Here is a 72,089-nt window from a genome sequence, read left to right on the forward strand (position 1 = left end):
TTTTAATTTTTAAACATATTTTGTAAAGTATTTTATTATTTCAAACATATTTTATGAATATGTTTAGAAATATTTTGCTGTAAATTTAAACAACTTCTGATCTCAGTATACAATTTCAGAAAGGAGAATTTAGACAGGACCATCAAGGTGGTGGAGGAATAAGATGTGGAGATCGCCTTCCTCCCCACAAATACATCAGAAATACATCTACATGTGGAACAACTTCTACAGAACACCTACTGAACGCTGGCAGAAGACCTCAGACCTCCCAAAAGGCAAGAAACTCCCCACGTACCTGGGTAGGGCAAAAGAAAAAAGAAAAAACAGAGACAAAAGAATAGGGACGGGACCTGCACCAGTGGGAGGGAGCTGTGAAGAAGGAAAGGTGTCCACACACTAGGAAGCCCCTTCACTGGTGGAAAAAGGGGGTGGGCAGGCGGTGGGGGGGTAACTTCAGAACCATGGAAGAGAACGCAGCAACAGGGGTGCAGAGAGCAAAGAGGAGAGATTCCCGAACAGAGGATCAGTGCCAACCAGCTCTCACCAGCCTCGGGCTTCGGAGGTCGGATCCCAGGGAGAGAACTGGGGTTGGCTGTGTGAACACAGCCTGAAGGGGGCTAATGTGCCACAGCTAGCTGCGAGGGAGTCCAGGAAAAAGTCTGGAACTGCCTAAGAGGCAAGAGACCATTGTTTTGGGGTGCGTGAGGAGAGGAGATTCCTTCCCTGTCTGCCCACAGAAGGTAGAACACCGCCTAAATGAGCTTCAGAGATGGGAGCTAGCGCGGCTATCAGCGCAGACCCCAGAGACAGGCATGAAATGCTAACGCTGCTGCTGCAGCCACCAAGAATCCTGTGTACAAGCACAGGTCGCTATCCAGGCCTCCCTCCCGGGAGCCTGTGCAGCCCGCCACTGCCAGGGTCCCATGATCCAGGGACAACTTCCCCGGGAGAACACACGGCCGCCTCAGGCTGTTGCAACGTCATGCCGGCCTCTGCCACTGCAGGCTCGCCCCACATTCAATACCCCTCCCTCCCCAGAGCCTGAGTGAGTGACAGCCCCCTAATCAGCCACTCCTTTAGCTCCCTCCTGTCTGGGGGGAGAACAGATGCCAGAGAGGAACCTACATTCACAGGCAGGGCCAAATCCAAAGCTGAACCCCAGGAGCTGTGCGAACAAAGAAGAAAGGAAAATTTCTCCATGCAGCATCAGGAGCAATGGATTAAATCTCCACAATAAACTTGATGTACCCTGCATCTGTGGAATAACTGAATAGACAACGAATCATCCCAAAATTGAGGAAGTGGACTTTGGGAGCAACTGTAGACTTGGAGTTTGCTGTATATGACTGACTAGTTTCTGATTTATATGTTTATCTTAGTTTAGTCTTTAGCACTTGTTATCATTGGTGGATTTGTTTATTGGTTTGGTTGATCTCTACTCTTTTTTTAATTACTATTTTTAATTTTTAATTTTAATAATTTTTTAATTTAATAACTTTATTTTATTTATTATTTTTTTCTTTCTTTCTTTTACTTTCTCCACTTTCTTCTGAGCCGTGTGGCTGACAGGGTCTTGGTGCTTGGGCCAGGTGTCAGGACTGAGTCTCTGAGGTGGGGGCTCCGAGTTCAGGACATTGGTCCACCAGATACCTCCCAGCCCCAGGTAATATAAATCAGTGAGAGCTCTCCCAGAGATCTCTGTCTCAGCACTAAGACCAAGCTCCACTCAACAACCAGCAAGCTCCAGTGCTGGACACCCCATGCCAAACAACTAGCAAGACAGGAGCACAACCCCACCCATTAGCAGAGAGGCTGCCTAAAATCATAATAAGTTCAGAGACACCCCAAAACACACCACTGGACGTGGTCCTGCCCACCAGAAAGACAAGATCCAGCCTCATCCAGCAGAACACAGGCACAAATCCCCTCCACCAGGAGACCTACACAACCCACAGAACCAACCATACCCACTGGGGGCAGACACCAAAAACAATGGGAAGTACGAACCTGCAGCCTGGGAAAAGTAGATGCCAAACACAGTAAGTTAAGCAAAATGAGAAGACAGATAAATACACAGCAGATGAAGGAGAAAGGAAAAACCCACCAGACCAAACAAATGAAGAGGAAACAGGCAGTCTAACTGAAAAGAATTCAGAGTAATGATAGTAAAAATGATCCAAAATCTTGGAAATAGAATGGAGAAAATACAAGAAACGTTTAACATAGACTTAGAAGAACTAAACAGCAAACAAACAAAGATGAGCAGCACAATAAATGAAATTTAAAATTCTCTAGAAGGAATCAATAGCAGAATAACTGAGGCAGAAGAATGGATAAGAGACCTGGAAGACAAAATAGTGGAAATAATTACTGCAGAGCAGAATAAAGAAAAAAGAAGGAAAAGAATTGAGAACAGTCTCAGAGAACTCTGGGACAACAATAAACACACCAACATTCAAATTATAAGTGTCCCAGAAAAAGAAGAGAAAAAAAAGGGACTGAAAAAGTATTTAAAGAGATTACAGTTGAACGTCCCTAATATGGGAAAGGAAATAGTCAATCAAGTCCAGGAAGTGCAGAGAGTCCCATACAGGATAAATCCAAGGAGAAATATGCCAAGACACACATTAATCAAACAATCAAAAATTAAATACAAAGAAAAAATATTAAAAGCAGCAAGGGAAAAGCAACAAATAACTTGAAAGGGAATCCCCATAAGGTTAACAGCTGATCTTTCAGCAGAAACTCTGCAAGCCAGAAGGGAGTGGCAGGACATATTTAAAGTGATGAAAGGTAAAAAACTACAACCAAGATTACTCTACCCAGCAAGGAGTTTATTCAGATTCAGTGGAGAAATTAAAACCCTTACAGACAAGTAAAAGCTAAGAGAATTCAGCACCAGCAAACCAGCTTTAAAACAAATGCTAAAGGAACTTCTCTAGGCAGGAAACACAAGAGAAGGAAAAGAACTACAAAAACAAACCCAAAACAATTAAGAAAATGGTAATAGGAACATACATATTGATAACTACCTTAAATGTAAATGGATTAAATGCTCCAACCAAAAAAAATAGTCTGGCTGAATGGATACAAAAACAAGACCTACATATATGCTGTCTACAAAAGACTCACTTCAGACCTAGGGACACATATTAACTGAAAGTGAGGGAATGGAAAAAGATATTCCATGGAATGGAAATCAAAAGAAAGCTGGTGTAGCAATTCTTATGTCAGACAAAGTAGACTTTGAAATAAAGACTATTACCAGAGACAAAGAAGGACACTACATAATGATCAAGGGATCAATCCAAGAAGAAGATATAACAATTGTAAATATTTATGCACCCAAAGTAGGAGCACCTCAATACATAAGGCAAATGCTAACAGCCATAAAAGGGAAAATCGACAATAACACAATAATAGTACGGGACTTTAACACCCCACTATCACCAATGGAAAGATCATCCAAAATGAAAATAAATAAGGAAACACAGCTTTAAATGATACATTAAACAAGATGGACTTAAATGATATTTATAGGACATTCCATCGAAAAACAACAGAATACACTTCTCAAGTGCTCATGGAACATTCTCCAGGATAGATCATGTCATGTGTCACAAATCAAGCCCTGGTAAATTTAAGAATATTGAGATCATATCAAGTATCTTTTCTTACCACAGATCTATAAGACTAGATATCAATTACAGGAAAAAAAAACTGTAAAAAATACAAACACATGGAGGCTAAATAATACACTACTACATAACCAAGGGATCACTGAAGAAATCAGAGGAAATAAACAAAAAACCTTGAAACAAATGACAATGAAAACACAAAGGCCCAAAACCTATGGGATGCACCAAAAGCAGGTCTAAGAGGGAAGTTTATAGCAGTACAATCCTATCTCAAGAAACAGGAAATATCTCAAATAAACACCCTAACCTCACACCTAAAGCAATTAGAGAAAGAAGAACAAAAAAACCCCAAAGTTAACAGAAGGAAAGAAATCATAAAGATCAGATCAGAAGTAAATGAAAAAGAAATGAAAGAAACAATAACAAAGATCAATAAAACTAAAAGCTGGTTCTTTGAGAAGATAAACAATATTGATAAACCATTAGCCAGACTCATCAAGAAAAAAGGGGAGAAGATTCAAATCAACAGAATTAGAAATGCAAATGGAGAAGTAACAACGGAAACTGCAGAAATACAAGGGATCATGAGAGATTACTACAGGGAACTATATGCCAATAAAAAGGACAACATGGAATAAATGGACAAATCCTTAGAAAAGCACAACCTTCTGAGACTGAACCAGGAAGAAATAGAAACTATAAATAGACCAAACACAAGCATTGAAATTGAAACTGTGATTAAAAATCTTCCAACAAACTAAAGCCCAGGACCAGATGGCTTCACAGGTGAATTCTATCAAACATTTAGAGAAGAGCTAACACCTATCCTTCTCAAACTCTTCCAAAATATAGCAGAGGGAAGAACACACCCAAACTCATTCTACAAGGCCACTATCACCCTCATACCAAAACCAGACAAAGATGTCACAGAAAAATAAAACTACAAACGAATATCACTGATGAACATAGATGCAAAAATCCTCAACAAAATACTAGCAAACAGAATCCAAGAGCACACTGAAAAAATCATACACCATGATCAAGTGGGGTTTATCCCAGGAATGCAAGGATTCTTCAACATACGCAAATCAATCAATGTGATACACCATATTCACGAACTGAAGGAGAAAAATCATATGATCATCTCAATAGATGCAGAAAAACTTTTGACAAAATTCAACACCGATTTATGATAAAAACTTTCCAGGAAGTAGGCATAGAGGTAACTTACCTCATCATGATGAAGGCCATATATGACAAACCCACAGCCAACATCGTTCTCAATGGTGAAAACTGAAACGATTTCTACTAAGATCAGGAATAAGACAATGTTGCCTACTCTCACCACTATTATTCAACATAGTTTTGGAACTTTTAGCCAAAGCAATCAGAGAAGAAAAAAATAAAAGGAATCCAAATCGGACAAGAAGAAGTAAAACTGTCACTGTTTGCAGATGACATGATACTATACATAGAGAATCCTAAACATGTCACCAGAAAACTATCGGAGCTAATCAATGGATTTGGTAATGTAACAGGATACAAAATTAACACACAGAAATCTCTTGCATTCCTGTACACTAATGATGAAAAATCTGAAAGACAAATTAAGGAAACACTCCCATTTACCATGACAACAAAAAGAATAAAATACCTGGGAATAAACCTACCTAAGGAGAAAAAAGACCTGTACTCAGAAAACTATAAGGCACTGATGAAAGAAATTAAAGATGATACAAACAGATGGAGAGACATACCATGTTCTTCAATTCGAAGAATCAACATTGTGAAAACTACTGTACTACCCAAAGCAATCTACAGATTCAATGCAATCCCTATCAAACTACCAATGGCATTTTTCACAGAACTAGAACAAAAAATTTCACAATTTGCACGGAAACACAAAAGACCCTGAATAGCCAAAGCAATCTTGAGAAAGAAAAACAGAGCTGGAGGAATCAGGCTTCCTGACTTCAGACTATACTACAAAGCTACAGTAATCAAAGCAACATGGTACAGGCACAAAAACAGAAATATAGATCAATGGAACAGGATTGAAAACCCAGAAATAAACCCACACACATATGGTCAACTTATCTTTGATAAAGGAGGCAAGAGTATACAATGGAGTAAAGACAGCCTCTTCAATAAGTGGTGCTGGGAAAACTGCACAGCTACATGTAAAAGAAGGAAATTAGAACACTTCCTAACACCATACACAAAAATAAACTCAAAATGGATTAAAGACCTAAATGTAAGGCCACACACTATAAGACTCTCAGAGGAAAACATAGGTAGAACACTCTATGACATAAATCACAGCAAGATCCTTTTTGACCCACCTCCTAGAGAAATGGAAATAAAGACAAAAATAAACAAATGGGACCTAATGAAACTTAAAAGCTTTTGCACAGCAAAAGAAACTGTAAACAAGACAAAAAGACAACCCTCAGAATGGGAGAAAATATTTGCAAATGAAGAAACTGACAAAGGATTAATCTCTATAATATACAAGCAGCTCATGCAGTGCAGCTCAATATCAAGAAAACAAATAACCAAATCCAAAAATGGACAGAAGACCTAAATAGACATTTCTCTAAAAAAAATATACAGATTGCCAGCAAACACATGAAAGGATTTTCAACATCACTAATCATTAGAGAAATGCAAATCAAAACTACAATTAGGTATCACCTCATGCTATGCAGAATGGCCATCATCAAAAAGTCTACAAATAATAAATGCTGAAGTGGGTCTAGAGAAAAGGGAACCCTCTTGCAGTGTTGGTGGGAATGTAAATTGATACAGCCACTATGGAAAGCAGTATGGAGGTTCCTTAAAAAACTAAAAATAGAACTACCATAAGACCCAGCCATCCCACTACTGGGTATATACCTTGAGAAAACCACAATTCAAAAAGAGTCATGTACCACAGTGTTCATTGCAGCACTATTTACAATAGCCAGGACATGGAAGCAACTTCAGTGTCCATCAACAGCTGAATGGATAAAGAAGATGTGGCACATATATACAATGGAATGTTACTCAGCCATAAAAAGAAATGAAATTGAGTTATTTGTAGTGAGGTGGATGGACCTAGAGTCTGTCATACAGAGTGAAGTAAGTCAGAAAGAGAAAGACAAATACCATATGCTAACATATATATATGGAATCTAAAGAAAAAAAAGTTCTGAAGAACCTAGGGGCAGGACAGGAATGAAGATGCAGATGTGGAGAATGGCCTTGAGGACATGGGGAGGGGGAAGGGTAAGCTGGGATGAAGTGAGAGAGTGGCATGGACATATATACACTACTAAATATAAAATGGATAGCTAGTGGGAAGAAGCGCATAGCATAGGGAGATCAGCTTGGTGCTTTGTGACCACTTAGAGGGGTGAGATAGGGACAGGGAGAGAGACACAAGAGGAAGGGGATATGGGGTTATATGTATATGTATAGCTGATTCACTTTGTTATACAGCAGAAACTAACCATTGTAAAGCAATTATACTCTCATAAAGATGTTTAAGAAAAAAAGAAAGTAATGAGATTTGTTTTACAATAGAAATAACTAACACCTGCTTTTCCAATGCAAATCATTGAAATGAAGCAGTGGTCATCCCAAGTTACATCAAACTGAAAAGGTTTTGCACAGAAAATTAACTATCAACAACATGAATGAGAGAAGATATTTTCAAACCTAATATCTGATAAAGGGTTAATATGCAAAATATACAAAGAACTCATACAACTCACCATCCAGAAAAACACACTTGATTAAAAATTGGGCAGAGGATCTGAATAGACATTTTTCCAAAGAAGATATACACATGCCCAGCAAGCACATGAAAAGATGCTCAACATCACTAATCACCCGGGAAATACAAATCCAAACCACAATGAATTATCACCTCACACCTGTCAGAATGATTATTATCCAAAAAATATTATATTACATTATATTTATATTATTATACTTTGTTATATATTATTATATTTGCTATATATTATACTTTGTTATATATATTATATATACATATAATATACTATAATATATATTATATCATGTTGTTAGTGTATAGAAATGCAACATCTGCAAACAGTGACCGTTTTACTTTTTCCTTTCCAATTTGGGTGCCTTTTATTTCTTGTTCTTGTCTGATTGCTGTGGCTAGGACTTCTAATACTATGTTGAATAAAAGTGGTGAGAATGGGCATCCTTGTCTTGTCCCTGGTTTTAAGGAAAATGTTTTTAGCTTTTCACCACTGAGTATGATGGCTTCATAGTTCCTGAGAGCAAACTTGGTAAGAGCAAACGTGAGCAATATAGGGAGCAATGGAGCCTGTGGTTGCTTTATGGCGTGTGAGTTTTAGGGGTTGGGGCGTTATAAGAAGAGAGGAAAGTAAGAAAACTAGAGTAGAGGAAGAATGCAGAAATGCATTGAAATTTTATATGCACCTATAAGTATATAGTAGCAGAAGTGGACATCCAGATAGAGCTTTTTAAGACAATGGAATGAAAAGCTCAAATGCAATTTATAGGGACTGCCCTGTAAAGGAAAGTAGACTTAGTAAATTTGAGGGGGAAGCCAGCTGTTGACGGTGGTTCCATAGGGATAAAGTCATACTGTTGTGGACAAAATTCTTTGAGAATAACTGCATCTGGTTCATTAAGAACTTAATTAAATTGCCCATTTCTACTTAGTCACTGCTCATAAGCCATCACCATTTTTCTAGCTTATCCTGCTACTGAATTAGAAAGTGAATGCAGGAATAAAAATGACGAAAGTTCACACCAACATAGTGCTAATTACCAGTGGAACATTGTACTAAGTGCTTCACGAACGTTGTTTTAAATTTGCACACTTTCTTTATGAATTCGGTACAGTGTTATCATTTTATATAGGATAAAACTGAAGTACAAAGATAGTATGTAGCTTTCCCAATGTCCAAGAGAACTGGGATTGGAATCTAGGCAATTCTGTTCTGCTTTAAAACCCTACATCATCCTTGACCAAACTCAGTGCTTTACAAGTTAGAAAATTGACACGACAAATTAAGAAATATTTCCCAGTCTATACCAAGAGCAAGGTGGCAGAGACCAGGTTAGAAAGTATCCTTAGGTCTGACCTTCAACCTTAAATCTCTAACAAAATTGGCTGTAAACGGTGGAGACTAGAAAGTGAAGGGTATTTAAAAATGAAGTGATGACAAAACAAAAAAGAGTTAATTACATCCATCCTGCGGTCCAAATGACCACAAACAGTGTGAATGGAGTAGGGGTGTGATTTGTAACACACCATTCTGTGCTTGCTATACCTTCACCCCCTATAGAATTTCAGTATATTCAGCCTGTCTCAGAAAGTTATAATTCTTCAGGAAAAGTTAAAAATGATACAAAGAATAGCATGAGCCACCTATATTTATAGAAATCTGAATCACCATTCTGTGTTTATTTCCTGGTTAAAGTTCTTTATTATTTTATGAGTACATTGAGATATTCATAGGGTGTGTGTTCAACCAACTATGTCAGTTAAAATACTGTATAACCAGATAACGTAAAATTAACCCTAGGCTCAGCATTTTATTTCTTTAAAAATATGTAGTACCTTAAAAGATCTCACAGATCTCAAGTTAATATAAACTTTGGAAATTTCAAGAACTATAGTGTATAATATCACCTTATTTTTATTAAAACCAAAATGAAAACATCATTAATAGTCCTTGCAGAAGAAAATAATGCATTTTATTTCATGCAAGTAAAAGCAATCATTTGCTTTGTATTTCAAATAGTCATAAAACAACCATTTTAGACTAGTCACCCTTGGGAATTCCCTGGCGGTCCAGTGGTTAGGATTCCGGGCTTTCACTGTTGGGGGCCCAGGTTTGATCCTTGGTCAGGGAACTAAGATCCTGCAAGCCACATGGCACTGTTAAAAAAAAAAAAAAAAAAAAAAAGATGACTCACTCTTTGATATGTGTTTACCTCATCCAGCTATGAAAGTCAAAATTCTCAAGAGCATTAACAATATAACTTCTTCTAAAGCAGTAAATGATGGCAATTTATGCAAAAACAATTTCTATTAAAAATCTAGAAGATAGGAGCTTAAAAGAAAACAGAAAACTCTTCTAAGGACTTAGTTATGAAATCGTAATTTCTAAAGATGTTTTTAATAAAAAATTTATTATACAGTATTTTGACTCAGTTGATATACACAAAAGTACTACTCAGTCTAAAATACAAACCATTAAATATTCATTTATTTAAAACTTATACAAAGCAATGTACTCAGTAGGGATGCCTGCCCAATCAGGCTCAGAGTGGGTGCTGTTCAGATATGGGGCAGGTATCTCTAAAGCTGTAGAGGTCAGGGAGGGAGGAATGGAGGGGTAAAGTTTGGGATATTACAGTACAAATTACATGTTAATAGAAAATATCATTTTTACCTTTGCTGAGGCAGCTTATGAGGACTAGGGCTAAAGACACACTTCCTTAAGAGAGCTTCTGTTGTTTCTTTTTCAAGAAAAGTAAACCACAGGAAAACGTATGGGCAGTAGAAGTAGCTGCTCGCTACCTCTACTTTCCCAAGCCTACAAAAGAAAAGAAGGAACCAACTTGTGTCTCTACTTTCTTCTCTTCCACCTTGGAATAATAGGAGAAATGTCTTCAACTCAAGCCCTTTTAACGTTATGGTGAACAAGAGTGGGGTTTACCCTCCTTGCATGTGTGTGTTGTGTGTTGTGTGTGTGTGTTGGGGGTGGAGTGGATATGTATAAATGGGAAGAAGAAGACTGGACATCAGGTAGCAGGCTTGGTTATTTCCTTCTCCAGGGTCAAGATAAGGCCAGGATTATATACAAAAACCACAGCTGTCAAACAGGGCTTTTCTCTTCGGCAGCTAAAAGAGTAAGCATTCCTGTAGCACCCAAGATTATAACTTTGGTGCTGAGACATTCTCTGTCTATTGTTCTGAAAACTCACTTTTATTAACAATGCAAAGAAAGAAAAAAGAATACATGTCCATATTCACAGCCCCAAGAACCTTGCCTCACCTAACCGAATGAAGCTCTCTTTCTTGAGGAAGAAGAGAATATATTTGATTGGTGGCACTTGTATGTGAGAATTTACTTAATGCTCATTTCTGTTTTAAAAGTGTGTACCCAACGAGCAACAAGAGAGAGAGTCTGTATTTGAACTCACGTTTATGCTGTAGACATTGAAGTTCATGATCTCATCACTCTACTATGTTCTCTCTGAAGGCTGATTACCAGACAGGGTCAAATTAATTATCAAAGAAATCAGTTGTGAGATTAATTACATGCTGACAATTACCAAACACAATTGATTAAATAAAATTAATCTGCTTCCTATACCTAGGACTAAAAACTTTTAATATATCACGTAACTCTATGATTATTAACATAAATCTAAAAGCCTTTAATTCATCAAAACGTTTACCAAGTTCATTCTAAGGCTCAGGATCAGTGTTAGTCTATAGCAACAGCAAGTACAGTTGTGACTGTTGTGTACTCTACAATTCTAGGAGGTAATATTCATACTGAAGTATAAAACCTGATGTCCCTGAGTGAGACCTTGAAAGACAATTCGTTTATGAAGAGGAATAAGCTCCAGGCTTTGCCATCAAGGGACTTTGAACTAAGTTGAATAAGTGGATTCCTTAGCTTTTGAAGACATCTAAGGAAATAAATCTGGATTCTCTAAGCTCACTTTTGGATATTTTCATTTCATTTCATTGACATTTCCCAATGTCAATAAATTTTTGTGTTTCTTGTGAATATTTCTTTATCCAATAATACACCTCCACTGTTACCATCCTTCTTCTTCATTAAAGATGACTAAGGTGTAAAAGAATATCAATATTCAGATGAGGGATTTTCCAGTTCTGAATAGGGAAGTGAGGGAAAGAACATTCTGGTGACACGTCAGTGTAAGCTGCCTTCAGAAGGGAAGTAGATTGATCTTTACACTAATCCCTGCTTTCTTATGTAAATGAGCTATGATGACACAAGGAATTTCAAGGAAGTGACTCTTACCATTATTTCTATCACAGGTGGGAAAAGACAGCCTTGTCCTCAGGAGTTTACAGACAAGCAAGTAGTTTCAAAAAAGGTTAGCCTCTCCTTGGGACTCACACATTCTTAAGAAGGGTAACTAGAAAACTATTATATATGCAGACACCACTGGTATAAGAAAAATGAAATTTGGAGAACATTGATAAATATTAGGATATTAAATCAGATACTCTTAGATAAGAAAAATAAAATGTCCTTAAAACATAAAAAGAGAACTAAGGAAAGCATCATAATCTGAGAAAAACTGTCGTCACTTTTGCCTTGAGTTATATATCACAAAAACAAAATGTCCAGTTTCAACGTTTTTTCTCACTTTCATTTTTAAACTTGCTCTTTTAAAAATTTAGAACATTTATTCAGTATTACTAGGTTCACAATTTGAAGATATAACTTTTATAAACATGTAGTTAAAAATAAAGTCCACTGTGGTTATTATAAGCATGCATGGCTAAAATTTAGAAACCTTTTTCGTCACAAATGCGTATATAAAAATCACGTATATATTCAGCATTTCTTTGTATTTGCTTTCCATATGCAATTTTTAAAGCATAAGACACACTCCCTGTCTTCAAAGAACTTATCTTCTTGTAAGATAAATAATAAAAAACTAAAATTTATTAATATATATCAGGCTATTATGCAAAGGTAAATTGCATGTCACAATTCCAGAGAAGAAAATAAATAAAATTAAAATGGCAAATTGGGGAAATATTTGTTCCACTTATGGAAGAAAAATGATTACTGTCCTTAATATATAAAAAGCTCTCAAACTTATCAGAACGTAAACATTTTAATAGAAAAAATAAAAAAGAGACCAACAGTAGTTTACCCACGCCTTTTAAAAATCATTAAATGAGAATAGCATAAAAAAGTCAAGCTCTAGGTAATTAAAGAAATGCCAACTAAAATAATGAGATGGCAATTTTTGCCTGTAAGATTATACTGCTCCGGGGCTTCCCTGGTGGCGCAGTGGTTAGGAATCTGCCTGCCAATGCAGGGGACACGGGTTCGTGCCCTGGTCTGGGAAGATCCCACATGCCGCGGAGCAACTGGGCCCGTGAGCCACAACTACTGAGCCTGCGCGTCTGGAGCCTGTGCTCCGCAACAAGAGAGGCCGCGACAGTTAGAGGCCCACGCACCGCGATGAAGAGTGGCCCCCGCTCGCCGCAACTGCAGAAAGCCCTTGCACAGAAACGAAGACCCAACACAGCCAAAAATAAATAAATAAATAAGTAAATTAAAAAAAAAAAAAATTATACTGCTCCACAATGGTAAGATTATACCATCTGCCATATCAGGTGTTGGTCATTAGGATTGATTAAAGGTGCACTGATATTCCGCTAATGAGAATTTATATTGAATGAAGTACATACCTTTGATTTAGCAATTCTGCTTCTGAAAGTTTTTTTCCAAAGTATGAAATATTTTTCTTAATAGCGAAATTCAACATAAAACTGGTATGTATAACATAATACCATTTTTGGGGGACCAATTTGTGTAAAAATATTTAGAATATTCTGCAAAAACCCAAATATTAATAGTGGCTGTTTCTGTGGGTGAAATTTAGAACAAATTTAAATCCACATTTTCTGTATCTTCTGGAATTATTTTGCAGTGTAACTATATTACTTTTACAAAAAAAAATATTTTAAGATTTTGTGTGCCTTTAAAATTTTATCTTTCCCACATGCCATAAAATAATTTCCTAATTTTTATTTAACTCCTCATAGAATTTATTTATGTATTTATTTTATTAGACACTCAGTGACACTGAAAGAATTCAAACTTCTTAAATACTTCCGTTTAGACTGGTTGATGTGTACACAGGGCTAATTTTAGGGAAAAAAGAATACATGCATTGTGAATCTTTTCTGTCTTTCTTAATCTCTCTTTTAGCTCTATTATTTTGTTTCTTAAGCCCACATGACATGACTTTAGAAGTCACAAGTTGTTTTCTGAGCCTGATTGTTTACCTAATGTTTATAGGATCTTAGCCAAATCATTTAGAATTTCTGAATCTCAAGGGGAAAGTTTGAGCTATCAACAGACTGAGAATTCCTTCAATCAATCAGTTTATTTATAAATCAGCAAGGCAAACACAATGCCTTTCTTTTTTTTCCTAGTGTAGCGTCCTGGGACATGATAGATCTGGTGACTAAATAAATGAATAGATAGATAAATGAATGAATTAAGCGTAGAATATTAATACATGTTTTAAAACAAGAGTGAATTTTTATTCATGGTCCTCAAACCAGTAGCACCAGCACCATCTCAGAGTGTTGGAATAGCAAATTTTCAGGCTCCGCCCTAGACCAACTGAATCACAAACACTGTGGAAGGGGACCCAGTAATCTGTGTTTTGTCATGGCCTCCAAAATGATTCTGAAACACGCTAAAATTCAAGAATCTCTGATTTAGGTTGTTTTTCAATTAGTATATACTAATCCAATTTTGATGCATTAATTGATAATGGGGTTGCCAGGCAATCCATGCACATCTAAATAGTTTTCCTGAAATTAACACCTTATGCCAAAGTTTGCAAATTGCTTTCCTCGGCATGTGCCATACAAAAGTGTCTATATTGTTTCATGTATGTAGTTAGGTGCCAATACTTAAACGTTGAGCATTTGGACAGCTCACAAAAAGAATCTAGATCTCTCAGAATGTTGCCCTCTTTTCTGCACAGCAAGGATATGCTTGACATTAACCCCTCCAGCATCATCACCATTTTATTCTCCTACTAAACTCCTTCTATGTGTATTTGTGACTTAGAATTTAAAAAAAAAAAAAGAAAAGCTGAGGGGTCGTAGAAATGATTAGCGCGACAGAAAACAAGTGCATTCTGAAACCATCAGCTCTACCCTCTGTATTTCTGCCGCCAACATTATTTTATCTTCAGTGTATGTTTGTATATCTTTGCTCTTTTCATGATATTGGAAACTCATGTTTCTTTCAGATGAAAACACACACACATACAAACAACTTTTCATCATGACCAAAATTATTACAAGACATTCTTATAAGTTGTAGAGAAACAACAGACTTCCATCCACTGACAGTTCAAGTTCTTTCCCTTTGCATTTCTCTCAAACTCTTTGAAGCCATGTGGGAACCTTTAAACCTAGCTAATCTCTGACTTTGCTTACTTTTGGCCACCACCCTGATTCATTTCCTTCTCAGGGATTCCTGGCTCTTCCAGCTGTTGAAACAGCAGGCCCTGTCTCTGTGTGTGTAGTTCAAAATTTTTATATCTTAACTGCCTGTGAAGTCACTGACTACAACATTCGGATCGTACCCTTAAACATTTTTTCCCCAGAGACAGGAGTGAGCCTCCCTGAGCGCACCTTGCCCTGCCCCTCAGGACTACCACCAGTACCCAGTGTTCCTTTTGGCAACTGCACCACCGACTGAAAACGAAAACTGAAAAAGGGATTAAATTGTGAGGTAAAGTTTTCTTTTTAAAATCTCTTTTCTCTAAGTTTTGATCTTGCATCCACAGTGCATTGAGCTCCTTGAATGGTTTCCATTTTGATCACATGTTTATCATTGGGATGTTTTTGCCTAATTGCAATTTTCCCACGGGAAACTCAGTGTTTCCTGTTATGTTTTGCAGAATCTCTCAGGCTTTCAGTGATCCCTTTTTATTTTTCTGGGTTTAATGGGACTCTTGTGAAGCATGCCAGGATTGAGGGTCTTCTCATGAAACTGTAAGCCTCATAAGCGAAAAAGGAGTCCACTCCAAGTTCTCACTTCTCTGCTCCCATCTCCCCTTCACCCCTATATACACACGTGCCCACACACACAGATACACACCACATTAAGGTACGCTCCACAATACAGAACATATTATTTAATTCATTTATTTCAGTAGCTGGAGTTTGATGTAGACCAAGTAGAACTGTACTTTGCTAGGGTGAAACAAATGGAAGAAATATTCTTTTCCCATTAAAAGAACCATTCACCTTTAGTGTCAGATGACCCAGTTACTTTCTCCTAAGAGGGGCATTGTTTTCCATTTTCCTTTTTTTTCTATTAATTTTTTTTAAAGTCAATTTTAGATATTTTAATTTTTAGCTTATGGCTCAACTTAACTAGGAAGATTTGTAGTATCATGTAGACCACATAAAATTTATATAACCACATAAAATTTTTTGTCACTTTCTGGTAAGATTTAAAAGATTTTTAGGAAATGATTTTTAGATTTTAAAGTAAATATCACTCATAAACCATAAAGACTTTTAGGAACCGACTTTTATATTTTAAAGTAAGTATCACTCATAAACTCAGTAACATTAGTTATCTTATGTCTTCGGGCCCTCTTCCCTGAATCTATCTTCTCATATAATTCTAAGCTCATCATCATCCACTGGTCATGATGAAGCAATGTTAATTCAAGACTGCTACTCCAAGGTTCTTGAATTGGTTACATCCACTTCCCAGATGTGATTAGTATGTATTCACGATCATCTTGTTACTCATATCCATCCTTCTCTGACAACATTTTTGCAGCATGAGGAGTTAAAGCTTTTTGTCAGAGGGAAGTTTGCTTTGTCAAAAAAAATTTCCCTACAATCAGGAACATCTTTGACTATGGTCAGGCCCATTCATATAGACATGCAGTATGACCAAGTGAGCAGAGCTGGGGAAACTGAACTCTATTTTTGAGACACACACTCACTTGCTGTGTGTCTGAGCAGACTCTCTGAAACTCTGTTTCCTAATCTCAATCTGTAAAATGAAAGTAAGACTTATCGTCAGAGTGCGTAATGATTAGAGATAATATATATTAAGCACAATCAACATTATTTTCTGGAAGAAACTTAATTCGTTTTGATAAATCATTTATATACACCTTATATTGTCAGAGAGTAGATTAAAAGTGGTTTAAAATCATGCTTCCCAAATTTTCTTATGAGTATAAATTACTTGGGGATTTTATTGAAATATAGATTTAGATTCTGGATTGGGGCCTGAGATTCTGCATTTCTTACAAACTCTCAAATGATGACAATAGTATATGGTGCTTGTACATGGACTGTATTTAAATAGCAATATGAATTAATTATATAAATATAAAATAATAGTACAAGTTAAATTAAAATGAATAAATAAAGAAATGAAAACGTTAAGACATGAAATGGAGCTAGGAATGATGTTATAAATGTATAACATAATGTTAACCACCTACTGTGTGGGGAAAAAATTTGTCTATATGATTTATAGCAGACAGTATGGAAAATAAATCTGTGTCCTCAACACTCACTTGCTTTCCCATAACAATCTGTATGTTTAATATGAGTTGGTAAGTGGACTTATAGTCCTACTAAATTTTATATTCTAGAGCCAAAGAAGAAAAAGAGAGCCTCACTTATTTTCCTCAATTAATTCAGAATATACAAGTGTTCAAATGAGGTCTGGGATTGATATTTACCTTTACATAGTCTGGAAAAAACAATTTGCTAAGAAATTAATAGAATAAAATGTTTCAAGGAAAACTGTCTCATTTACTATGTGAAGTAAAAATCTAATATCTGAATATACTATGTTGATTTCTGCCGTCACTCATTCTTTATATCCAAACTCAGAAGTTACACTGTCCCCAAGATCTTAGAAGATTCTGGATGGGAAGTGTAGGTCTCATCATTCATTCATTCATTCATTCATTTATTCAGTTCATTTAATACCTACTTTATTCCAAACACAATGTTTACATACTCAGTTTCACTTCTTTCCACTTCCTGTTCTGCTGAGTTCTTGACCAACCACATTATTTGTTCCCTTCTTGAGGCTGCTGACATGATCCACAGTAATTCAGGCTGGAGAATTTTTTCTACTAGAACCTGCCACTGCACTAACAAGGGACCATGAAAGCAGCCAGATATTTTACCAAAAATAAAGGATAATTGAGAAGCATAGAAAAGGCAACAATTTAATATGGAATATTTAATAGAATTTTCCCCAAATGCCCAGACTACTCAGATCTCACTGGCATCCTTTTCTTAGGATCTTGCCTGCTGTAAACATGTTTGTGTCTATTCTCTGCTGAGACTCTGCTCTTTCATTAATATACACTTTTCTAAGCTTCTGAGGCCCCAACTCCTTTATTCTACGAGCAGTAATGAAGATGCAAAATTCAAATTATTTGCACTGTATTTCTAGCATAAGGTGCTGTATATTTTAAGAAAAATCCATTCTTTAATAACAACTTTTATTGGGAAAACTTAGAGACACACTATTGTTGTATGTATACCCATTAATTATAAGATATAAAATATGACATATAATTCATGTCTTATAATGTAAAATGAAAAAATGTTTGTCCAGATTTCTCTCTTCTAGACTTTTTTAAGGGGCTAGAGGATGCGGGCTAGTAGGGTGTAGAGAAGTTATCTCTAAAACACTAGTCTGTTACACCAATATATTTTTCCTAATCTAAAGCATAACTTTTTCTATACAAATCAATTTTAGGCATATGAGTTTTAATTATAGCTAGCTTTTATATTAGTGATTTTGTTTGTGGTTCCCATTACACAAGTTACTAGTGGAAGCTTAATAAGTGCAATCACTGTTTAAAGCACCCTCAAAGAATTTGGAATCACCAAATTACTTACAAAATATTTGCCTGATAAAAAAATATACGTATCAATCAATTTGTCAATTAGAGGTGTAATTTAGCTTGCTAATTCAAACTCTATTTATCTGTTGTATACATTATCTATTATTATCGATTGACAGATTCTCAGAAATAAATGGAAAAATAGCTTATGATGGATCCTATAACTTCTACATTCTGCATTTCCTTCTATTTCTGAGATGTTTACATTCCATGGGGGCAGGGAGAGGGTTGTAAAATGAGAAACACATTAGGAAGAGCAAGACTACAGTTTCACTTACAAAGTTCAGTGAAAATGAAGTGGAAAAAATAAATAATGAGTAGCTCTATGTGATGGTCAGTTCCGTGTGTCAACGTGATTGGCTCACAGGGAGCCCAGATATTTGGTCAAACATTATTCTAGCTGTGTCTGTTAGTGTATTTCGGGGTGAAATTAACATTTGAATTGGTAGACTAAGTAAAACAGACTGCCCTCTCTGGTGTGGACAGGTGTCAACCACTCAGCTGAAGGCCTGAATCACATAAAAAGGAGGGCCCTCTGGGAGTAAGGGAGAATCCCTCCTGCGTGGCTGTCTTTGACCTGGGACATTGTTTTTCCTACCTTCACACTTAAACTGAAACATTAGTTCTTCCTGGGTCTCAAGCCTGCTGACCTTCAGAAGAGAACTACACCATTGGCTATCCTGGTTCTCCAGCCTGGGATAACTGCATATCTTTGGATTTGTCTGCATCCATAATCACGTGAGCCAATTGCTTATAATAAATTCCCTCCCTCTTCTCTCTCTCTTTCTCTCTCTCTCTCTCTATACATACATACATATATATATATATATAAATGTAATTGATTCTGTTTCTCTGGAGAACCCTGACTAATACAGTCTCTCAGGACCCAAAATGTTTTGAATAGCTTAGCGGATCAATAAGATTCTAATTCAGGGTTAGTATTATTAGGATTATTATGATAAGGATAGTTTATTAATTAAAGAAGATGCATAGCAATTTTTATATTATGTATATACACATAAAGAGATTTACTGTACATAATTGGCTTAGATAATTTTAGAGGCTGGCAGGTCCCAAGATGTGCAGGATGAATTGGCAAGCTGGAGACCCAGAAGAGCTGATGATTTAGTTCCAGTTTGAGTCTGAATGCCTAAGAACAAGGAGAGCTAATGGTATAGTTCCAGCTCAAAACCTGCCAGGCTTCAGACCCAGGAAAAGTCGATGTTTTAGTTCTAGCCTGAACGCAGGAAAAAAGCTGATGTTACAGTTCAAAGGCCATCAGCTAGGAAGAATTCTTTCTTACTCAGACTTTTTGTTCTACTCAGGCCTTCAACTCACTGAATGAGGCCAACCCACATTAGGGAGAGCAATCTGCTTTATTTAATACACCCATTTACAGAGTAATCTCATCCCAAAACATCCTCCAGAAACACCCAGAATAATGTTTGACCAAATATCTGGGCATCTCATGGTCCAGGCAAGTTGACACATAAAATTAATCATCATAGCTTCTAAGCAAAATAGAGTAACAGAAACTAAATTTGCCCCCTTGTGTGAAACAACCAAAATGAATGATAGTGGATAGGAAACAAACAAACTGAGCCTTACAATTTCCCCAGCTTACTGCCATGAGAGAATTTCTGGGCCACAGCTCAGGGAGGAAAACCCAGGTAAAACACCAGACAGCCAATAAAAAATATCAGGCAGGCAAACTAGCTGAAGAAGGCAACCATAGGGAAGGAAAAATTAGTTAATTGAAGACAATCTAGAACTCACACAGATGTTAGAGTTAGCAAAAAAAGACATTAAAACAGTCATTATAGCTATATTCAATGTGCTCAAAAAGTTGAGACAGAAGAAGTAAAATCATTCCCAAAATGATCTTCTGGAGATGAAAACTACGTCTGAGAAAAAAATTCATTGGATGGTATTAACATCATATTACACATTTCAGAAGAAAAAGTTAGTGAACATGAAGAAATATAGCCATAGAGGTTATCCAAACTGAAACACAAAGAGAGAAAAGAAGATTTTACAAAATAAATAGAGCTGTTCAGTGAGCTGTGAACAACTTTATGTAGCCTGGATTCTCAGAAAAAGAGAGAGAAACAAAAAAAAATTTTTTTGGAAGAAATGATGACTGTCAACACACAATTCTCAGAAGTTCAATAAACGTGAAGCATAGGTACACAACCACAAACACATGAAAATAACCACACCAAGGCACATCATAATTTAGTTGCTCAAAACCAGTGATAAAAAAAAGAGGATCTTAGAAGCAGACAGAGAAAACAAATTCATTATACTCAGAAGAACCAAGGTGAGAAACACAACAGGTTTCCTGTGAGAAAAAATGAGGTACAACTGGAGTATAACAATGACTGATAGATTTATTTTGCCTTAGGTCCAGATATTTTTTAGCATATTTCTGTGAAGTGGGATTTTTAATTCAAAGTAAAATGTGCAGTTCTATTTCTTTCCAAAGCTTCCATTAAAGACCTTTGATCTGCTTGTCACTGAGCCAACTGCTGCTCTTGCAATCTACAGCTGTACACCCATAAAAATGCCCTTTGTATTTAGATCTCTTGTGCTCAGTGTGTTAAAGGCCAATTTTACTGTCAACTTGCAGTGTCTTAATAACATTAGTTACTCAGTTTCTTATTTTTATCCTCTTTTTTCTCCATGATTTGATTATTATTAAGTATTCTACTAAGTATTTTTACAGTCTGGAGCAAAGATGACTTCCCAAAAAGATGTCCTGAGAAAAAATCTGAAGCTAGTCCATGGCTGTCCCATCACCTATGCTTTTGCAAACAACTGGGAAAAGATTGAACAGTTCCAAAGCAGGCCAGATGACATCGTGATAGCCACTTACCCCAAATCAGGTGAGTTTTGTGGCCTGACAAATGCAGGTCTGACTTCAGCTTTTGTTTCCTGAAAATCAGCTTCTCTACAAAATCGTTAACATCCTAAATAAAATTAGTATTCCTAAAAGTCAGTCTAGCCATCTACTTTGAGTATATTAAAATGGACATTTGGGGCATAGAAAGGGAAACTCTGCAGAATTAATTTTCTAAGATAATATATTAAGATGGCAGGCTTCCAACTGGGATTTTTTCCCCCCAGATTCAGGTGAAGGTTATAAAAATGTTGTCTTTTGCCACAGGTACCACTTGGATTAGTGAAATTTTGGACATGGTTCTAAATGATGGAGATGTTGAAAACTGTAAGCGAGATGTTATAACTGTGAAAGTTCCAATGTTGGAAATGGCTCTTCCTGGACTAAGGATTTCAGGTAATTTTTAAATCGCCCAGGAATTAGAATTTTGTAGTAGTATTTACATCACATATTAAATACTGTATTTGTGATGTCCATTCAAGGAAAATGGAGTATATTTGGTAACATAAAATGGAAGTTTTGCAAGCAGTACAATAAGCAAGGCATACAGAGAAACTGTAGTTTATTCCATTGCATGCACATCCAGGTATGCTAATCGAAGGTAAAAGAATTTTGTTATAGAAAACAACTAAAAATCTCATTGATTAAAAAAAAATGTTTCTTATCTTTTACTGAATTTTGTTGTATAAAATTTGGCAGATTAGAACAGTAATTTCTTAATTTAGAACATCACTGTAATTAAATAAATAAGTACTGGTGCCTCATATAATATAAAATTTATTATTAATACAATTCATTTTTCATTGCAAAAATATTTACTGAGTGCTTCTAAAGAACTATGCACTGTGCTACGGACTAGATAAAAAATGATCAGTAGGGGCTTCCCTGGTGGCGTAGTGGTTGAGAATCTGCCTGCCAATGCAGGGGACACGGGTTTGAGCCCTGGCCTGGGAAGATCCCACATGCCGCAGAGCAACTAAGCCTGTGCACCACAACTACTGAGCCTGCTCTCTAGAGCCCATGAGCCACAACTACTGAAGCCGGTGTGCCACAACTAATGAAGCCTGCACGCCTAGAGCCTATGCTCTGCAACAAGAGAAGCCACCGCAATGAGAAGCCCTCACACTGCAACGAAGAGTAGCCCCTGCTCGCAGCAACTAGAGGAAGCCTGCACACAGCAACGGAAGACCCAATGCAGCCAATAAATAAATAAATTAATTAATTAATTAAATCTATAAAAAAAAATCAGTAAATTAGATGTCCTATCTCTAAGGAGCTTACAACAACATTGTGACATTAAATAAGTAAAGAAACTAGCAATATATGAATATTGTTAGCCTAACATATCCAGAGAACAGGGCTCTACGAAAGGGAACATCGGGAGACTTTACTTTAGATTGGGTAGTCAGGGATATCAGCTCTGAATGGAGACCTAAAGCTTTGCGCAATGCTGGAGAAAGCATATTTCAGGAAGATGACGCATTAGGTATGGGGACCTAGATGCAGAAAAGACCTAAGTGTAGTCCAGGGACTAAAACATCAACCACCACCAACAACAACAACAACAATTAAAGAACGGAAAAGTGAGAGGCAAAACAATTGGAGACTAGACAGGGGCAGATCATGCAGGGCTTGTAATTCTTAAGAAATACTCAGTGAGCTAAGAGAGAATCAGCAGAGTAGGGTATCATGTAAGCAAGTGAGAAGGGTTCAAAAAGTGAGGACTAGCTTTCAAATGCTGCTAGAAACCTGGGATAAAAAGACAGTAGTATGGTGGTGAATGTCTATCAATGTAAACAGCAGAATTCAAATTCTCTCCCCTACTGGAGCTAGTTACTTCCACAGGCAGAGAAGGACCAGCTGAGAGGGTATCATTCCTTCTGTGTGGTTGCCTGAAGTCAGAGAGCAAATGCTAAAGCTTGAAACTAAAAGATTTTTCTGGGACAAGCAACCAAAATGAGTACCGAGTGAGTTAAGACTCCAGAACCATAGAAAAGTATGAAATGAAAAAGTGATAGAATCAAAGTAATCAGGGACAGGGGTGTCAGAGATTACTGGTGAGAGACGGAGGTTGGGGGTGGGGCGTGAAGCAGTGTTGCATCGCCAGAGAGTGAGTAGGTGAGGCTCAGCAGGTAAAGGAGAGTAAACTGACACTCAGATTTCCTCTGCAACCTGAATGTGCATACTTGCAATGTCGTTACATATTCCCAACATTCACATTTAAATATGTAAAGGGTTCATTTAAAGGACCTCACGTGGCAAAACAATCACAAGACAGAAGAGGTTGAGAAATCTTTCAGTGAAGTTAAGAGATGGAAGAGGAAGAACAGATAGTGAAAACTTTATGAAAGAGACAGACATAAAATTTCATGTCATGGACATTGAGGCAGAGTGAGTTGTGGAAGATTATGATTTCTCATTTCTAAATACTGGATAAAGTGGCTGCAGCTACCAGGTCAGTAGAAACATAATGAATTAGCTGGTGGAATTTTACAGGTGTATAATTAATAGTTCCAGATAAAATCCAGGATACCCAATTAAATTTGAAAATCAGATAGATACCTCTTTTATTTAGTATATTTCAAATATTGCAGGGTAGATACTTACAGGTATCTGTTGTTTATGTGAAGTTCAAATTTAACTGGGATTCCTGCATCTTTATTTCCTAAGTCTGTCAACCCTATCTACATTGATATTAAGGGGTTCTTCTTGATACCACCATGTGCTATGAACTGTTCTTTACAGAATATTCACTGGTGAACATAACAAGCTACTCTTCTGCTCTTATGGAATCTCCATTCCAGTGTGTGTTTGGGAATGAGGATGGGAAGAGGCATGGGAACTGACAACAAACAAATAAATAAGCATAAACTGTGAGACAAAATACGTGCTGTATAGAACATTTAAAAAGGATGATTTATTTTAAACTGAGCGGCTTTTTAACATATGTAGTTAATTTTGTGAACAATTGAAGCATAGGATTGCTTTGAATGAGTGAGTCATACAATTTGGGGCAGGTGTGCCTTTGTATGCAAAATATGGGAAGGTGATATATATAGGATTAACAGGTAATCTAGAGGTTAGACTGGGTGTAAGTAATATTGTGAAAAAATATACAGGACTTTAAGATTGACTGGATGTGAAACCTGAAGGAGGAGACAAGAATAATTGAGATTTTAGGGACTGACAACTCTATATGGGATGGCATCATTAACAGATAAATCTGGGAAGTGATAAAGGCCACTGAGTCCATTAAAAAATCATAAATTAAGGGTTAGCCCAGCTCTTCCTGGTCTATGTCAGAAATTCTCTGTGTGTGCCTTTACCCCAAAAGTGCCCTCAGACTGGCCAAGTCACTTATAGATTGATCTAGGCCCCTGGGCTCTTCCTAGCTCTTCATGTAGAAAATAAATGGATACTTTCTGTCACAAGGAAGTTCATATAACCCTTAACCAAAGACTTAATTTGAAACTAAGTTCTATTACTTATTAGTTGTATGTCTTTAGAAGCTTCAGCCAGCACCTAAAAATTGCACAAAAATTTCATTTTTTATATGCATAGTATATATATATATATATGACACATAAAGGAAATAATGAAAATGCAGGTACAACAGGTGATGCTCTACAAAGATATCATCTATACTACAATAGCTGCTGCATAACAATAGCCAATATGAGAATTACCAGTTATCAGTATCTCTGACATACAGGAAACATTTTTGTAATTACTTGTAATAATGCAAAGGCATGATAAAACTCCAAATTGCTAAGGTTGGTATTATTACTTGTCATTTTTGGAGATGGATAAAGTGAAGCCTAGAGACTCTGGGATACTTTCAGATGTTTCATGACGAGTAAGTGATAAAGTTAGGAATTGAACCCAAAGAGGCTAACCTCAGAACACAAGCTCTTAACCATTAGAAAATATTGGCTCTTAGAATCCAGATAAATGATGCTTGAGATTGGTTCAAAATTTAGCAGCATTATATACTGGTCAAAAATATTTTGAAAAGTTGGTTAAGAAAATCCGGAAATGCAGGCTCCTTGGAGACTCTAGTATCTCCATAACCAAACTAAATTTCCCCAGGTATAGAACAATTAGAGAAGAATCCATCACCCCGGCTTGTGAAGACACATCTACCAATTGATCTCATTCCTAAGTCTTTCTGGGAAAACAACTGCAAGGTATACTCTAAACTGCAAGTAAATTTTTTAATGTGACTTTTAACCCTTTTTCACTCACATAGTAAAGTAATTGCTCAAATGTTTTGTTTCTCTGTTACCATGAGAAGTGAGCTACATTAAAAAAAGTGTTTCGATTAAAAGAATACGTTTTAGCCTAAACGTACACGCTCAAGTTTTCCAAAGTTATGCAGCAACAAAACCCTTATCTCAGCACAATATTGCTACTATTATTTCCCAGCTGTCTTATATAGTCTGGCCTTCTCTGAAAACTCAGCATAAGGATATCAATTCTTATTTAATAGTTTGGTAAAATTCTTCAGTGAGACATTTGAGCCTGGATATTTGCTTTGGGGAAACTTTTAAATTTAAAACTCATTTTTTTTTCCAATAATTGTGAAGCTATTCAGATTGTCTATCTGGCTTTTGCTAGTTTGTGATATGTGAGGAATTCTAACTTGTTGAATTTTGTAATGAAATGTTGTTAGTAATATTCCCATCTTATTCTTTCTTTTAACAGGCTTTTTTTTTTTTTTTACAACAATCTTATCTATTTTTAAAGCAAATTTATTTTGACAGAAAATTGAGAGGAAGTTAAAGAGGTTTTGCATATATCCCTTCTCCCACATATGCATAGAGTCCCCATCATCAATATCTCTGACCTCTCACCGGAGCGATACATTTGTTACAATTGATGAACCTACATGGACACATCATTATCTCCCAAAGTCCATAATTTACCTTAAGGTTCACTATTGGTGTCGTACATTCCATGGGTTTGGACAAATGTATGACGACATGTATATACCATTATAGTACCATGCAATGCGGTTTCACTGCCTATAAATCCTCTGTGCTCCACCTATTCCTTTCCTCCCCCCAACTCTGGCAACCACTGATCTTCTTATTGCCTCCATAGTTTTGCCTTTTCCAGTATGTCATATTGTTAGAATCATACGTATGTAGCCTTTTCAGATTGTATTCTTTCACTTAGTAATATGCCTTTAATATTCTTCCATGTCTTTTCATGGCTTGATAGCTCATTTCTTGTTAGTAATGAATAATAGTCTATTGACTGGAGGTACCAGAGTTTATTTATCCAGTAACCTACTGAAGGACATTATGGTTGTTTCCAAATTTTGGCAATTATGAACAAAGCTGGTATAAACATCCATTTGCAGGTTTTTGTGTGAACTCTATTTTTCAACTCCTTTGGGTAAATACCAAGTAATGCAATTTCTGGATCATATGGTAAAAGTATATTTTGTTTGAAAGAAACAAGTGTCTTACGAAGTAGCAGTACCATTTTGCATCCCCACCAGCAATGAGTGAGAGTTCCTGTTGTGCCACACCCTCACCAGGATTTAGTGTTGTCACTGTTCTAGATTTTGGACATTCTAAAAAGTATGAAGTTGTGTCTCGTTGTTTTAATTTGCATTTCCCTGATGAAGTAAGATGTTTGGTATCTTTTCACACTCTTATTTTTCTTTTAATAACTGCAAGATTTGTTGTGATATCCCCTGTTTTTAATTGATACTAGTAATTTGTGTCTTCTCTATTTATTTTGTCAGTCTTGTTAGATGTTTATCAATTTTATTGATTTTTTTTAAAAGATCCAGCTTTTTGTTTCATTAATTTTCTTACTATTTTCCTGTTTTTAATTTCATGGATTTCAAATCTGTTGTTTTACATGCCTACTATATGTTATTTTTTTTCTTAAATAAAATATCATGTATTTGATTTTTTTCATCCTCCCCCTGCAGATGATTTATCTGGCTCGAAATGCCAAGGATGTTGCAGTCTCATTTTACCATTTTGACTTAATGAATAATTTACAACCTCTTCCGGGAACCTGGGGAGAATATCTAGAGAAATTCTTGACTGGAAATGGTAGGATGGCCTTGGCTAAAAATTAATGTCATTTAAAAATTATTTTAAAAAATAATATTAACCATTACAAGTATGAATTTTCCTTTCAAAACACTTGTTTTTCCAAATCAGTAGCAAGTACATTCAAATACCATTTAAAGATTAAATCAAATACATCTAATATTTTACTATGACATTCAATATATAAACCTGGTATTAAACATTGGCTTAATGAAAATATTCTTGAATCTCTTTTCAGTTGCTAAAAACCCATTCTCAGTTCCTGCTCAGAATAGAAGTTGTTTAACTTGCCCAAATCATTAGTTAAATCTGTTACAGATATATTTATAGTACTTAGGTAAATAATTGATTGAGTACTTCATAAAAGAATAGTTTTCTTCTGTGTGAGGCTAAGTATAACCTATTAGAGGTCAATGTATTTCCATTTGAAATGCGTCTTTTGTACTTAATATTTTTAAAAATCTGATTGTTTGTACATCCATAAATGGCTGATGGTATATAACTGTTTAAATTGGCTTTACAGCCTCAGTTCCCTTGAGTACTAAATTCCACAAAATGTTTGTCCACTTTGACTTATTGTTCACAAACAAATCTTTGATTTGATGAATGCTTATGGAAATAGACTTTTTCTCTGGTTTTAGTGGCCTTTGGCTCCTGGTTTAATCATGTTAAAAGCTGGTGGAAGAAAAAGGAAGAACACCCAATACTTTTCTTATTCTATGAAGATATGAAAGAGGTAAAATGGTAGAAATGCATTCTAGATAATTCTTCAGCTACATCTTGGGGTAAAAGGATTATTATATTTTTTCAACTTAATCTATGGAGTCCAAAATGACATGATCGCTTTGCCTATTTTCCATGCCTGCTTACCCAAATCTTGCTAAGATCATTAATGACGCTAACTGAAATCAATGACATTTTTATCCTCTTATCCTTTTTAACCATTGTGTTTCTTTTGAGCACCTTTTCTTTTCGAACTTCTCTCCTACATTTAATTGGTTATCACACTGTCATGGTTTTCCTGTGAATCTCTATCACTTAGTCATTTTTCTTTTTGAACTCTTCGCTATAGTTTGATGATCATGTCCAAGCCCACTGTTGCCAAAACTATTTATGTGCTAATGACCCACCAAAAACTCCATTTTAACTTCTACCCTGAATTCAAACCCATGTTTTTATTAAAACAACCCTCAAATTTAACATGTTCAAAACTAAACTCATCTTGCTTCTCTCTCTCCAACAGGTAATACTTTTCCTTTATTCTCTCTTTTGGTTAATGATGTTTGGTTGTTCATTCAGTGTTCAAAGCTTGAAAGTAAATTGTCCTCACTGGCTTTCATGTAGCTGATATGGTTCCACTATATCCTGAACATCCCATTGTTTCACATGCTCTAACTATTATATCTTTCAAATGTGTCCTTCTCCTTTACATCAGCTCGGTGCTTTGTGACCAGGGGTGGGATAGGGAGGGTGGGAAAGAGATGCAAGAGGGAGGGGATATGGGGATATATGTATACATATAGCTGATCCACTTTGTTATACAGAAGAAACTAACACACTATTGTAAAACAATTATACTCCAATAAAGATGTTAAAAAAAAAAAGACAACAAACTGAGATTGCAAAAAAAAAAAAAAATACACAAGCACATACATTCACCACACACACACACACACACACACACACACACACACACACACACATAAACACACAGAGAGTTAATAAGACATAGTATTAAATGCTGTTGCTTCCCTACTACATAACAGATACAGTTCAAATCCTTCAGCAGGACATCCAAGGATGTTCTCAATTTTACCCCAATTCATCTTTCTTGATTCATAGCCTCTCCCAATCCTATAAACGACTCAGCTCTAACTGCAACCACTTTGCTTTTTTTCTCCCTTGAACACACTGTGAGAACCTATACTTCCAAGAATTTTAACTATTTTCTCTGCTGGGAATTCTCTCTCCAATCGCTCAGAAGACTGCATCTTGGTAAACTCTGACTCATCTTTCTAAACTCAGCTTAGATGTTACCCCCTCAAAATCTTTCTAGATATATCTATGTAGATTTTAACTTAGCTTCCTAAAAAGTTATAAATATTAAGTTTATGTCATTAGAATCTGAAAAAATGATTTCTTTCTCAGATTTTTTTCTTCTTATTCTCAAAGACCAATGAATAATTTAGGTCTTGATATCTTTGCAACTTCATTGGAGTTTATTTTTAATAATTTACATCCAAGCAAGATTTCATCAGTATTTGCACTTTAAAAAAATACCTGAAGTTTTCCCTGAATTTATTATTTTTGTTTTTAAATATTATTGTTAAGAATAAGAAAGCAATTTTGGTGAAGAACAGAAAAATAAAGGCAGAAGGAATAAAGATACTGGGTCCCTAAAACATTCACATTTCAAATCTGATTACAAATTGAGCCTAAAATCGTTGCTATAATCTTTTTCTCTAAATACTGTTAATATTTAGGCCAAGATTTATTCTTATTGTATTTTGAATGAAAACTAAAAATATAAGATTTAGAACAAAGTATTTCCATTCTACTTTTACTAAACATAAATTATTGATTTTTTCATTTTTATGATTTTTTTCACATTATGTTAATGAATTATTGTTTACCATTTTCTTGGATATGTCTCTTTACCCACTGATAGAATCCAAAGAAAGAAATCAAGAAGATTGTTAGATTTCTAGAGAAGAACCTGAATGATGAGATCTTGGATAAGATCATCCATCATACCTCCTTTGAAATGATGAAGGACAACCCTCTGGTGAATTATACACATCTACCAAGTACAGTGATGGATCACAGTAAATCCTCTTTTATGCGCAAAGGTTAATATTTTGCTGAGTTTAATTTTCCTTTTTGGTTTCTTATGAATTACTCTGAAGTGAGGATTAGCTTTGTAATCTCTACCAAGTTACTTAGCCAGTTTTGATGTCAATTTCTTCATCTGTAAAATAAGGACACTAAAAATACCTACCACAAAAGTTGCTGAATTAGATTAGAAATTATTAAAGGAAATAATGCATGTAAACACGTTATTAAAGTACCCTGAGTACTTGATACATATTTCTCCTTCTATTTACTACCCTGCTAAAAGGGAGTGTTTTGTCAATTCTGATGTGAGTCATTCCAAATTTTTTATTACTAAATCTTAAATCTTTGTTTAAATTGGCATAGGCCTCCTTCTTCTCCCCAGTAATAAACTAATGTCACTCAATACAGTACCATCTTCTTTAAAGGCCCCTTATCATTTAGAAAGCAGTGGTCATTTTGTTAAGAAGGGTTCACCAAGAGTAACGACATTTTTTTACCATATGGGAAGTTTTTGCTCCCTAAAAATACTGTCTGAATTATAGGAAAACATGGAATCTAAAATTAAGTTAAAAAGATGACAATAGAGAAATATGGCATTCACTGTCAAAATACAGCTCTATTTCCATTAAGGCAAATACTATATATTATGGTTTATTGTATATGGCTTGTGATAAAAATGTGTTATTAATGATAAAAATAATGCATTTAACAAATTATTAACTTACATTTGAGAAGTTATCCACCTAGTCTTGCCACCTTTCTTTTCAATGTCCTTTACTGGGTTGGAGAGAAAAAGATAAAATTTCAGTTGGTGTGCCAGGAAGTAAACACAACCCTAGGAATATATTGTGCATATGAACATGTGGATCAAAACCCTCAATTTTGAAAGAGTTATATGATTACAGATATTTCTAACAGTTTTCTCTGTACCTTAGTGTAGTCCTATACTAAAAACACTAAATTATGTTTTTCTTTTAATTTTCAAAAACACTGCACTTAAAAAATAAGCTGTGGTATAAGAGGGCAAGGCAAATTTTTCATTGTAAATGGCGCATTACAAGTTTGAACAAAGACTGATACATGCACAGCACACACACAACACACACACATGTTTTTCTTGTGGAAGAAACAGAGACAAAAAACCTCTTTAATTAAACAAGGCAAATTTTCATTATGCCAGATCATTGAATGTAACTTCCAGGAGAGTTTTATCCCCAGTCATATGAAAATTGATACGATCCAATGATATCTCATTAGGGTATAAGGATAGATGAGATAAGCTCAGTATCTGGATTCCATGCTTTCGCCAACTTCAAAGGAAAAGGGTATATAAGAGAGACAGTCTTTACATCCCCTCTGGGAGTAGTGAAGAACATAACATTTGTGGTCAGATTGCTCTGGGATTTATCAAGGCTATGCCACTCACTGAACCTTTGACTTTGCATATATTAATAAATCTGCCAAAGTTTCGATTACATCACTGACAAAATGAAGAAAGGAATAAAATCTATAGCACAAGTTTTGGGGGAGGATTTTGGTAAAAGATATATAAGCATTTACTATATTTTTTCTGACCAAAATGATATACACAAAAGTAGCAAGTCATATTAGTCTAATATGTTCTAATCTAATAGTTCAAGTTTCATCTATTCATTTATTCATTCATGCATTCAGTAACACTTAAAGAATACCCTTTATTCATTAGTTAATATTTATGAAAAGCTCTTCATGAACACCTATATGCAGCTCATATTCTCTAGAATATAAATGACATGTACATCTGCCTCAAGAAGCTCATAATGTAATACAAGAGGCATTCATGTAATGAATATTGAAAAGGGCTCAAAAGTGAAGAATGAACAAAGGGCCAGGCATAGTTTGGCCTTCAGTCTTGAAGGAGTCCATGCTGGATAAATCAAGGTCAAAATTTAGTCACACAATAGTAACGATGTTAGGGAGAGGATAGATAATGTCCAATGTTTATGCCTATGTCCCAAACAGCAACAAAACAGAAAACCCTGGGATTTGGCAAGAATTTATTTTATCAAAAAAATTTTTATACTTCCCTCACTCTTGTGAAGCAAATGTGTTTGTGTATATAGTATTTATACTCAAAATAGAAGATTATTAGAATACTTTATATATGACTCTTTATTGTTTAAATCTGCACTTTCTCTTTTCAGTGGCATCTTTAGAGGTGTACTGTCCCAGATATGCACTACCTTCACATACATTCCAAAGAACTATTATCATTTGGTGAAAACAGAATAAAGTAAAATAACCAGGGAAACAACCTTGTCTATGGGGATGTTTTCATTAAAAGGGTTTTAAATCTTCATGAAGCAATCATGGGTTAATAAGGCTTGAAATTCATTACGATTATATTTAATATCAAATAAATTGGCAAAATTAATGTTTTCCTCCAAACACATTGGCAGTACATTAAAAAATTATTAATTTTTCAAATATATATTTTTAAGTATCCAGTATAAAAGATTAAATGTAAATTTATATCCCAACAGTTTCACTTTTGTAAAAATGGTTCAGGGATTTTATGTGTTTGATTTTAATGCTTTTCTTCTCCTCTAAAATTAAAATAAGATATGTCTAGTGAATTCAGGAAACACAAATATCATCCAAATATCATAACATCCTCATTTATTATTTTTGTGAAATCATACTTATCAGCTTTCTGTTTCATGGTTTGATTGTGCTCATGACCAGTCCTTTGTACAGTTTCCAAAAGTAACTCATGAAATAGAATACTCCCTGATCATTGATCCAGTGACCAGTGGTAACCCCATGACCTAGGACAATTAGAAACACTAAAAGAATCTCTTTTAGGAAACTATTGTACAGCCCATAAACTTAGACAAGAAAATTAACCCTTCTTATAATGTATTTTTAAAAGCCAGACTCTGCACCTTATTTTTGATAAAGGAGGCAAGAATATACAATGGAGAAAAGACAGCCTCTTCAATAAGAGGTGCTGGGAAAACTGGACAGCTACATGTAAAAGAATGACATTAAAACACTTCCTAACACCATACACAAAAATAAACTCAAAATGGATTAAAGACCTAAATGTAAGACCAGACACTGTAAAACTCTTAGAGGAAAACATAGGCAGAACACTCTATGACATAAATCACAGCAAAATCCTTTTTGAACCACCTTCTAGAGAAATAGAAATAAAAACAAAAATAAACAAATGGGACCTAATGAAACTTAAAAGCTTTTGCACAGCAAAGGAAACCATAAACAAGACGAAAAGACAACCCTCAGAATGGGAGAAAATATTTGCAAACGAAGCAACTGACAAAGGATTAATCTCCAAAATTTACAAGCAGCTCAATATCAAAAAAACAAACAACCCAATCCAAAAATGTGCAGAAGAACTAAAGAGACATTTCTCCAAAGAATGTATACAGATTGCCAACAAACACATGAAAGGATGCTCAACATCAGTAATCATTAGAGAAATGCAAACCAAGACTACAATGAGGTATCACCTCACACCAGTCAGAATGGCCATCATCAAAAAATCTACAAACAATAAATGCTGGAGAGGGTGTGGAGAAAAGGGAACACTCTTGCACTGTTGGTGAGAATGTAAATTGATACAGCCACTATGGAGAACAGTATGGAGGTTCCTTAAAAAACTAAAAATAGAACTACCATACAACCCAGCAATCCCACTACTGGGCATATACCCTAAGAAAACCATAATTCAAAAAGAGTCATGTACCACAATGCTCATTGCAGTTCTATTTACAGTAGCCAGGACATGGAAGCAACATAAGTGTTCATCAATGGATGAATGGATAAAGAAGATGTGGCACATATATACAATGGAATATTACTCAGCCATAAAAAGAAATGAAATTGAGTTTTTTGTAGTGAGGTGGATGGACCTAGAGTCTGTCATATGAGTGAAGTAAGTCAGAAAGAGGAAAACAAATACTGTATGCTAACACATATATATGGAACCAAAAAAAAAAAAAAAAAGGTCATGAAGAACCTAGGGGCAGGATGGGAATAAAGACGCAGACCTACTAGAGAATGGACTTGAGGACATGGGCAGAGGGAAGGGTAAGCTGGGACAAAGTGAGAGAGTAGCATTGCCATATATATACTACCAAATGTAAAATCGATAGCTATTGGGAAGCAGCCGCATAGCACAGGGAGATCAGCTTGGTGCTGTGTGACCACCTGGAGGGGTGGGATAGGGAGGGTGGGAGGGAGATGCAAGAGGGAGGAGATATGGGGATAAATGTATATGTATAGCTGATTCACTTTGTTATAAAGCAGAAAGTAACACACCATTGTAAAACAATTATACTCCAATAAAGATGCTAAAATAAATAAATAAATAAATAAAAGCCAGAGTCTGTTTAATTATAGATGGGAGTAATTACCAATAAAAATAAATGACCTTTTAAAGTATTCTAATACAAGGAAAGTCTTCCTTTAAACTGTTTCAATCTTTTCTTTTGGTATACATTAGCTTTTCCTTCATAATGAAAATATTTTATTCATTCATATGTTTTCTTATTTGTAATTTTTAGGGATTGTAGGTGACTGGAAGCATTACTTCACTGTCGCCCAAAATGAGAAATTTGATGCCATTTATAAGAAGGAAATGTCTGAAACTGAACTTCATTTCCGCACAGAGATTTAAAGAGCCTAAACTGAGAATCTGAAGAGAGAAGTCTGACCTGCAGTTCGTTGAAACAGGGGCAGTTATGACTTGATTTGGGCAATCGAATGGTTTTATAAAGGGAAAAAAATGTGCTTTTAAAACTTTGATTTTTCAGTGTTGTTAATCAAGTCCCCACTCACCGAGCTTCCAAATTCCCTAAAATTAGGACAAACTGTTATCTTTTTGTAGGCTATTCCTGCCTTTTCCTAGACTAGCACTGAGAAGAGAGAAAGTTTCCTACTCAATCTCCATATACTGTGGTTTAAAATGAAGTTCTACTCCCTACTAAACTAGCCCAAGAACTGCTGCTTTAACACTGACACTATGTTTCATAGCTCTGCCCCAATTTCCCTTTCCTAAAAACTTGACCCAGGATGCTCTCTTCCATTGCTGTCTTCTGGGTTTCATGTTGTTCCCTGAGTCATAGCTCATCTTGTAGTGTCTCTCTTGGAATTATACGGTTCATGTCCTAGATAGTATGGTTCAGATTTTGGAAATGTTATTTCCATACCTAATTTCTGTTTATCCAAATTTCTAATTTCTGAGTATGTAATTTTCGAGTCTCTAAAGGTGAAAGATCATCATTAGTCTCCCTAAGGCTCTCCCCTGGGAACAGGAGCTCTGGTCTGAGAGTCTGGGCCGAGGGCTGGAACCTGTTTCCTATGGAGAGTCCTTCCAAAATTCAACAGCTTCTTCTGAATTCTTGAGAATTTCTTATTGCCATGATATGGTTACCATTTGGGAACTTTGGTTTCTTCATCTTGTATCTGAACAGATGTGTATCCCTTAATACCACTTTCAATACCCCAGATATAATCACATCTACCGCTAAAACATTCCCAATCTGGTGCCTACAAGAGACTCTCTAGGCTGAATCTCCACTACACCCTCCAGACCCAATGTCCCTTCTACCTACTTTTCCACACTTAGGTCTATCTGCTGGTCTCTTTTGATAGATGTTTCTTTGAAACATAAGTCTTTAAGTAAACGTTCATAAGTTTTAAGGTAAATTTTACAGGAAATGTCTCATTTAATGAGATACATGAGCATTCTTTTATTTTTAGTTGAAGCATCGTTGTTTTACAATATTATATTAGCTTCAGGTGTACAACATAGTGAGTCAATTTTTTATAGACTGTACTACAAAGTTATTACAAAATAAAGACTATATTTCTCTGTGCTGTACAATATATACTCATTGCTTATTTATTTTACACTTAGTAGTTTGCATCGTTTAATCACATACCACTATTTTGCCCCTCCCTACTTCCCTCTTCCCACTGGTAACCACTAATTTGTTCTCTATATCTCTGAATCTGTTTCTGTTATGTTATATTCATTTGTTTTATTTTTTAGATTCCACTCATAAGGGATAAGGTAGAGTATGTGTCTTTCTCTCTCCAACTCATTTCACTAAGCATAATACCCTCTAAGTATATTTACATTATTGCAAATGTCAGAATTTCATTCTGCCTATGACTCAGTAATATTCTCTGTGCATATTTATCCATTCATCATCTTCTTTATACATTCATCAGTTGATGGATACTTAGGTTGCATCCATATCTCATCTATTGAAAATAATGCTGCTATGGACATTGGAGTGAATGCATCTTTCAAATTAGTGTTTTTGTTTTCTTTGTATTTATACCCAGCAGTGGAATTGCTGGATTATATGGTCATTCTATCTTTAGTTTTTTGAGGAACCTCCATAATGTTTTCCATAGTGCCTGTGCCAATTTATTTTCCCACCAACAGTGTACTAAGGTTCCCTTTTCTCCACATCCATGCCAAAACTTGTTATTTCTTGTCTTTTAAATGACAGCCTTTCTGACAAGTTTGAGATAATGTCTTCTTGTGGTTTTGATTTGTGTCTCTCTGATAATTAGCAATGCTGAGCATTTTTCTCATGTACCTGTTGGTGGTCTGTATATCTTTTGTAAAAATGTCTATTCAGGTCTTCTGTCATTTTTTGATTGAGTTGTTTGTTTTTTTTGATATCGAGTTGTATGAGCTGTTTGTATATTTTGGATATTAACCTGTTATTAATCATATAATTTGCAAATATTTTCTCCCATTCTCCCAGTAGGTTGTCTTTTCATTTTCTCTATGGTTTCCTTTGCTGTGCAAAATGTTTTCAGTTTAATTAGGTCCCATTTATTTATTTTTACTTTTGTTCCTTAGGAGACAGAACCAAAAAAAAATATTGCTATGATTTCTGTCAAACAGTGTTCTACCTATGTTCTCTTCTAGGAGTTTTACGGTTTCAGGTCTTACATTTAGGTCTTTAATCCATTTTTATTTTATTTTTGTATAACGTGTTAGAAAATGTTCTAATTTGACTTTTTTACACATAATTGTCCAGTTTTCCCAGCATCTCTTATTGAAGAGACTGCCTTTTCTCCACTGTATATTCTTACCTCCTTTGCCACAGATTAATTGACCATAAGTGTCTGGGTTTATTTCTGAGCTCTTTATTCTGTTCCATTTATCTATGTGTCTGATTTTGTGCCAGTATCGTGCTGTTTAGATTACTGTAGCTTTGTAGTGTAGTCTGAAATCGGGGAACATTATACTTCCAGCTTTGTCCTTTTTTTCTTAAGATTGCTTTGGCAATTCAGGGTCTTTTATGGTTCCATGTATATTTTAGGATTATTTCTTCTAGTTCTGTGAAAAATGTCATGAGTATTTTCTTAGGGATTACATTAAATCTCTAGATTGCTGTGCATAGTATGGACATTTTAAGAATACTAATTCTTCCAATCCAAAAACACATGCTACCTTTCCATTTTTTTGCATCATCTTCAATCTCCTTCATCAATGTTTCATAGTTTCAGCATTTAGGTCTTTCACCTACTTGTTTAAGTTTATATTTTTGATGAGATATTTAAACAGTATTGTTTTATTGCTTTCTCTTTCTGAAAGTTTATTATTAGCATATAGAAAAGCAACATATTTCTTTATATTAATCTTGTATCCTGCAACTTTACTGAATTCATTTATTACTTCTAATTGTTTTTTCATGGAGACTTCAGAGTTTTCTATGCACAGCATCTTGTCATCTGCAAATAATGACAGTTTTACTTCTTACCTTCCAATTTGGATTCATTTTACTTTTCATGTTTTATTGCTCTGGCTAGGGCTTCTAATACTATGTTAAATAGAACAAGGATGCTAGAGTGGGCATCCTTATCTTGTTCCTGATTTTAGAGGAAAAGATTTTAGCTTTTTACCATTGAGTATGATGTTAAGTGTGGGTTTGACATAAATTAAATAGCCTTTATGAATTCCTCTATACCAACTTTGATGAGAGTTTTTACCTCATCAAATAGGTGTTGAATAGGTGTTAAATTCTGTCAAATGTTTTTCTGCATTTATTGAGATCATCATGTGAATGTGATGTATCACATTGATTTGAAAATATTGAACCATCCTTGCATCCCTGGAATCAATCCCATTTGATCATGGTGTATGATCCTTTTTATATATTGTTAAATTTGATTTGCTAACATTTTGTTGAGGATTTTTGCATTTATATTCATCAGAGATATTGGTCTGTAATTTTCATTTTTTGTTATTGTCTTTGTCTGGTTTAGGTATCAGGGTAATGGTGGCCTTGTATAATGTATCTGGAAGAGTTCCATTCTCTTCAATTTTTTGAAATAGTTTGAGAAGGATAGGGATTAGCTCTTTTTTACATTTGGCAGCATTCCCACTGTGAAGTCTTCTGGCCCTGCACTTTCATTTCCTGGGAGTATTTTTAAATTACTAATGTAATTTCACTACTAGTGATCAGTCTGTTTCAGATTGTCTATTTCTTCCTGATTAAGTCTTGGAAGATTGTATGTTTCTAGAAATTTCTCCATTTCTTCGGAGGTTGTCCAATTTGTTGGCATATAACTGTTCATTATATTCTCTTGTGATTTATTGTATCTCTGTGATATCAGTTGTTATTTCTCCTCTTTCATTTCTTATTTTGTTCAGTTGGGTCCTCTTATTTTCTTGATTAACTTGGCAAAAGGTATACTAATTTTGTTATCTTTTCAAAGAAAATCTCTTGGTTTCATTGACCTATTCTATTTTGTTTTTGTGGTCTCTATTTTATGTATTTCCTCTCTTATCTTTATTATTTCCTTCCTTCTGCTCACTTAGGGCTCTGTTTGTTCTTTTTTTTTAATTCCTTTAGATGGTTGATTAGATTTTTTTTTCTTTAGGTAGGCCTGTATCACTATAAACTTCCCTCTTGGAACTACTCTTGCTCTGATTTTCAAAGTTTTGTTTCAATTCTCATTTGTCTTGAGGTATTTTCTGATTTCTTTTTCCATTTCTTCATTGACCCATTTGGTTTTTAGTATCATATTGTTTAGTCTCCACATGTTTGTGCTTTTCCATTTTTCTTCCTGTAATTGATTTCTAGTTTTATACCATTGTGGTCAGAAAAATTGCTTGATATACTTTGTATCCTCTTAAGTCTGTTGAGACTTGTTTTGTGGCCTACCATGTGATCTATCCTGGAAAATGTTTCATGTCCATTTGAAAAGAATGTTTATTCTCCTGTTTTCAGATGAAATGTCCTGTAGATACCTATTAAGTACAACTGGTCTAATGTGTCATTTAAGACCACTGTTTCCTTATTGATTTTCTGTATGGATGATCTGTCTATTGATGTAAATTAGGTGTTAAATTCTGCTATGATTATTGTGTTATTGCTATTTTCTCCCTTTATGTCCGTTAATATATGCTTTATATATTTAAGTGCCTCTGTATTTAGTGCATATATGTTAGAGTGTTATATCCTCTTCTTGTATTGGTACCTTTATCATTATATAATGCCATTCTTTGTCTTTTATTATAGACTTGGTGTTAAAGTCTATTTTGTCTGATATGAGTATTGCTACCCCCACTTTCTTGTCATTTCTGTTTGCATGAAATATCTGTTTCCATGCCCTCACTTTTAGTCTGTGTGTGTCTTTGGCCCTGAAGTGAATCTTTTGTAGGCAGCATACTGAATGGTCTTGCTTTTTTAATCTAATCAGCCACGCCATGTCTTTTTATTGGAGCATTTAGTCCATTGACATTTAAAGTGATTATTGCTAGGTATGTCCTCATTGCTATTCTGTTACCTGTTTTGTGGTTGTTTTTGTCATTCTTCTCTGTTCTTTTCTTCTTTCTTTCCTTGTGGTTTGATGATTTTCTTTAGTGGTATTCTTGTGTTCCTTTCTCTCTAGTTTTTGTGTGTCTGTTGTAGTTTTTTTATTTGTGGTTACCATGGGCTTCCTATATGTAGACCTATAACTGTATCTACTTATTTTAAACTCGTAGTCATTTAAGTTCAGACACATTCTAAAAGATCTATATTTTTTACTCCCCTCCCCCCACTTCTTTTTAATGTCTTATTTTACATCTTTATGTAGTCACTTGAAATGTCAATGGACTAAGTGCTCCAATCAAAAGACTTAGTGTTTATCCCTTTATTGATTATTTAGTTATACTTGATTTTACAATTTTTAGTCTTTTAATCATTGTTCTAGCTTACTTAAGTGGTTGATCCTCAGCCTTTACTATATATTTACCTTTACTTATAAATAAACTATATTTACCTTTATTAATAAATAAAAATGGGATTTTTCCTTTCCTATAGACACTTCTTGCCATAGCCTATTCTTTTTCACTTAGAGAAGACCTTTTAACATTTCTTTTAGGATAGGTTTAGTATTGATGAGCTCCTTTAGTTTTTGCTTGTCTAAAAATTTATCTCTCCTTCAATTCTAAATGATAATCTTTCTGGGTAGACTATCCTAGATTGCAGGTTTTTCCTTTTCAGCACTTTGACTATATCATGCCACTCCCTTCTGGCCTGCAAGGTTTCTGCAGAAAAATCAGCTGATAACCTTATGGGCATTCCCTCGTATATGACTTTTTGTTTTTCTCTTGCTGCCTTTGAATTCTCTCTTTATCCTTAACTTTTGACATTTTAATTACAATATTTCTTGGTGTAAGTCAGTTTGCATTCATCTTGTTTGGGACACTCTGTGCTTCCTGTACCTGGATATCTGTTTCTTTCTTTAAGCTTGGGAAATTTTCAGCCATGATTTCATCAAATACATTTTTGACTTTCTTTTCTCTATCTCTTCTCCTTTTGGTACCCCTATAATGCAAATTTTGGTATACTTAATATTTTCCCAGCAATCCCTTAAGCTACTCTCATTTTAAAATTTAAAAAAATTTTTTTCCTGTTCTGATTGGGTGATTTCCATTATTTTATCTTCTAGATAACTTATGTATTCTTTGGTATCACCTTTGTCTTTCACAGTTGAGCTCTCCACTCGGCCACTCCCACTTTTGCCCTGGTGTGGAGTTGCACCACAGAACAAGTGGGGGCAGTTAAAGTGTTAGGTGTGGGTTGGGACATGGGCTGTAGCACTCCTCACACCAGTGTAGAGCTGCATTGCAAGTAAGTAGGGCCAAAGTGGTGGCTCAGCTCAGGCTGTGGTGTGCACCAGTGTGGTCACAGGAAACTGGCCAGTGACTTATGCAGTTTCAGTCTGCCTTCTCTTCCCCATTTGGGGAATAAGCAAGTGTGTGCATACTCCTCATGAGTGGAGTCCAGGCTTCCCACAGTCCTCCTGTTAGTCCCACCAGCGTTTCAACCAACCTAGGGGACTTGTCTTCCCAGTGCTGGACCGCAGGGCTGGGGCATCCAATCTGTGGCTCAAACCACTCACTTCTAGGCAGGGTCTCCATCCATGTAATCTCCCATTTTTTCTGAATCTTCTCCCAGGGGCATAGGTCCTGACCATATCACTTCTCTTCCCTTCCTACTTGATTCCATACGGACCTTTCTTACAACCTTGGTTGTGCAATAGTCTTTTTGCCAGTCCCCAGTTAGTTTTCAGTGAGAATTATTCCACATGTAGATGTATTTTTGATGTGTTCATGGGGGGAGATGAATTCCACATCCTCCTACTCCAACATCTTCATCTCCTCTTGATTCAATTAGCTATTAAGTCCAGATATGATTACACACTGATAAAATCATATAGAATTCAGCATCAATTCTACCCTTGTTCAATTTTGTATTGCTATAAGTGTTGAAAAATTACTGTGAATAAGTAAATAAGATGATAGGATTTTTTTCCCCAATGTCATTCAGTTCTCTAAATTAGTTCTGACAAAACTCACACATCAAAAATCATCAAAATCATAAAAATGTTAAAGATATATTGGATGACAACTCTATTAGACACTCCTTCTTTGTTATTTGCTAAAAGCAAAGACTTGAAAGTCATCTGATATTCAAAAGGATTTTCTACCCAGTAAATAGAATCATGCTTTGTCTCAATTCTAATAAGGGTGCTAAAATGACTTTACCAAGACTTATCATACAATTTTTAATTAGTTCTGCTACATTTTCACTTAAAGGCAAATTATTTAACCTGAAAAACATAGATAAAATTGGGAAAAGACAGTATTGGGGATTGATGTATACTGTTTCCAATTCAACATTTTTGATAAAATGTTTTTGTTGTTGTACACTTTATTTTTAAATTTTTTAAATTTTAAAAACATTAAAATTTTTTTTCATTGAAATATAGTTGATTTACAGCATTATGTTAGTTTCAGGTGTACAGCAAAGTGATTCATATATGTACATATATATATTCTTTTCCACACACTTGAAATAAATTTTCTTTAAAACTTTGGGATTCATAATTACCATATTAAATCTGCCATTTAAATGTATTGGTAATGTCAGTCCATATTGTCATACAATTAAATCAGATTTATTTTTATTAGTATTTTATTGTTTCAAGAACACTGAAGATTAGTAGATAAAAGCTACTATATATAAAATAGATGAACAATAAGGTCTTACTGTATAGCCAGGGAATTATATCCAATATCCTGTAATAAACCAAAATGGAAAAGAATATGAAAAAGAATATATATATATATATACATATATATATATATCTGAATCACTTTGCTGTACACCAGAAACTAACACAACATTGTAAATCAGCTATTCTTCAATATATATGTATATAAAGGCTTGGTTAGTTCAGGTTTAAAAAAAAAAAAGAGCAATGAAGAACAGTCAAGTAAATTCAGACAAATGGTAGAAGTCTACAGTATTCACAAGCATCCTCATTATCACAGCTTCTCCTTTCCAGAATTTATAGAATTATAAGCTGATTGCTTAAACCTCAAAATGTTTAGGTACATTGAAAAAAATATCAAGTGATTTGCAGTTCTAAGGATGGTGTATTTGTCAGCATTAAACTCTCTAAAGAGAAGACCATACTAAATTAATTTTATTATGTAATAGAGGGACAGGCTTTAAAGAAAAAGAGAAATGGCTAGATTTTTCATTTACTAGACCTCAGTTAGACTTCTATTTTCATCTTCTAGTCTAATTAGCAGTTAAGTCCAGAAGTTTTTGGATCATATTCCATGGAATCCCCAGAGTCTGCAAAGAGGCCAAGGGACTGGGGATACAACAATGGAGTGATGTGCATTTGGCCTCCCCTCTCTAATTTCAAATACAATAGTTGTGCTTTTTTTTTTTTTAACTTTTCATTTAGAACAATTTTAGATTTACAGAATTATTGCAAAGGTAGTACAGAGAACCTCACACCTGGATACCTCACACTCAGTTTCCTCTATAATTAATATCTTACATTAATATGACATACTTATCATGATAAATGAACAAATATTGATACATTGCTATTAGCTAAAACCCAAACATTATTTAGATTTACTTGGTTATTCTCTAATGTTGTTTTTCTGTGCCTATTTTCTGATCCTATTCAGGGCATCACATTACATTTAATCACTGTGTTCTTAGGTTCTTCTTAAGTGTCAAAATCTTCTCAGACTTCCCGTGTTTTTGATGATCTTGACAGTTTTGAGGAGTACTCAACTATTTTTTAGAATGTCCCTCAATTGGTATTTATGTGATATTTTTCTCATGATTATACTAAGGTAATGTTTTGGGGGAAAAAGACTGTAGAGTTAAGGTACCATTCTCACCATACTAACTATATGACCTATCAGTGTTGATGTTCACCTTGCTCACCTGGTTGAAGTAATATTTATCAGGTTTCTCCACTGCAAAGTTACTCTTTTGTTTTCTCCCTTTCCATATTGTACACTTTGGAAGAAAATCAATCTGCAGCTCATACGTAATAAGCAGGAAATAATGCTTCATCTCCTGAAAGGTGTAGTATCTACAGAAATTAGGATTACTCTGTGTGGGAGATTTTTAAATTCTCAACCATTTATTTATTTAATGATTTATTTAATCAGTAAGGACTCATAGATATTTATATTATACTTTTGGTTATAAGTCAGTAATACTGTATTTCCTTGCTCAAATTGTTCCAGTTTTTCCATTGGGAGCTCTTTCAGTTCGCTTCTGAATCCCTTTGACATACCCCCATTATTGTAGAGTTGTTTTTATTTGCTTATTTGTTTTGAGCACTTTATTAATTTCTGGCACTACAAAATGCTCCAGACCCATCTTGTATATTCTGTGTCCTAGTTGTAGAATCAGCCATTTCTCCCAAGGAACTCTGCTTCCCTTTTTTGGAGAATGTTAATAGAAATCAAGATTTGGGTGCTATGTATGTTTATTGCTACTGTGTTGTCATTGCTCCTAAGCCCTCTCAGCTAACAGAATAAGGAGTTATATGTGTGTATACTAACCTGTGGATACACATATATTTATAAATATTTCTATAGGTTGCTATCTTAGCGATATTAAGTAACACATGAGTTCACACTGATGTCTCCAACAATAATCCATTAGACAGGAATCATAATTATTGTTATAGTGTATTGCCATTTTTATTGATCATTTATTTCTTTTCATTTAAAAAAATTTATTTTACATTGGTGTATAGTTGATTAACAATGTTGAGTTAGTTTCAGGTGTACAGCAAAGTGAGTCAGTTATACATATACGTGTATCTATTCTTTTTCAAATTCTTTTCCCATATAGGTTATTACAGAATATTGAGTAGAGTTCCCTGTGCTATACAGTAGGTCCTTGTTGGTTATCTATTTTAAGTATAACAGTGGATATATTTATTAAATGTCAGACAATCTTGTAGAAGTATTAGTACACTCATTTGAAGGTAAGGAAACTGAAACTTTGAACTAAAATTCAAAGCTATGTCTGCTTGACTCCAAAATGTCATTCTTAATCACTATATGACACTACATAAAATTACATATAAATAATCTCCTTCAGATATTACATATTTGATTACCTCTCAAAACATTCTCATAAACGTAATTAGATAATGGTGTCCAAGCTGACCATACAAAGGTTCCAAGCTCCATCCAGTCTCAGAGTCCTACTGTTGAAGGGACATTGCCTGCAAACCTATGAAGGTTAGATTTGTGAATGTTTTTCCTCTATAAACTATGTCATAATTGGTACTTGTTTATTATTTAAATAAAGATGCAGTAGCTTTGTTCAAGCTCATCTAGGTTAATGTGCATTTCGAGTGATATAATTAGGAAGGAATGTCCCACGTAAAACACATAGAGTCTAAATAAATGACTAATAGTTTTTGTAATGCAGCTTATTCATAAGATAGGGTCTGACTGTGCTCTGTCCTGTTTTTTCCTATTCAGGGAGGAAGAGAACAAGCTGTCATAAATCTTATGGAGAAGATTCCTGTGCAACTTTGGGTATGAGAGAAAGAGGACCAGAAAGAACAAAATATTTCCTTGCAACTTGTATCCTCTTTATCTCCTCCCTTCTTCTGCTCCTAGTAGTATGAGTACCAAAATTCCTGAGCTTATTGGAAACATTTGTAAAGAAAGTCAGGTTCTTGGGGTTCTCCCTGGAGATTTTGATAAGATAGCCTAGACAGAGCCCCAGATTATGCATTTCTTTATGAACACCAAAGGTGATTTAATGGCTGTGTTATCTATTGCTATTTCCACATGACGAAGATGAACTATTCTTGTTTTTCAAGTAACTGCCAGAGAAGTAAATTAGAGAGAGAGACAGATAGATAATGACACTCCTTTTGTACTGATTGGATTTATATTTGAAAATGCAAAAAAATAAACAAATAAAAGTTAAACTCAGTGGTTTAATATAATTTGAAAGGAAGAAGGAAGTTAAGTGAATTATACAACTCAACATTGGGCCTTTAGCCAAATGTGCACTGTGTTTCAAAATAAAAGAAATGGGTAACTTTTCCAAGTACAGTTTGCCCAGTGTGTGAATATTCACTAGCTTAAACAATTGGTGTAGATTCAGTTACATTGAGAACATTTTTGCTCATTTCCTGGGTAATTATTCCTTCTATTGTGTAAGAGCTAAATTTCTAAATAGATTAGTATGTGTGAAAACTGTTCTCTCCATTGTTTTGCCTGAATTGTTCTTAATGACATACTTTGGGGTCTTAGGCTTGAAGCACATTGGACCTCTGCAAAGAATCCAAAACACAAGGAAAGTAAACCAGAAAAAGACAAAAATATATAGTAAATAGATACAAAGTAAAATCTTTTCATAGCTGCCTACTGGTTCAGGAATAGTATTTGAGTGGTCCAAAAGTTCTATCCCAATATCTGAACTTTCCATCACCAGCACGAGTTTACTTTTTTGGAAGTATAACAGACACACAGAAGTGTACAAATCTTAAATATCCAGATAAATTTTCCCAAGTAAACATATCTGGGTAACCATATCCATATCTCAAGAAACAGAATAATATCAACATACAAGAGCTTTCCCCTCTCTTGTACCCCCTTCCAGTCAATATTTCCCACAATGAAAACCACAATCCTGATTTACAAAATCATAGATTTGATTGCTTTTTTTGAAATTTATATTAATGGAATGATACAGATGGTCTTTTTAACTTTCTGACTTTTTTCACTCAACATTATAATTGGGAGATTTACCCATGCTGCATCAGTTGTTTTTTTAAATCTCTATATAGTACTCCATTGTTGGAATATACCAATATTTTCTCTTGATGGGCATTTGAAGACTTTCCTGTTTGATTTTTACAAATATTTCTGCTATGAACATTCTAGTTCATATTTTTGGTATATATACATATTTTCAATGCATTTTCCTTGAGTTCAACCTAAGGGTTAAATTGCTAGATAATATGATATGCACAGGTTTAAGACATACCACCAAAGAGTTTTCTAAATTAGTTGTGCTGATTAATAACTACACTAACAGTGCATGAGAGTTTTAGTCCCATATTCTCTTCATCACTTAGTATTTTATGTAATTTCATTTTAGTCACCTTGGTAAGTTGTATTATGCTGTGGTTCTAATTTATATTTCCCTGTTGATTTATGGAGTTGAGTAACTTTTCATGTTAATTTGTCATTTTAATATCCTTTTTTATGAAGTGCCTTTTCAAATGTTTTGCTTGTTTTTCTATGTGCTGTCTTTTTACAAATTGATTTGAAAGATATATGTGTCTTTGTGTATATGTGTGTGTGTTTATACATATGTATGTATATGTATATAGGTGTACAGTATATACATTCTGTAAGTCCTTTTTGTATTATCTGTATTTCAAATATCTTCTCTGATTCTGTGACTTGAGTTTTGGTCACTTAATGGTGTCTTTTGATATTCTTGGTCCAATTTATCATTTTTCCTTTATAGTGAGCATTTATATCTTATATAAGAATTATTTGCTTACTATCAGGTCATTCCAATGCTCTAGTTTTTTCTAAAATATTTATTGCTTACCTTTCACATACAAATCTACAATCTGTTTTTATTGTTAAGACTCCAGATATGTTTTCCCCCAATAGAGATACTCAGCTGACCCAGTACAATTTAAAGTTGACCCTTGAACAACATGGGTTTTAACTGTATGGGTCCACTTATACATGGATTTTTTTTTTCGATAACTATAGGCAGTTCTACACAAACCATGGTTGGTTGAATCCACAGATTAAGGACTGTGGATATAGAGGGCTGACTATGGGACTTCAGCATCCACTGATTTTGGTATCCACTGTGGGTCCTGGAACAAATCTCCCTTGGATACCAAAGGATGACTGAATTAAAAAGACCAATCTTTCTTCACTGTACTGAAGCCAACTTTGTTATAAATCAGTGTCTCATATATATGTGGGTCAGTTTCTGGACTCTATTTTATTCCGTAGGTTTATTTTTTATTCTTGCACCAGCACCACACTGCTTTAATTAATATAACTTAATAATCTAACTGAATATCTGATAGTATGGCACTTTCAGTTTCATTTTCATCAAGATTGTCTTGATTATTGGCCTTTTGCATTTCCATATACATTTTAGCTTGTCAATTTCTATTAAAAAACTGCTATGGTATGTATTGGGACTACATTTAATGTATTGATCAATTTGTGGAGAAGTGACAAGTGTACAACACACATCCTTTTATTTGAGATTTCATTAATTTACCTTAAGATATTTTTTCAGTCTAAACATCTTACACAACTATTTTTTTTTTAATGTGCCTATTAGCCATCTGTATGTCTCCTTCAGAAAAATGCCTATTCAGGTCCTCTGCACATTTTTTAATGGGGTTGTTTGTTTTTTTATATTGAGTTGTTTGAGTTCTTTATATATTTTGGATAGTTGTAGAGAAAAGGAAACCCTCATGCACTGTAGGTGGAAATGTAAATTGGAACAGCCACTGTGGGAAACAGTATGGAGGTTCCTCAAAACACTAAAAATATAACTACCATACATTCCAGCAATTCCATTCCTGGGTATTTACTGAAGAAAATAAAAACACTAATTTGAAAAGATATATGCACTCCAGTGTTCCTAGCAGCATTATTTACAATAGCTAAGATATGGAAGCAGCCTAAGTGCACATCAACAGATGAATGGATAAAGGAAAATATGATATATATATATATATATATATATATATATATATATATATATATATATATACATATATATATGTCATTTGTGATGACAGAGGTGGACCTGGAGGGTATTATGCTTAGTGAAATAAGTCAGACAAAGATAAATACTGTATGTTTTTACTTATATCTGAAATCTAGAAAATAAAACAAATGAACAAATATAACAAAACAGAAACAGATTCAGAGATACAGAGAACAAACTAGTGGCTACCAGAGAGGAGAGGGGAAAAATAGGTGAATGTGATTAAGAGGTACAAACTACTAGGTACAAAATACATAAGTTACAAGAATATAATGTACAGCACAGGGACTATAGTCAATATTTTATAGTAACTTTGTATGAGGTATAATCTATAAAAATATCAAATTAATATGTTGTAGAGCTGACACTAATATAATATTGTAAGTCAACTATACTTCAGTTAAAAAATAAAATAAAAATAAATGAGAAGACTATATTAAGAAAATCTTATAAAACTTTTGTTAGATTTATTCCTCTATATTTTATCTATATTAATGTCAGTTTAAAAAATATCTGTTTAAAATTAAATTTCTGTTGTTGGTGTATAGATTGATTTTTGTTTTTAATGTTATATACAGAGAACTTACTGAATTCATTTATTAATTTTAATAATTTGTACATTCTGTCAAGTGTTTTACACACACTATCATGTCATCTATGAATAATAACAGATTTTAATTCTTCCTTTACAAACTTTATTTTTCTTTTTTTCTTACTGTGCTGTCTAGGACATCTCATACATTATTGAATAAAAGTAGTCAATTGAGCACTCATGTCTTTTTCTCAGTCTTTCCCTCTTCCTTATTTAGGTTTGATCTTCTATTCTTTTCAAGTAACTCAAAGCAATTTTCAGAGCCACTATTCTCCAGGGCTCCATACTCTCCTCCATCCCTCATCAAGTGATTCTTAAGATGAAAGTTTTGATAATTAATTTTCAGCTTTTTATTTTCCGATATATGTATTCAGATATAATTCACTTGAAAACTTCTTTATCTGAACCCTACAACTTCTGAAGTGCCATGTTTTATTAACATTTAGTTTAAATATATATGTTAATGTCCACTGAAATGTTTTATTAGATTTCTAACTTAATTCCACTGCAATGATAGAATATATTCTATCAAGTTTCATTTCTTTTATGTTTACTGACATTTTCTTTATAACCAATCAGCCAACCTTTGAAAGAAGTAAATCTCACTCTGGCAAGACTCTAAGAAACCCAGTGGGAAACAATAAATAGAATGTCAAAAATAAGTGAAAGTAGGAAAAAGTTCCCAAGACTGGGGGCTATCTATGGCATAAAAAAAAAACCAAAAAACTGAAATAGACCTATAATATAACTATATCAGACTTCCATAGAATCAAGGAGAACCACAAGCAACTTCCAGCTATTTCAAAAGTGGCAACTTTGTAGAAGAAATTACAGAATGCAGTCTCTACCTTGTATCATCCTTAATTTCCAGAATCAATAAAAAAATTACTAGTCATTGAAGAAATATGAAAATGTGATCCATGATCTAGAGGAAAATCGGTCCTTATAAACAGACTCACAGATGACTCAGCTCTTGGAACTAACAGCAGGGCCATGATTAGGGTGAGATAAATGATGTACTTAAAGTACAAACTTTCAGGAGGCAATCATTCTCAGGGTTGTGCAAATGTAGGATCAAAACTTTAACAAACTTGGGATTTCCCTGGTGGTGCAGTGGTTAAGAATCTGCCTGCCAATGCAGGGGACATGGGTTCGATCCCTGGTCCAGGAAGATCCCACATGCCATGGAGCAACAAAGCCCGTGCACCACAACTACTGAGACTGCTCTCTAGAGCCCGCGAGCCACAACTACTGAGCCTGTGTGCTGCAACTACTAAAGCCCGTGTGCGTAGAGAACACGCTTGGCAACAAGAGAAGCCACTGCAATGAGAAGCCCACACACGGCAATGAAGAGTAGCCCCCACTCGCCACAACTAGAGAAAGCCCACGCGCAGCAACGAAGACCCAATGCTGCCAAAAATAAATAATATATTAAAAAAAAGTTTAACAAACTTAAGAATGAGAACCTCCTTAAATATTGTGCACTCAGCACCTCACTTGCATTGATGTAGTCCTAGCCCTAATTATCTGACAAGGGCTTATAAATAACTATTTAAAAAATGCTAAAGAATTTACAGAGAATGAAGAGTATAGTGGATGAAAATATGCGAAATTTCAGGAGAGGTTTCAAACCAAAGAAGAACCAAATAAAAATCTTAGATCTGAAAAATATATGGATTAAAAAGAAATATATGCTGAATAGACTTAAAGGTGGATTAAGCACTACAGAAGAAAGAATCAAGAATCAAATGCAACTTGAATGCATTCAAGTCTAAGGATATTGAAACTGATACACAGGTTGATAAAAGGGAGCCTCAATAACCTGTAGAAAAATATCAAGTAGCATAACTTCATAGGCAGAAGTCTTGCTCTGAATGATTATGTGAGTAAGAAACAAGCTCCTTTCTTGTTCAAGGTTTTATATTTAAGGGTTTATTTGTGTAATAGTTTAATTTTATGTGTTAACTTGACTGAGCTAAAGAATGTCCAGATAGCTGGTAAAACATCATGTCTGTGTGTATCTGTGAGAATGTTTCTGGAAGAGATTACATTTGAACTGACAGAATGAGTAAAGATTGCAAGTGAGGCATCAACCAATCATGACCGTGGAATTCCTCAGCCTCCAAAATCTCAAGCCAGTTCCTATAATAAGTTTCTCTCTCTCTTTCTTCTCTGCATCTACCAATGGATATATATCTTTCCATTGATTCTGTTTCTTTGGAGAACGCTGATGAGTACAGTTTGTTATTACCTTTATCAACAGACACATCCAGTACTTAATGTTGGCAAGAGAAGTTCTGTGGAGTGTTTGAGGGCATTTATCTCTGGCTCTCCATCACATCACACCCCATCAAGTGATTCTGAGAAAACTAAGCTTTTCAAGAAAATCTTTTCAGCTTAAAACAACCATAGTTGGCTTATGTTCTGGCAAGTAATGATAAAATTTAACAATAACTATAATGAGAATATGCCTTGTTCTAAGCATATCTATCAATTCACAGGTTTATGTATTTTCTTAGTTATAGAATAATTTCATTCACAAAGAATGTTAGCCACCATGGCTAAAAATCAAAGTCTATAGAAATTCAGATGAATCAATCTCCAGCTCTAAATTATTATGAAAAGAAATATAGACAATATCATATTATAATTATCAAACTTACTAAGAGACTAGATCTTAGTTATTCCCACCACAAAAAAAGAAATGATAATTATGTGATGTGATGGAGGTGTTAACAATCATTACAATGACAAATACCTTACAACATATAAATGTGTCAAATTGACATGTAAACCTTAAATTTATACAATGTTATATGTCAAATATATTTCAATTAAAAAATGAAAGGAACTAAAATATGTTAACTCAGATTTACATATTCACACACCTGACAGTCTATATCTGTGTTTTTATCTGCTACAGACTTGTGGAAATAATTATTTTCTTAACAAATATGTCACAAAATATATTGAAAGCATTTGAGACCTTAAGTTATTTTCTTAAGTAACAGTTCCACAGTGAAAACATGACTTCTATTCTGAAGAAAATTTAGGCTGCATATAGAAATGAGGAGAAAAAAATGACTTATTTAATAAACAAACATCTACCTATCTCACACATAGTAATTTCATGACCGTTTCCTTTATCCCTATTTCTTTCTCTTTCAACAATAGTTCATAGTTAGAATTATCAGAACATCTGAAGACATGCAGAAATATCTTCAAAGAAAATATTCTTCAAAAATCTAACAACAACTTTTTCAGGTTGTCACCATCTGTCATTTATCCATCATTTGTCTCCAATAACTGGCTACAGACTGTATCCACTTCATTATTTTTGTTATTACTTGCAATTTCTCAAATTCATATCTTAGACTAAATTTTTTGTTTTTTTATTGATAATATAATGGGTTTACAAGAATAACAGTGAAAACAATTTGAGAATGTCATATAGTTCTTATAGTTTATAGGTGGGCATCTGTCTGAACCCTTTTGCTTGATGGTCCCAGAAGAGCTGTTTGATCCTTTATTTTATCCCAAGAATGAAGCTCCTCAACCATACCCTTTTTTTCAGATACTTTTCTTCATAAATCTACTTTTTTTTAATATGAGGTTAGGATTAGATTATAGGTTACAAAAAGCATCCCTTCAAGGATTTAGCAGTAGTAAGAACCAAGAAATATTTTAACTGTAGAACTCCTCCCAACTGCATGATTCCCAGTACAATAGTGCTTCTGATGCTTTTTAACTAAGCACAGAAAACACATTCTCAGGCTGGGTTTTGCCCTCTTTAGGTCTGACCAAAATCTCAAAATGTAAAAACTGACTGCCAGGGTAGCAGAGGATGTGAACAGGTGAGCATTGCCCAGCAGTAGTGGCATATTTCTGAGATTTCCTCAAAGTGAAGGTAGCTTGGTTGTTTTAATTTTGAATTATTATTTATTCCTTTACTCACTCTGTTCGTGAAAAATTTGAGAGAATGGTTGCCATATTCTTCTCATTGCTACTCTCTTCTCCTGGGGGTAAGCCTGTACTCTTTCTTAAGGGATAAATTCTGTCTGACTCTGAGGTTGACTGAGACCTGAAGTCATATTTTCCAGCTTGGCCTCTATCAATAATAATGGTAATATTTTGTCTCTACCTTCAAACATTTGTTTTATTTCTTATTGTACAGAAGCTGGACCAGGAAAAATAGTGTTAATAGGTCCCTAAAGGACCCATTTGTGCTTGGGCTGAGAACATTGAAAAGTAGATCAGAATTTTTATATAAAATATACATGAGTAGAGTCTTTTGGCATGGGAAGGACATTTGGTTCTGTTCCTTAAACTTTAGTATAAAGGGAGAGAATCCTTGGTGCTTTAATAAGGATTATATCGAGCCAGTCTTGACCCCTGCAGCCTTTGTGAGAGGCTTTATATCAATCTTATGGTATAGTGGTCTTGGAGGTAACTAGCTTATGCATGAGTTAACCTTAAGTGAGTGCTTCTTTTTAAACAAGGTCTTGGACAAAGGTAGTATAATCATCAGAATGGCCTTGGGAAGAACCAGGAAAGGACCCAAGGCAAAAGGCAGCTAAATGAGTGGCCTCAGGGGATGCATTCAGGTCTGCAAGACAGAATTTGTAGATGCCAGCAGAACTTTCTACTATGTCTTAATAAAGTCAAAGATTTAATTGCTGGCACATAGGATCTTAGCAAATTATAGCCCTAAGGCCATGTAGCAGGCCCTGCTTTTCCACAACTGGAGCTGCTGAGGGCAAACACTCCCTATAAGGGAAAGAGTCCTTAATGCCTTTTAGTGATTGGTCGGCAGAACAGCATTGGCTGTTTCTAAACTGCAAAGCAGTTTAGTTCCCTGTGTGTTACAGAAATCAGGTTTTAGCAGAATATAGAAAGCAGTATAACCATTAACCCAAATTTTATTCTGTGCTCAGGGCCATGGAGAAAGCTGTAGAAAGGCTTACTTTTGGACCCATCTGATGCTGAACACACACTCAAGGGATACCCATCTCCCATGACATGACCTCAGATTGGCTACTCATTTGTTTAACCAGAGCACACTTAAATAGATTCCTTCACATGCTCGCTTCTCTCCAATATAGCAAGTCTTGAGTTAAAATTAACATCTTTCTGGGAGTTTGTTCACAGCCGATTTTGAGTTCACAGGTCATAGTGTGATGGTTAATTTTATGTGTCAACTTGGCTAGGCTATGTGTCCAGTTGTTTGGTCAAACACTAGCCTAGATGGTGCTGCAAAAGTATTTTGTAAATGTGATTAACGTTTCCAATCAGTTGACTTTAAGTAAAGGAGATTATCTTTATAAGAACAAAAACCTAGGTTTTTCTAAGAAGGAATTCTGCCTCAGGACTGTAACATAGAAACTTTGCCCACAGTTTCAACCTGCCACCATACAGATTTCAGACTCAGGACTGCAACTTCAGCTCTTGCCTGATTTCCCATCTGCCTATGGATTTTGGACTTGCCAGCCCCCCAAATCATGTGAGTAAATTTCTCAAAATAAATCTCTTTACACACACCCACAGTCACTTGTACCCCTCCACATATATGTATATATGTACACATGTGTGCCTATATTTATATTATTGGTTTTTGTTTCCCTAGAGAATCCTGAAGGTTCACATGGTATCTGGATATGTGAATCCTTATAATCTAACTGGCACCCTAGAAAAGTTAAAACTAGGATTAATTTCTCCTTTCGTCAAATGCCATTGAGTTTATGCTATAATCATGATGAATGTTAAGTACTGGGTTTCAGAAGCCCAAGTTTGCCTGGAATAAATGCTTTAGGGAACAGTTTCTTTTCTAACTGTGGTGGCGTTGTGGTATTTTTGTGTCTTACCACCTCTTTGAAATTTTTAATGTAATGCACATCAGAAACTTGTCTTAGATTTTCTGAGACCCTGAAGAACCAGGCCTGTTCTAATGATGAAAATTTTAGGCTGCAATTGCTGAAAGAACTCCTTTTTCTACTAAATTACTAAGAACCCATCTGGCTATGACTGAGGAGAATTAGAAATTGAGATAAATACTTTGGAATATGAACATCTATTTCTCAAGGGCAAGAAAATTTTATTTTGGTATTTGGTTTCTTTGGACCTGAAGTTGCAATGGGATTTAACGTTTAACTTTTAACTTCTCTTAGGAATTTGATAAACGAAGTGAGAATGTAGTCAAATTCGCCATATCCTTATGCTATTAGCATTTACTTATTAGAACTTTTTGCATTGTATCCTAATTATATCATATAATTTCATTGCAGAATCTCTGATAATCTATTTTAATCTGCATGACTGGACAAAATTTGGTTGAGAAACATAATAGGAAATAAATCATAGAATGACCTTTGAGTTGACTTAATTAATGTGTTGTTTTGAGTCATTTCACCATTTTTTTTACAGGCAAAATCTAACTACCCACCTGCCGTCCTGGAAGGATAAACTAGTCTTGGAGGAATGACCTTGCAAAATTGGTACCAAGACAGTCCTGATTAAACTGCTGAACTCATTCCTCAAGGGCAATGACCTTATCCTTCGTTGATCATAGATCAATGGTCAAACTCAGTGAATAAAGAGAACAAATACTGAAAGAGTATTGGAGAGAGGAAATCAGAGATTATCATGGGAGCCTAGGACTAGACCTGAGACATCCCCTGATGATTTCCAGAAAAAATTCTGGAGAAATTTAAGGGCAACTGAAGTTTTTTTTTTTTTTTTTTTTTTAAATTTATTTATTTATTTATCTATGGCTGTGTTGGGTCTTCGTTTCTGTGCGAGGGCCTTCTCCGGTTGTGGCAAGCGGGGGCCACTCTTCATCGCGGTGCGCGGGCCTCTCACCATCGCGGCCTCTCCTGCCGCGAAGCACAGGCTCCAGACGCGCAGGCTCAGCAATCGTGGCTCCAGGGCCCAGTCGCTCTGCGGCATGTGGGATCCTCCCAGACCAGGGCTCGAACCCGTGCCCCCTGCACTGGCAGGCGGACTCCCAACCACTGCGCCACCAGGGAAGCCCACAACTGAAGTTTTTGTACAGTAGGTGAAGGGAAAACAGAAAAAATAGTGTTTTCATAATGTGTGTATGACTCCATCTTTACCCCTATGTTATTGTGACCTAAAATGAGCTTAATTTATACTTATAGGTTTCATTGTATTATTTTTTACTTAAATAAAAATGACTACCAGCATGACATGCAAAGTGGCAAGCCCTTCCTAGTTCACAGGAAATAATGCAGTTATTTTAAACAAATTGGTTTTCTTCTCCCTACATTGAGGACTTTATGTTTAAAATGTATGAAGTCAAGTGTCTGCTTGTTTGTGAATCTCTAATGCAGGAATTTACTTTTGAAAATGAGATGTTGATTATTGTGTGCAATTAGATAGTAAACTAGAATTTCATGACTGGAACTTGGCTTTTGAGGTATTTTGTTTAGACAGCAGAATTTTCGGTGCTGTTACTGGTGCTGGGGGTTTTGTATGTTTGATCATTACTTTTTAAAGGATTTGAATATCTTTAGCTAGGACATAAAGTCTCCAGTTCAACATAAGCTGACCTACAGCCTCTTGTTGATTTATGCATTTATGTGACTTGGCTAATACCCAAAAAGCATTTTAGTTGCTCCTTGTCCAGAAAAGTGTCATCTAGGTTCTTCTCTAAGATATCTGGTTTCCCTCAAAGCAATATTTTCTGTTTGCACAATTTGGTGTCAGATTTAATCTTTTATTTGAAGCTGAAATCTATTATTTTGTTAAACTATACAAAGTCTTCTCTGTTATCTTCAAACACACACAAGCACACACAAATATAAAGCAAATAACAAATTTCAAAACAGCAAGGTACAAAAGTAAAATGAATTTAGTCTTTAGATACAAAACACCCCTCAGGTTAGCATCTGGATGCTCCCAGTTACTAGTTACATGACCTCAGCCGTCATGACTTGTTGGGTGGAGCAAATTTTAAACTTGGTGAATTTAAATTAAATTTTTCTTCCTTTCCCTTTTCCTAGCCTTGAAAGTTCCGACATCCTACAGTGAAAATTGAAGCTATCTGAAGACCTTACTTAGTGATTAATGCCTGTCTTTTGGGTGTTTTAAATAATAAGCTTGCTTTAACTAGTGGCTACCAGTGGGGAGGGGGGAAAGAGGAGGGGCAATATAGGGGAAGGGAGGAAAAGTTTTATTAAGGGATTATATGAAATCATGCATGTGAAACTTTTGAAAATTGTAAAGCACTATAGAATTTAAAGAAACTTTCATTCAATTCAAATAAGTAAATAAATAAATAAAAATAATGAGATTGTTTTGAAAGCAGTGAGGAGTCTTTCCAAGAGAATGGCTTGTGACTGGATGCTATACATTTTTTGCTTAAGAAGATGTCTGAAAACTTTTCTAGAGCAAGTCAGGGTATACGTAGATAAATAAATAAATACATCTGCATAAGGGAAAAAAAATATATATATGGAAGAATTTCAAAATCCTTAACAGAAAATTGTGTCTAAATATTATTTATTTTGAAAAATGAATCAATGGAAGAACCATACAGAGAATATTCCTTATAATCGTTCTATGAAATCTATCTGTCAGGGGCTTCCCTGGTGGCGCAGTGGTTGAGAATCTGCCTGCCAATGCAGGGGACACGGGTTCGAGCCCTGGTCTGGGAGGATCCCACATGCCGCGGAGCAACTGTGCCCGTGAGCCACAATTATTGAGCTTGCGCGTCTGGAGCCTGTACTCCACAACAAAAGAGGCCTCGCACACCGCGATGAAGAGTGACCCCTGCTTGTCACAACTAGCATAGAAACGAAGACCCAACACAACCATAAATAAATAAATAAATAAATAAAATTAAAAAAAAATCTATCTGTCATATGTATACCATGGAGTGCAAAATTAAATATGATTAATCTGACATAAAGGTACACTTAAAACACTCAAAAAAAAAAAAAAGGAAAGAAAAAAGAAGACAAGAAAAGAGAAGAAAAGAAAAGAAAAAAGAAGAAAACAGAAGAGAAGAGAAGAAAAGAAAAGGAGGAAAAACACAGGCATGCTTAGAACTGGGAGAAAGTTACAAACTGCCTTAGACAACACCTTGTTTTGTAGCTGTGTTGATTCTGCCCCATTCAGTTGTCCAGGTGTGTTTAGTTCAAAGCATTTACTCAGTGAAATTTCCCAGGTAGTGAGAACATTCTGACGTGAGTGATAATGAGATACCTCTGTGATGTGGTTGCCAAAAAAACAACACGTGGATCCTGTAAAAGGTAAGTGAAACCCAAAGAAATAAACAATGGTCTAATTTTATGTTTCATGGCTTGTTTATTATACATGAAACAATTCTTAGATACTGAAGGCCAATAAGACAAATTGGTTATTCTTTTTTCTGAAGTGAAATAATCTTGCTAAGTACAATGTCACTAAAGAGGTATGAATTATTTTCAACCTGAATTCATTCATATTTTCTCATTTTGTCCTGATTTTCAAAGATCATGTAAAATAATTTACAAAGTCATAATACAGTTCAATAAGAGATTTTTAAAAAATTCTAAAATGGAAAAAAGTTTCTTCTTTCTTCTTGCCCTCTAAAATTTCCTTTCTCCCACAATATTAGTGTATTCTTATTTTTTCCATCTCACTACACATGTGTTGAAAATAATCTCAATAACTTTACCATATTTCCAAATAATTTTGAATTTAGAATCAATGCATGAAAATTTTACAAGCAATAAGTTGGACAGTCCATTTGTTTTATTTTAAAAACGCTTATTCAATATTTTTATACATCTTTATTGGAATATAATTGCTTCACAATGCTGTGTTAGTTTCTGTTGTACAACAAAGTGAATCAGCCATATGCATACATATATCCCCATATCCCCTCTCTCTTGAGCCTGCCTCCCACCCTCCCTATCCCACCCCTCTAGGTCGTCTCAAAGCACCAAGCTGATCTCCCTGTGCTATGCTGCTGCTTCCCACTAGCTAACTATTTTACATTTGGTGGTGTATATATATGTCAATACTTTTCCCCAGCTTCCCCCTCCCCAGCCCCCATGTCCTCAAGTCCATTCTCTATGTCCGCGTCTTTATTCCTGCACTGCCACTAGGTTGATCAGTACCATTATTTTTTTATTCCATATATATGCGTTAGCATACGGTATTTGTTTTTCTCTTTCTGACTTACTTCACTCTGTATGACAGACTCCAGGTCCATCCACGTCACTACAAATAACTCAATTTCATTTCTTTTTATGGTTGAGTAATATTCCATTGTATATATGTGCCACATCTTCTTTATCCATTCATCTGTCGATGGACATTTAGGTTGCTTCCATGTCCTGGCTATTGTAAATAGTGCTGCAATGAACATTGCGGTACATGACTCTTTTTGAATATGGTTTTCTCAGGGTATGGGCCCAGTAATGGGATTGCTGGGTCATATGGTATTTCTATTTTTAGTTTTTTAAAGAACCTCCATACTGTTCTCCATAGTGGCTGTATCAATTTGCATTTCCACCAACAGTGCAAGAGGGTTCCCTTTTCTCCACACCCTCTCCAGCATTTACTGTTTCTAGATTTTTCGATAATGCCCATTCTGACCAGAATGAGGTGATACCTCATTGTAGTTTTGGTTTGCATTTCTCTAATGATTAGTGATGTTGAGCATCTTTTCATGTGTTTGTTGGCAATCTGTATGTCTTCTTTGGTGAAATGTCTATTTAGGTCTTCCACCCATTTTTTAATTGGGTTGTTTGTTTTTTTGATATTGAGCTACATGAGCTGTTTGTATATTTTGGAGATTAATCCTCTGTCCGTTGTTTCATTTACAAATATTTTCTCCTATTCTGAGGGTTGTCTTTTCATCTTGTTTATGGTATCCTTTGCTGTGCAAAGCTTTTAAGTTTCATTAGGTCCCATTTGTTTATTTTTGTTTTTATTTCCCTCTCTCTAAGAGGTGGGTCAAAAAGGATCTTGCTGTGATTTATGTCATAGAGTGTTTTTCCTCTAAGAATTCTATAGTGTCTGGCCTTACATTAAGGTCTTTAAACCATATGGAGTCTATTTTTGTGTATGGTGTTAGGGAGTGTTCTAATTTCATTCTTTTACATGTAGCTGTCCAGTTTTCCCAGCACCACTTATTGAAGAGGCTATCTTTTCTCCATTGTATACTCTGCCTCCTTTACCAAAGATAAGTTGACCATATGTGCATGGGTTTATCTCTGGGTTTTCTATCCTGTTCCATTGATCTATATTTCTGTTTTTGTGCCAGGACTATACTGTCTTGATTACTGTAGCTTTGGAGTATAATCTGAAGTCAGGGAGCCTAATTCCTGCAGCTCCATTTTTCTTTGTCAAAATTGCTTTGGCTATTCAGGGTCTTTTGTGTTTCCATACAAATTGTAAATTTTTTTGTTTTAATTCTGTGAAGAATGCCATTGGTAGTTTGATAGGGATTGCATTGAATTTGTAGATTGCTTTGGGTAATATAGTCACTTTCACAATACTGATTCTTCCAATCCAAGAATATGGTATATTTCTCCATCTGTTTATGTCAACTTTGATTTTTTTCATCAGTGTTTTATTCTGAGTACAAGTTTTTCACCTCCTTAGGTAGGTTGATTCCTAGATATTTTATTCTTTTTGTTGTGATGGTAAATGGGATTGTTTCCTTAATTTGCCTTTCTGATTTTTCATTGTTAGTGTATAGGAATGCCAGAGATTTCTGTGCATTAAATTTGTATCTTGCAGCATTACCAAATTCATTGATTAGTTCTAGTAGTTTTCTGGTGGCATCTTTAGGATTATCTATGTATAGTTTCATGTCATCTGCAAACAGTGAGAGTTTTACTTCTTCTTTTCCTATTTGTATTCATTTTATTTCTTTTTCTTCTCTGATTGCCATGGCTAAGACTTCCAAAACTCTGTTGAATAAAGTGGTGAGAGTGGACATCCTTGTCTTGTTCCTGATCTTAGTGGAAATGCTTTCAGTTTTTCACCATTGAGTATGATGTTTGCTGTGGGTTTGTCATATATGGCCCTTATTTTGTTGAGGTAAGTTCCCTTTATGCCCATTGTCTGGAGAGTTTTTATCATAAATTGGGGTTGAATTTTGTCAAAAGCTTTTTCTGCTTCTATTGAGATGATCATATGGTTTTTATTCTTCAGTTTGTTAATATGGTGTATCACATTGATTAATTTGTGTATTTTGAAGAATCCTGCATTTCTGGGATAAATCCCACTTGATCATGGTGTATGATCCTTTTAATATGTTGTTGGATTCTGTTTGCTAGTATTTGTTCAGGATTTTTGCATCTATGTTTATCAGTGATGTTGGTCTATAATTTTCTCTTTTTGTCATATCTTTTTCTTGTTTTGGTATCAGGGTGATGGTGGCTTCGTAGAACGAATTTGGGAGTGTTCTTCCCTTTGCAATTTTTTGGAAGATTTTGAGAAGGATGGGTGTTAGCTCTCCCATAAATGTTTGATAGAATTCACCTGTGAAGCCATCTTTTGGTTGTTGAAAGATTTTTAATTACAGTTTTAATTTCATTACTTGTGATAAGTCTGTTTATATTTTCTAATTCTTCCTGGTTCAGTCTTGGAAAATTGTACCTTTCCAGGAATTTGTCCATTTCTTCATGGTTGTCCATTTTATTGGCATATAGTTGTTTGTAGTAGTCTCTTATAATCCTTTGTATTTCTGTAGTGTCAGTTGTGATTTCTCCTCTTTCATTTCTAGTTTTATTGATTTACATCCTCTCCCTTTTTTTCTTGATGAGTCTGGCTAAGGGTTTATCAATTTTGGTTATCTTCTCAAAGAATCAACTTTTAGTTTTATTGATCTTTGCTATTTTCTTCATTTCTATTTCATTTATTTATGCTCTGATCTTTATGATTTCTTTCCTTTTACTGACTTTGGGTTTTCTTTGTTCTTCTTTCTCTAGTTGCTTTAGGTGTAGGGTTAGATTGTTTATTTGAGATTTTACTTCTCTCTTGATGTGAGATTGAATTGCTATAAACTTCCCTGTTAGAACTGCTTTTGCTGCATCCCATAGGTTTTGGGTCATCATGTTTTCATTGTCATTTGTTTCTATGTATTCTTTTATTTCTTCTTTAATTTCTTCAGTGATCTCTTAGTTATTACTAGTGCACTGTTTAGCCTCCATATGTGTTTTTTTACAGTGTTTTTTTTCCTGTAATTGATTTCCAATATCATAGCGTTGTGGTCAGAAACGATGCTTGATATAATTTTAATCTTTTAAAATTTTCCAAGGTTTGATTTGTGACCCAAGCTGTGATCTATCCTGGAGAATGTTCCATGTGCACTTGCGAAGAAAGTGCATTCTGTCACTTTCGGGTGGAATGTTCTAAAAATATCAATTAAATCTGTCTGGTCTATTGTCTCATTTAAAGCTTGTGTTTCCTTATTTATTTTCTGTTTGGATGATCTGTTCATTGGTGTAAGTGGGGTGTTAAAGTCCCCTACTATTATTTTGTTACTGTCGATTTCCCCTTTCATGGTTGTTAGCATTTGCCTTATGTATTGAGGTGGTCCTACGTTGGGTGCATATTTATTTATAATTGTTAGATCTTCTTCTTGGATTGATCCCTTGATCATTGTGTAGTGTCTTTCCTTATCTCTTGTAACAGTCTTTATGTTAAAATCTATTTTATTATATGTGAGTATTGCTACTCCAGCTGCCTTTTGATTTCCATTTTCATGTAATATCTTTTTCCATCCCTTCACTTTCAGTCTGCATGTGTCCCTAGGTCTGAAGTGGGTCTCTTGTAGACAGCATATATATGGATATTGTTTTTGTATCCATTCAGCCAGTCTTTGTTCTTGGTTGAGGCCTTTAATCCATTTACATTCAAGGTTATTATCAATATGTATGTTCCTATTACCGTTTTCTTAATTCTTTGGGGGTTTTTTTTTGTGTGGGTCTTTTTCTTCTCTTGTGTTTCCTGCCTAGAGAAGTTTCTTTAGCATTTGTTGTAAAGCTGGTTTTGTGGTGCTGAATTCTCTTAACTTTTGCTTGTCTAAAAAGCTTTTGATTTCTCCATCAAATCTGAATGAGATCCTTGTTGTGTAGAGTAATCTTGGTTGTAGGTTTTTCTCTTTCATCACTTTAAGTATATCCTGCCACTCCATTCTGGCCTGCAGAGTTTCTGCTGAAAGATCAATTGATAACCTTATGGGGGTTCCTTTGTATGTCATTTTTGCTTTTCCCTTGCTGCTTTTAATATTTTTTCTTTGAATTTAATTTTTGTTAGTTTGATTAATATGTGTCTTGGTGTATTTCTCCTAGGGTTTATCCTGTGTGGGACTCTCTGTGCTTTCTGGACTTTGGTGACTATTTCCTTTCCCATGTTAATGAAGTTTTCCACTATAATCTCTTCAAATATTTTCTCAGACCCTTTCTTTTTCTCCTCTTCTTCTGCGACCCCTATAATTCAAATGTTCGTGCATTTAGTGTTGTCCCAAAGGTCTCTGAGATTGTCTTCAATTCTTTTCATTCTTTTTTCTTTACTCTGCTCCTCGGCAGTTATTTCCACCATTCTGTCTTCCAGCTCAGTTATTCGTTCTTCTGCCTCAGTTATTCTGTTATTGATTCCTTCTAGTGTATTTTTCATTTCAGTTATTGTGTTGTTCATCTCTGTTTGTTTGTTCTTTAGTTCTTCAAGATCTTTGTTAAACATTTCTTGTATTTTCTCAATCTGTGCCTCCATTCTTTTTCCAAGATTCTGGATCATCTTTACTATCATTACTCTAAATTCTTTTTCAGGTATATTGCCTATTTCCTCTTCATTTGTTTGGTCTTGTAAGTTTTTGCTTTGCTCCTTCATCTGTGACATATTTTTTTGCTGTCTCATTTCTTTTTTTTTTTTGATGGGTGGGATTGTGTTCCTGTCTTACTGGTTGTTTGGCCTGAGGCTTCCAACACTGGAGTTTGAAGGCTGTTGGGTAGAGCTGGCTCTTGGTGCCAAGATGTGGACCACTGGGAGACCTCACTCCAATGAATATTCCCTGGGGTCTGAGGTTCTCTGTTAGTCCAGTAGTTCGGACTCAGAGCTCCCACTGCAGGAACTTCAGCCCAACCCCCAACTTGTGAACAATGATACTGCAAGCTGCACTGGGTTGCCAGAAAGAAAAGAATAAAAATAAGAGAATAACAAAGAGTAAAAAATAAAATTAGACTAGGAAACTAACAGATGTGTTAGAAATAATATAAAAATAAAAATATAGATGAAACAATAACTGGAAGGTAAAACAGAACCACAAGAGTAAAAAAGAGAAGAAAAAAAAATGTGGAAAAGTCCTTGGTTGTGTGAGGTGGGGCTTAGGCAGGGGTGGGGTTTAGGCAGTGGGCAGGGCCTATGCTTAGGAACCACAGGGCTGGAAAAGGCCCTGGGAGTGGTGTGTGGCGTGGATCTTAGGCTCAATGGAACAGAAGTGTCCCAGGTGTACCTCTGGTCTCAGAGGGCGTGCAACCCAGCCTGGGAGCCCAGCAGGCTTCTGGGCTCGAGTGGGCAGGGCAAATGCCCTCCACTCTTCTCCCACTCCTCCAGTCCTAGAGGTCCCCTCCCACCTGCCTCTCCTGTTCTTCCCTGGCCTCTCTCCTATGCCCCAAGGACCAACGCAACCAGGAGGGGGCCTCTGAGGGCTGGGCAGGCTTCCCAGGCCGATTGGGCAAGGGAAACACTCAGCGTGCTCCCCCCTGATCCAAGGTCCCAAGGGTCCCTCCAGGAGTGGGAACCCCTCCCCCCTTCCAGCCACCCCTCAGTGGCGCCAGTCCTGTCTCACCTCCACTTCTCATCCCCCCTCAGTCCCCCCACATCCTACCAGTTCACCTGGGGGTTCCTCCCATCTTCTTGGGTGTCGAGGTCCCCCACCAGCATCTGGCAGGCACCCTAGTTGTGGGGAGATGCAAACTCTACTTCTTCCCATGCTGCCATCTTGAATCCACCCCTCCCCATTCAATTTTTTAAAAATGCATTTTTAATGAGCTAAGTTTTGGAATTTTAACTAGAATATAATAACTTGAGCTAAAATACTACTAAGGCCTTCTGTTTTGTGAAATTAAAAAAAGAATCATTCTTGAGGACACAGTCAAGTTAGAAAGTCTAAGTGACAACCATGGGTAGCATGAATTTAGCAGAGGCATTCAGAATCAGAACCTGATTCCTAATTCTGCATAAATAGCTATGTAATCATGGAAAACTCACTTCATTTTTCTGTGCTAATTTCTTCTTCCTCACAATGGGACTAAACACATCTTGCCTGAGTGTAATTCTCCACAATCACTAAATCACTTTTCCTATTCAGAGGAGTGTTAAAAATTGCCAAATATGATTCTCCTGTAAGTAAGGGTGCCTGCTGGGAAAAAGCCATAATGTCTCCAGAGGAAGGAGATATTGCAGATGTTTAAGCAGATGGTTTCCAAGGAGTCAAAAGAGAAGTATGTGAGGTTTGGCATAACTAAGTCTCATGCAGAGTTTGGTGTAAAAAAAAAAAAAATCTAGCTATTCAAGCAAGAGAAAAATGAATAGAACAGCAGCAGTGTGTGCTTTATTTAGGTTCTTTTCCTCCAAGAACATTTAGTATCAGTGGCCAGTAGCAAATAGGAAGTGAGGAAAAAACAGAAAATGGAGATAAAAGGAAGTAAAGGAAAATATAATGAGGAAACTCCAAGGTGTAAAAATCTAAATCAGAACCACTGGGTAGAAGAATTAAAGTCTTATAAAGCCCCCTGAGGATTAAAATTACTTAAGTAATTTCTGTACAGAATAATAATTTTATTAGAACTTTGAAAGGAAGTTTTGTTGTGAAGATCCTCTGTGCCAGTCATTTTAAACTGCTTGGATTTGAGTTTGAAGAATCTCAGTTTCTTCTCTCCCCAAATGTAGAAATTATACGATAAATGCTATTAAAGGTGCCACACAATATTTTTCAAATTATTTTTGAACAGAAATAAAATGGACACACATAATATGTAATAATTTTAATTTGTACAATTGAACCAACCACCATAGAACTTTAGGACTAGGAAAGTTAGGAAAGGTTCATGACCCCTGACCCAGCAAAATATTCAGCAAAATATTCAGTGGTTCAATTAAGATTGAACACATCATTGACTATATAATCACATTATAGATAGCTTTATTACTTATTGTTATATCTGATATTTCTCATATGACATATACATATTCATACATATGCAAAATAATCACACACATACACACACAGGCAATCGTTAGTGTTTCAGGTTATCTATTTTTATGTAACAAACTATCCCAAAAGGTAGTGGTATAAAACAAAACTATATTCTTACCCTCAAAGATGCTGAGGATATTTGATCCGACAAGATGAAAAGAGTATGGTTTGTTTTCTGCTCCGCAATGTAGGGGAACTCAACTGGGAAGACTCAAATTTCAAACCTCAAATGGCTGGGTACTGAAACATCTGGGAGGTGTTTTCAATCACAGGATCACAGGTTTGGAGCCTGGACTGTGTTGACTTGAAAACTGCACTCAACTGGTAAGGGAGACCAAACATGTTCTTTCCTTGTGGCTTCGGCTTCCTCATAGCATGGTGGCCTTAATGAAGTTTGATTTATTCCAGGAAGTTCAGGGCTCCAAGAGCAAGTGTTCTAGTAAACAAGATGGCTGTTACATAGCATTTTATGATCTAGCATCAGATGTTAAATGGTATCATTTCTGACATATTCTTCTAATTAAAGCAGTCCCAAGCCTATCCATACTCAAGGGGAGGTGAAAAAGACCCCTTTCACTGAGAGGAGCATTAAAATTTTTACAGCCGTTTATTTTTTAAAACCACCACAGTAGTGTTAATGATAGGTATTTAACAAAATTTTCTATTACAGCTGAAATCTTCATTGCCCTTAGTTTTATTCATTGTAATAAAATATATCATTTTATTTTTATTATTACTGTTTTTTTAGATTGGTTCTAAGTAAAAGAATAACAGTGGGATCTCTAGAAGGGGTATAGATTGCTCCCCCTATGTTTTCTCTCTAGTGTGTTATGAGCTATGTGGTGAACTGTTCTAAGAGAGACACATTTGCAGGTAGCTGTAAGACAGCTGATTTTTGCTCTCAGTAAAGTAAGAACAAAGTCCTAGTTAAAAGCACTAGGTTTCTGGTGTAGACATAGGAGCAAGAGAGCCAGCCTCTTGTAACCCAACTAAGAAAAAAAATTAAACAGCTAGAGGATGCCACAAAGTGAAAACTATCCTTCACTGCTTAGCCTCACTCACACCATTGCCTGCCAGACTGGCTTTTCATGGCGCTACAATTCCTTATCTTTCATTCCTCATCTGTCCTCTAGGATTTTTATTCTGTTGGTTAGTCTTACTTTAGTCGAAAGAAATATATTCCTGGCTATAACCTGCTCATAAGCTTTAGAGAGCCATACCCTGGCTCTTCTCTGCCTGTACTTCTCTTTATTGGGCAAGGACTCCTGGGAGCCAGGGAGTCTGTCCTTTCTTCTTGACCATGTTTTAGGAGGCCCAGATGCTGGAATTCCCTACCTGTAGAGCCCTAACCCACTCCCAGATCTATGAAGTTTTCTTTCCAGGTCATTCCTCCTCAGGGCAGACCTCTGTTGCAGGCATGTGCAACCTTATAGACTTGAAGGATGGTCAAGTGGTGGCTTTTTGCTTGGAAGGAGGGGTGTGGACAGAGCTTGAGCGCGTGGCTTAGTCTGTCCAAATACATTTATATGAGATCCTTTTGGGTGGTAAATGGAGCTAGGGTCTGGGCCAAGACTTCCATTAGTACTCTTCTCCTGAACTCACAAATGTTAGGAGTGGGCCAGTTCCAGCTTGTTTTTTATTTGGTAAAAATAAAAGATAGTAACTCATAAAATGGTTCTCCTTCCTATTCTCTCTTAAGACACATTGACATATTAACTTATTTTTCTGAGACTTGAATCAGTAGAGATGTAAATGTTAATATATTTCAGCCTGTATGTTTTATTATTTGTCTGAATGAAAGTCACAGGATGTACAGTCATCAATAGGGGCCCTCACCTCTCTGAGACTCCAAGTTGGAACACTGAGTACACATTCTAGAAGGTTATTGTTCACAGTGATTAAGACATATAGGATTTTTGTCATGTACAGCATTTTGTGAAGTTAATTGTTTCTAGGGAAAGTGTTTTGTTTAGGCTGGGTGAGAACTATAGAACAGACAAAACTGGTAAACGTGTTCCAAAATATGTAACCTGCAAATGAATTTTTGACTGCAATTGGTTTAGAAATAGGCAATTACACTGAAATAGACAGCAAAACAAGTTTACCACTTGAAATTCTCCTGATTAAAATAGTACCATTTATCTTGAATTCATCTATGTGGAGGAACTTTTCAGAACACTAGAGTAAAAAAATGGAGAAAGAAACGGTGGTATTCAGGCCATTTAGGTTTGGTTTCAGATGTCTCTGAGCTCTGTGGGTGTCCTCTGTAGGAGTCAGAACCCTAAGAGCTGAGTACCTGAGGCTCGCATAACTTTTATTGTCACTGCTCATTACAATAAGCAGTTTTTATGAAATGGTTTTTTACAAAATTGTTGAAAGACTTATCTTTGTGTCATGCTAAATCATATACTTCCTTCAAAATGCTAGAGCTATGTTTGAGAAATAAAACTGGTTGATAAAAGATGAAGAAAGAAAGATGGTATATTTATATTTGGGAAAAAGAAAGTCCTTATCTACACTGAAAGCAATGAGGAAAAATGTCTACTTCCACTATTGTTACAGGGCATAAGATGTAAGTTTTCACTTTTATAATGATTTTATTTTAACTAAATCTCTTTAGTACTCTGGAACTTATTCAAGGGGATTGGGCTTGATATCTAATTAAGGGTTGCAACAAAGGTTACCCTCAACAGTCCCCCGGGAATTCTGAGTAAACTTGAACATCTGTACCTGCTATCAGGATGAGTGAGTAAGAACCTTAACCATAATGTTTATGCCTGGTTTTGTCCCTTGATGGATAAGAACTCTTACTCAGAGTGCTGATAAGCAGCCCTAAAGTGTACAGTCACTTTACATTATCATGAAGTCCTCACAAAATTGAATCTGGGTAGGCTCCACATAAAAGCCATATAAATATATTGGCCATATGTTTGAGTTGACTAAATACATCATTTAGTACACCACCCCCATCATACTCTGAATAGTGGAGGTTAAAACATTTTAACAAAAAGGAAGACTAGGATGGGTGTTTAAACAATAAAAAAAGAAAGCAAAGGAAAACAGCAAAGAAGATATGAAATGGTTTTCTAGAAGAGGAGAGTGAAAGATAAGAAAATACAAAAAGACACCTGTGGGCATAGACATGGCCTTCAACTTGAAATGAAACCAGGTACCATGGTAGTGTGGTTTTCTCAAGCCTTGTTTAGGCATAAAGTAGTTGGAATGTTGAGTTTAATTATGGTTAGAATTTTGCAAAACAAGTAAGACAAAGGGTGAGAGAGGCAACAAAGTTTAGTGAGTTAAAAAGTGGGTGATTAGAATGAGTTATCATGAAGTGTTTACTGAGTAAAGTCTCTAGGATATGGCTATTAAAAGTCATAAATTTAACAATGATAACTAGCATAGAATATTTTTTTGTGCCAAGCAATGGGCTGACCTTGTAACATTTCATTTAGCTCCATTTTATAAATGGAGAGACTGAGCAATTAAATACTCTAAATCAGATAGCTCATTTACTTAGCTATTAAGTAAAACATAGTCATGAAACCTATAAGAAATAGAACTAGGATGAAATAAAGACTGTGTAAAATTTTTAATTAAATAAATAAATAAGTACAATATTTTGGGGTTGGAAAGACAGATCTTGTAAAAAATGTAGAAAATAGGAAATTAACCAATGATTATTGAGAGAGGTAGAAGAAAATAGGCAACCTGACCAGCAAAAGTAAGTTGTTATGAAAGAACACTTTTGGAGATTTCATCTCTTCAAGCAGGAAGGTCACATGAAAATACACCAATAGGAAGATCTTACTTAAGTAATACTGAGAGAAACAACAAAATAGGAAGATCCTACTTAAACAGACTTAATGAAAAAAAAAAAAAGGAAAATTTTAAATAATGTTTTAAAATTCTTAGAAATGTAAGAATTTAAAGAATTTCAAAAGAAAGATAATTTTAAAAATCATACTTTCTAAACTAAAATATTCAATAGTGAAACATAAATAGATATTCATGAAAACTGAGTTATCTTGAAAGTTAAATGAAAGAGCTATTTTATAAAGAAAAATACCAAAAACTGAAAAATGTGTCCAGATAAGGTATTAGAGAAATGCAGGAAAGATCAGAGCACTCTGTAAAGAACAACAAGGGATTCAGAAACACAGAAAGAAATGAGACAATAAAACCAATAATCAAAAACTGATTTTAAGAAAAAGTGTTTTACTGTGCTAAAGAATCAATTGAAATTTAAGTTGAAACATGCCCAATAAATTCATGGTAGGATTTGAGAAACAAAGTCTCACACTGGAAAGATTTCAGAATTTGAAGAGAAAAAGTTTATGTTCTGTCAGATAGAATAAATTGGTTGATTTTATTTCAAAGGCAGAACAATCAGACCACTACTGGATTCCTCATCTATAACACTGGAAACTATAATGTCTACAGCTTTTTAGAGAGATAAATGTTTATTCCTTAAGAATCGTATTCACTGTCAAAATATTATTCATCTAGTAAGACCAAAGCAAAATATTTTGGGAACATTTAATGGTTCAAACAGTATTCCATTCATTTACATTTTTGAGAAAATTATTAAAAGTGTTTATAACCAAAAATAACTCAACCAGTGCAAAGATCTCGAAATAGAATGAAATGAGCCTGAAACAGTGCTGAGCAGAAACTAATGAAAAAGTAGTAAAATATACACAATGTTAATGTGCCTGAAAACTGCTTGAATAGGATTCTTAAAATAGGAAAGGTAAATATTGTGTATTAATAAAAATATTTGTAACACATATGAGTGACAAGATACTATTACTCAAAATATAAAAATTGACAAAACAATCTTCTTAAAAATGTGTGAAGATTAGGGGTAGAAAATTTTTCAGGAGATGTCGGAATGTCCATTAAACTCATTATTTCTAGTATTACAATTCAACAATCTTTCAACACATTGGGATAAACAATCCACTGACTTTGCCACTTGTCACTATCACGCATTTTCTCTCATATCCTTATTACATTTTTACCCTGCAGAGATTTTATGATACATTACATGAATCACTCTTTTGTGTCAACCATACACTCATTAGCTCCTTTACCCCACTGCAGTGAAAGGTGGCTGGAGAAATCCACACAATCATGCTGAATAGTACCATTTATATCCGTAATCATGATTATGTTGACACAACATTCTGGTTTCATTCACTTTTCCATTCTTCTGGAAGACTACTCCATTCTTCCTCTGTTGTTCTCAAACCTCCAAAACCACCTCCGATTTCTGACAAAGATAATCAGAAGAGAACATCCAAGTTCCTATATACCAGTTTGTGTGTGTCTGATCCCTTACGATCGTCTCACCTTTTTCTGTGGATGGACTGTCCATGTTGTCATACAATGCCAACCCTTCCAGAACTGCACTAGATCCCATGCCCACTTACTCTCTAGACTCTTCAATATCACTCCACCAATACTTCCCTCTTTCT

The 72,089-nt window shown here is 35.2% G+C and overlaps 1 protein-coding gene across 1 annotated transcript; it reads left to right on the forward strand.

Annotated features, from left to right (window-relative positions):
• The first annotated feature begins 14,377 nt into the window (after window positions 1–14,377).
• SULT1B1 (sulfotransferase family 1B member 1) lies at window positions 14,378–35,898 on the forward strand. Its single transcript, XM_082464015.1, has 7 exons — window positions 14,378–21,232; window positions 21,514–21,642; window positions 25,336–25,433; window positions 27,194–27,320; window positions 27,962–28,056; window positions 29,989–30,169; window positions 34,724–35,898. Exons 1-7 carry the CDS (start codon window positions 21,085–21,087, stop codon window positions 34,834–34,836), a joined length of 891 nt encoding a protein of 296 aa, XP_082320141.1. The 5' UTR covers window positions 14,378–21,084; the 3' UTR covers window positions 34,837–35,898.
• Window positions 35,899–72,089: the final 36,191 nt, after the last annotated feature.

Source organism: Balaenoptera physalus (genome assembly GCF_965194825.1).
Source record: "Balaenoptera physalus genome assembly, chromosome: 5".
Classification (NCBI taxonomy): domain Eukaryota; kingdom Metazoa; phylum Chordata; class Mammalia; order Artiodactyla; family Balaenopteridae; genus Balaenoptera; species Balaenoptera physalus.

Excerpts from the sequence above, each read along its gene's own strand:
- SULT1B1 (XM_082464015.1), top strand. The coding sequence starts at position 21,085 with ATGACTTCCCAAAAAGATGTCCTGAGAAAAAATCTGAAGCTAGTCCAT. Across the intron at positions 21,233-21,513 it reads AGCCACTTACCCCAAATCAG|GTACCACTTGGATTAGTGAA; the intron begins GTGAGTTTTGTG and ends CTTTTGCCACAG. Across the intron at positions 28,057-29,988 it reads TCTATGAAGATATGAAAGAG|AATCCAAAGAAAGAAATCAA; the intron begins GTAAAATGGTAG and ends ACCCACTGATAG.